This window comes from Lampetra planeri, chromosome 63 (assembly GCF_965212315.1).
Source record: "Lampetra planeri chromosome 63, kcLamPlan1.2.h2, whole genome shotgun sequence".
Taxonomy (NCBI): domain Eukaryota; kingdom Metazoa; phylum Chordata; class Hyperoartia; order Petromyzontiformes; family Petromyzontidae; genus Lampetra; species Lampetra planeri.
Window position 1 is genome coordinate 160,416 of NC_136169.1, and position 52,691 is coordinate 213,106.

The 52,691-nt window shown below is 53.3% G+C and overlaps 1 long non-coding RNA gene across 1 annotated transcript; it reads right to left on the reverse strand.

Moving 5' to 3' along the window:
* Positions 1-17,537: 17,537 nt before the first annotated feature.
* Positions 17,538-47,009, reverse strand: LOC144736844 (uncharacterized). The gene is made up of 3 exons (XR_013588835.1): positions 46,737-47,009; positions 18,283-18,453; positions 17,538-17,712 (listed from the first exon to the last, which is right to left on the reverse strand). It is a non-coding gene; the product is annotated as an uncharacterized LOC144736844 (long non-coding RNA).
* Between the last annotated feature and the right edge of the window lie 5,682 nt (positions 47,010-52,691).

Here is a 52,691-nt window from a genome sequence, read left to right on the forward strand (position 1 = left end):
AGCCTGCTTAGCTGTTGAAATATTAGCAGATCAGGCGAATTCTGGGCGCTTTAGTCATCGTCCTCATCATCATCATCATCCTCCTCCATGCTCAATCCGCTGCTGGATGAAGAGCTCCTCTTACTCGCGATGTAATAATCCGCCTAGCAGCTGCACCCCGAGCTGATTACATCGAATCTGTTGCCCACCTCAGCAATTGTTTCTCGCTGTGGTTGTCCCACCTGATGATGGACGCTTGTGTTGCGCCCGAGACGTCGTGATTTAATTTGTTTTATTTTATACCTACTTTAGCGAAAGAACCAGAGAGTGCTGATTCCATCGCTCCGCACTCTCGGCGGGGTCGTCCTCTCGGACACGCTCCATCCCTTCCACTGCCGCCACTCCGTTACCGCTCGTGCTCACTGGCCGTCAGCCCCTCTGGCCGCGACGCGCCCTGCCCAAGGCCACTCTTCTCCACAGTTCGAATGGTGTCAGTAACCTGTGAGCGTTCTCTCATCCACGTCTTCCTGTGGGATTCGAAGCAAGCATCTCTCTCTCCTCGATTCTTTGCGCACTGCTCAGTTTTTTGTGTTATGCACTTTTTTTTCGTGTTCACGACCGCGGGCGGAGGATTTCCGAGTTCACCATCGAGGTTTTTTTGGGTTAGATTGTGTAAATATAAAAATGTGTCGTTAAACCTGCCACCACTAGACACAGCCAATTAGTAAGGTTTGTTACGTAAACAAACCTTGCTAATTGGCTATGTCGGGTGGTGGCGGGTTTAATGGCACATTCGTAATTACACGATCTAACCCACAGACCGCTATTATGGATAATATTGGTCTACGCTTCCCTGTCCCCACGCTGCCCTGTCTCCACACTGCCCTGTCTCCACACTGCCCTGTCTCCACGCTGCCCTGTCTCCACGCTGCCCTGTCTCCACGCTGCCCTGTCTCCACACTGCCCTGTCTCCACACTGCCCTGTCTCCACGCTGCCCTGTCTCCACGCTGCCCTGTCTCCACACTGCCCTGTCTCCACACTGCCCTGTCTCCACGCTGCCCTGTCTCCACACTGCCCTGTCTCCACACTGCCCTGTCTCCACGCTGCCCTGTCTCCACACTGCCCTGTCTCCACACTGCCCTGTCTCCACGCTGCCCTGTCTCCACGCTGCCCTGTCTCCACGCTGCCCTGTCTCCACACTGCCCTGTCTCCACACTGCCCTGTCTCCACGCTGCCCTGTCTCCACGCTGCCCTGTCTCCACACTGCCCTGTCTCCACACTGCCCTGTCTCCACACTGCCCTGTCTCCACGCTGCCCTGTCTCCACGCTGCCCTGTCTCCACGCTGCCCTGTCTCCACTCTGCCCTGTCTCCACACTGCCCTGTCTCCACACTGCCCTGTCTCCACGCTGCCCTGTCTCCACGCTGCCCTGTCTCCACACTGCCCTGTCTCCACTCTGCCATGTCTCCACGCTGCCCTGTCTCCACACTGCCCTGTCTCCACGCTGCCCTGTCTCCACGCTGCCCTGTCTCCACTCTGCCCTGTCTCCACGCTGCCCTGTCTCCACGCTGCCCTGTCTCCACGCTGCCCTGTCTCCACGCTGCCCTGTCTCCACTCTGCCCTGTCTCCACGCCGCCCTGTCTCCACGCTGCCCTGTCTCCACGCTGCCCTGTCTCCACGCCACCCTGTCTCCACACTGCCCTGTCTCCACTCCGCCCTGTCTCCACTCCGCCCTGTCTCCACTCTGCCCTGTCTCCACCCTGCCCTGTCTCAACGCTGCCCTGTCTCCACACTGCCCTGTCTCCACGCTGCCCTGTCTCCACGCTGCCCTGTCCCCACGCTGCCCTGTCTCCACACTGCCCTGTCTCCACGCTGCCCTGTCTCCACACTGCCCTGTCTCCACGCTGCCCTGTCTCCACACTGCCCTGTCTCCACGCCGCCCTGTCTCCACGCTGCCCTGTCCCCACGCTGCCCTGTCTCCACACTGCCCTGTCTCCACGCTGCCCTGTCTCCACGCTGCCCTATCCCCACGCTGCCCTGTCTCCACACTGCCCTGTCTCCACGCTGCCCTGTCTCCACACTGCCCTGTCTCCACGCTGCCCTGTCTCCACGCTGCCCTGTCTCCACGCCGCCCTGTCTCCACGCTGCCCTGTCTCCACACTGCCCTGTCTCCACACTGCCCTGTCTCCACTCTGCCCTGTCTCCACACTGCCCTGTCTCCACTCCACCCTGTCTCCACTCCGCCCTGTCTCCACTCCACCCTGTCTCCACTCCACCCTGTCTCCACTCTGCCCTGTCTCCACTCCACCCTGTCTCCACTCCGCCCTGTCTCCACTCCGCCCTGTCTCCACTCCACCCTGTCTCCACTCCACCCTGTCTCCACTCTGCCCTGTCTCCACTCCACCTTGTCTCCACTCCGCCCTGTCTCCACTCTGTCTCCACTCTGCCCTGTCTCCACTCCACCCTGTCTCCACTCCACTCTGTCTCCACTCTGTCTCCACTCTGCCCTGTCTCCACTCCACTCTGTCTCCACTCTGTCTCCACTCTGCCCTGTCTCCACTCCACCCTGTCTCCACTCTGCCCTGTCTCCACACTGCCCTGTCTCCACTCTGCCCTGTCTCCACACTGCCCTGTCTCAACTCTGCCCTGTCTCCACACTGCCCTGTCTCCACACTGCCCTGTCTCCACTCTGCCCTGTCTCCACACTGCCCTGTCTCCACTCTGCCCTGTCTCCACTCTGCCCTGTCTCCACGCTGCTCTGTCTCCTCTCTGCCCTGTCTCCACTCTGCCCTGTCTCCACGCTGCCCTGTCTCCACACTGCCCTGTCTCCACACTGCCCTGTCTCCACTCTGCCCTGTCTCCACTCCACCCTGTCTCCACTCCGCCCTGTCTCCACTCTGTCTCCACTCTGTCTCCACTCTGCCCTGTCTCCACTCCACCCTGTCTCCACTCTGCCCTGTCTCCTCTCTGCCCTGTCTCCACGCTGCCCTGTCTCCACGCTGCCCTGTCTCCACTCTGCCCTGTCTCCACGCTGCCCTGTCTCCACGCTGCCCTGTCTCCACGCTGCCCTGTCTCCACTCTGCCCTGTCTCCACTCTGCCCTGTCTCCACGCTGCCCTGTCTCCACGCTGCCCTGTCTCCACGCTGCCCTGTCTCCTCTCTGCCCTGTCTCCACGCTGCCCTGTCTCCACGCCGCCCTGTCTCCACGCCACGCTGTCTCCTCTCCGCCCTGTCTCCACGCTGCCCTGTCTCCACGCTGCCCTGTCTCCACGCTGCCCTGTCTCCACGCCGCGCTGTCTCCTCTCTGCCCTGTCTCCACGCTGCCCTGTCTCCACACTGTCCTGTCTCCACACTGCCCTGTCTCCACTCTGCCCTGTCTCCACACTGTCCTGTCTCCACGCTGCCCTGTCTCCACGCTGTCCTGTCTCCACGCTGCCCTGTCTCCTCTCTGCCCTGTCTCCACACTGCCCTGTCTCCACTCCTCCCTGTCTCCACGCTGTCCTGTCTCCACTCTGCCCTGTCTCCACACTGCCCTGTCTCCACTCCGCCCTGTCTCCACGCTGTCCTGTCTCAACTCTGCCCTGTCTCCACTCCGCCCTGTCTCCACGCTGTCCTGTCTCAACTCTGCCCTGTCTCCACTCCGCCCTGTCTCCACGCTGTCCTGTCTCCACTCTGCCCTGTCTCCACACTGCCCTGTCTCCACGCTGCCCTGTCTCCTCTCTGCCCTGTCTCCACACTGCCCTGTCTCCACACTGTCCTGTCTCCACGCTGCCCTGTCTCCACTCTGCCCTGTCTCCTCTCTGCCCTGTCTCCACACTGCCCTGTCTCCACGCTGCCCTGTCTCCACTCTGTCCTGTCTCCACGCCGCCCTGTCTCCACTCTGTCTCCACTCTGCCCTGTCTCCACGCTGCCCTGTCTCCACGCCGCCCTGTCTCCACGCTGCCCTGTCTCCACTCTGTCACCACTCTGCCCTGTCTCCACGCTGCCCTGTCTCCACGCTGCCCTGTCCCCACTCTGCCCTGTCTCCACTCTGCCCTGTCTCCACTCTGTCTCCACGCTGCCCTGTCTCCACTCTGTCTCCACGCTGCCCTGTCTCCACGCTGCCCTGTCTCCACTCTGCCCTGTCTCCACGCTGCCCTGTCTCCACGCTGCCCTGTCTCCACTCTGCCCTGTCTCCACGCTGCCCTGTCTCCACTCTGTCTCCACGCTGCCCTGTCTCCACTCTGCCCTGTCTCCACTCTGCCCTGTCTGTCTCCACTCTGCCCTGTCTCCACACTGCCCTGTCTCCACGCTGCCCTGTCTCCACACTGCCCTGTCTCCACGCTGCCCTGTCTCCACACTGCCCTGTCTCCACACTGCCCTGTCTCCACACTGTCCTGTCTCCACTCTGCCCTGTCTCCACTCCACCCTGTCTCCACACTGTCCTGTCTCCACTCTGCCCTGTCTCCACACTGCCCTGTCTCCACAATGCCCTGCCTCCACTCTGCCCTGTCTCCACACTGCCCTGTCTCCACACTGCCCTGTCTCCACACTGTCCTGTCTCCACGCTGCCCTGTCTCCACACTGTCCTGTCTCCACGCTGCCCTGTCTCCACGCTGTCTCCACTCTGCCCTGTCTCCACGCTGCCCTGTCTCCACTCTGCCCTGTCTCCACTCTGCCCTGTCTCCACACTGCCCTGTCTCCACACTGCCCTGTCTCCACTCTGCCCTGTCTCCACTCTGCCCTGTCTCCATGCTGCCCTGTCTCCACGCTGCCCTGTCTCCACTCTGCCCTGTCTCCACTCTGCCCTGTCTCCACTCTGCCCTGTCTCCACTCTGCCCTGTCTCCATGCTGCCCTGTCTCCACACTGCCCTGTCTCCACACTGCCCTGTCTCCACGCTGCCCTGTCTCCACTCTGTCACCACTCTGCCCTGTCTCCACGCTGCCCTGTCTCCACGCTGCCCTGTCCCCACTCTGCCCTGTCTCCACTCTGCCCTGTCTCCACTCTGTCTCCACGCTGCCCTGTCTCCACTCTGTCTCCACGCTGCCCTGTCTCCACGCTGCCCTGTCTCCACTCTGCCCTGTCTCCACGCTGCCCTGTCTCCACGCTGCCCTGTCTCCACGCTGCCCTGTCTCCACTCTGCCCTGTCTCCACGCTGCCCTGTCTCCACGCTGCCCTGTCTCCACACTGCCCTGTCTCCACGCTGCCCTGTCTCCACGCTGCCCTGTCTCCACGCTGCCCTGTCTCCACACTGTCCTGTCTCCACACTGCCCTGTCTCCACGCTGCCCTGTCTCCACTCTGCCATGTCTCCACGCTGCCCTGTCTCCACACTGCCCTGTCTCCACACTGTCCTGTCTCCACACTGTCCTGTCTCCACACTGTCCTGTCTCCACGCTGCCCTGTCTCCACGCTGTCTCCACTCTGCCCTGTCTCCACGCTGCCCTGTCTCCACTCTGCCCTGTCTCCACTCTGCCCTGTCTCCACACTGCCCTGTCTCCACACTGCCCTGTCTCCACTCTGCCCTGTCTCCACTCTGCCCTGTCTCCACTCTGCCCTGTCTCCACTCTGCCCTGTCTCCACTCTGCCCTGTCTCCACACTGCCCTGTCTCCACACTGCCCTGTCTCCACTCTGCCCTGTCTCCACTCTGCCCTGTCTCCACTCTGCCCTGTCTCCACACTGCCCTGTCTCCACACTGCCCTGTCTCCACACTGCCCTGTCTCCACACTGCCCTGTCTCCACACTGCCCTGTCTCCACTCTGCCCTGTCTCCACGCTGCCCTGTCTCCACGCTTCCCTGTCTCCACTCTGCCCTGTCTCCACTCTGCCCTGTCTCCACGCTGCCCTGTCTCCACTCTGCCCTGTCTCCACTCTGCCCTGTCTCCACTCTGCCCTGTCTCCATGCTGCCCTGTCTCCACGCTGCCCTGTCTCCACTCTGCCCTGTCTCCACTCTGCCCTGTCTCCACTCTGCCCTGTCTCCACGCTGCCCTGTCTCCATGCTGCCCTGTCCTCTCTTTCCGCTCCCCGGGCCACCGTGCCCAATCACATCGCATCGCCCACCCCCCCCACCTCTTCTACTGCCATCCTCTTCATCTCTTTCGTTCCTCTTGCTTCATTCGCCACCTTCTGACCCACGCGATTTTCCAGTCGTTCCTCAACCACCCCAGAGCCTCCTCTCTCTCTCTCATCATCTCCGTGATGTTTACCACCTTGAATCTTCCTCTCACTTCTTCATGTCTCACCCCTTGTCCTTCCACGTGAAGCCCAACATCCCACCACAACATCCTCGTCTCTGTGCCTGCCATAGCTCGGTCCTCCCTCTTTCTTGTGCCCCAGTCCTCGGCTCCATACAACAGCACCGCCCTCACCACCGCCTTGTGCTATAGACTACACTATACACTACACTATACACTACTACACTACACACTACTACACTACACACTACTACACTATACACTACACTACACACTACTACACTATACACTACTATACACTACACTACACACTGCTACACTATACACTACACTATACACTACTACACTACACACTACTACACTATACACTACACACTACTACACTACACACTACTACACTACACACTACTACACTATACACTACACTATACACTACACTACTACACTATACACTACACTATATATTACTACACTACTACACTATACACTACACTACTATACACTACTATACACTACACTATACACTACTACACTATACACTACTACACTATACACTACACTATACACTACTACACTATACACTACTACACTATACACTACACTATACACTACACTACTACACTATACACTACTACACTATACTACACACTACTACACTACACACTACTACACTATACACTACACTACTATACACTACACTATACACTACACTACTACACTATACACTACTACACTATACACAACTACACTATACACTACTACACTATACACTACTACCCTACACTATACACTACACTACTACACTATACACTACACTATACACTACTACACTATACACTACTACACTACACTATACACTACTACACTATACACTACTACATTACACTATACACTACTACACTACACTATACACTACTACACTATACACTACTACACTATACACTACTACACTATACACTACACTATACACTACACTATACACTACACTATACACTACACTATACACTACACTACTACACTATACACCACACTATACACTACACTATACACTACTACACTATACACTACACTATACACTACACTATACTACTACACTATACACTACACTATACACTACACTATACACTACTACACTACACTATACACGACACTACTACACTATACACTACTACACTACACTATACACTACACTATACTACTACACTATACACTACACTATACACTACACTATACACTACACTATACTACTACACTATACACTACACTATACACTACACTATACACTACACTATACACTACACACTTTTCCCTTCAACCAAACTGGGATGCTCTGATCGCACACCACACCAGTCATCTCTCGCCACGTCAGCCATCCAGCCCTTGTTCGCGTTCTCTCCTTCCAGTGATCCATCGGCACACAACGTTGCACCCAGGCACTCAATCTCGTTCGTCTTCATTAACTGGTCACTTCCAATTCGCAACCCTCCTTCTGCATTATTTACACTGACATGTGCCACCATCTACTCCGTCTTTGTCCGAATGATCCTCAAACCAATCCCTTCAATCTTATGCACCCAGATCTTCGAATCATCTTCCACCGCACTTGCTTCTGAACTGTCGAACTGGTTTCTGAACTGTGTATCGTAGCAGGTGGTGCGCACTCGTCATGTTTCACGTTTTTTGTTTTTAAAGATCTCAAAAAAACGCCGCTTTAGAATTTTCACACGGAGGGGGGGGGGGACACAAACCGCAGGACAAGCGGGGAAGGGAGGGCGGCCAGAATGGGCGCCAAAAAATCCCTCCAAAAGCCTCCGTGCTCCAATAATGGGCCGTTTGGCCAACTCCCAACCCTGGTCAGGGTACCCACCCCACCCGCCCCCCTTGATTCACGCGGAAGATTTTTACCCGGCCGGAGCCGAGGTCGTCCAAAATCACTTTTGTGCCGTGACGACGACGGCCCCGCCGCCGCCGCCGCCGTTTGTCCGCTTAACTCTGCCGCGGTTGCCGGCTCGTGAGGAATTCTCACCTCCCGCGCGCTTCCCCATCCGCACGTTTCGAGTGCCTCCTTTGCGTTTAGTTCGAGGGCGTGGAATGTACAATCGAGACTCGCGACGCTGACCTTCGCCGCTCACAAAACGAGGGGGGGGGGGGGTATAATGGATCTGAAGAAAAAAAAAGGGGGGCCGCACCCCAGACAAAGCTTACGTATCTACAAACGCCCACGTCCCTCCAGTTACGCTGCCTTTGCTCGCGCCCCGACGACACAAGTGGTGCAGAGGCTTTCATTCGACATGCGGCGCAGCACCGTCCATGCGGCAGCGGACCACTGACTGGCCTCGTCACAGAAGTCACCGTGGCATCCCGGCGCTGCCCTCCCCCGAGCGCGTAGGGGACACCTCCTCGCCTTGACACCGCCGCCCGGGATTATTGGGGGCACGCGGATCCTTCTTTAACCGGATGTTCCGCGCCGCCCCGCCCGGCCCTGCGGGGTTCGAGTGTCGAAAACAAATCCGATCCCAAAACCAAAATCCGACCGTCCGTGGGTTCGTCCTCGCAGTCGAGCCGGTGCTGCGCCCGGATCGTCGTCGTCGTCGTCGCACTTGAAGCCCATCCAGGAGGAGGAGGAGCGTCAAAGCCAGGAGGTGGGCGACGTTTGGATTGAAGCGTTTATTCTGGACGTCGTTTTTGACTCGCGCTCGCCTGCTCTCGCTGAGTCGCGCCTCCGCTGTTGACCTCGGCCGTGGCCAATTCCCAGGGATCCCTCCCTCCACCCCCCCACCAGATAAAGCTTTTGGACTGTTTGAAAAATCCCGGGGCCTAATAAACATCCCGGACAAGTGGAAACGCGGGGGAGCAAGTGCCATCCGGCGTTCGTTCCCGGACGTCGGTGGCGCAGCGTCGTTGGCACGGGTCCCCGGCGTAACGAGTGAAACGCCCCCCCCCCCCGCAACCCCCGCCTGCTTTGTGGCCCGGCATCCGTGGGGCCCCGGCCGGCGCAGTCGTCCACGGCCTGGACTGTCGGTTGCTGCATTTATTCGAGCAAATGTGCTGCTGGGCATGACGTCTCCAGAGGCCCGGATCTGGCTTTCGCGTGCGTCTCTGTCGCGCTCAGTCGGGAGGGCGTGCCCAGCGCCATCCATACCGTCGTGCCGCCCCAGAGCTCAACGCCAGCCAGCGTAGAAGCATTCCCCCAACACCCCCGGCTCTATCCACGACTGCGTAATTGGCATCGCGTCGTCGCCAGACGGCAACAATTCCGATCGGATCTCTCTCGCAGAGCGGTGGCGACCCCCTAGAGAACGGCCCACGGAAGCGGAGAGTGCAGAGCTACCTCTGAGATGCCTTCTTATTCCTCAAGTGACACTCTGTTCGACGCACAGCAGAGGGTGAGCGAGATTCCCACCTGCTCTGGATATGAGGGTAAACTCTCTCGTCTCGCACGACCGTCAAACCGGAATTACATTTCTCAAGTCAGGAATTCAGCCAAATTAAGTGGAAGAACTAACCTCGTTATTGCACAATGGTCGGTTCGACCGGGCTGAGTCCACCAACTCGCCGCGCTTGATTTCCTGGGCAGCTGAAGGACGATGGGGGGGGGGGGGGGGGGGGGGGGGCTTTGTGTTATGGACAAGCGACGCATGTTGATCTTTTCACACACTCTGTCTTTTAACTCACTCTGTCTGTTGTTGTTTGTCGTTGTTGTTGTTGTTGTCTTTGTTGTATCCTCAAATCTTGTAACTCAATTTTAACCCACTTCCCAATGTGGTATCGACTGCAAACTTGGTATACTGATGACAATACTATATTCTATCGTAAAAAAATAAATCTAAATTTCTAAACATTCTTTTTTATATGTTATGTTTCGGCTTGGGTCTAATTGTCCACGGTCAACTGACGTTGGCTGTAATTGGCCACGGTCCCTTACGTTATGGCAAGCTTCGGGGCCACTTCCTGGAGTCGTGGAGTTATGAGTACATTTCATAAAAGCGTGTTTAAAAAAAAGTATTTTTCAATATCACTTGTTTTTTTTATCGCCTACCCCGTTCGTTAATATACAACCCACGTGAATGAATTGTATTTTGACTGAGGAGCCGCAGATGAACAAAGGAGTTGACAGAACGGGACCCTGAACCCCTGAAACGTCTCACAATTTGAATATTCGGGGGAAAAACAGACATGGGGTTTAGAGGTACGGGCAGGTAGGGGCACGGGCAGGCAACAATGTACCAAATGTGCATGCGGTTCAGCTTCCTAACTTATTACTTTTTTGGCGACAGATCGGTTGTTTGTATTCTTCCATTTCCCCCGTCTTTGTTTCTGTTGTACAACTGACATGGACCTTGTCGATTAAATAAATTGTTCCCGCGGGGTCACGAATGGAGGACGGTGCTTCACGGACGCTGCCGGTAATATTACAGATTTCCCTGGGCCCCCTCACCCCCCCCCCCCCCCCCAGCGTGTAAGTAAAAACGCCGCTGTTTTGAGTGTCTCTTCCCAGGCACTGACACTTCCCTGTGGATATTGTTTTTGAGGAGGGAGCACTTAAAATTCCCAGCCCGGCCAAAATCGCGAACATTGCCCAGTCTAATTGCCTTCTCGAGATAAGACTCGGCAGGCAAGATAATCGCGTCGTGATAGATATTTTTTTTTTATCTTCGATCCCAAACGTGGACTCGAACCCGATGAACATGCCGTAGATTCGAGATAAAAACTTACGAGAGTTGGTGTACGGTCAGTTGTGTTTTTTTTGTTCTCGCACCGCAGCGAATGCGACGAACACCTCAGACCCAGCGGTCGATAAGGTTCCTTCGTGCGCGTGGCTAAATGCCGATGTCCGTGGTCTGCTCGTAACGACGAGAGGGCTTCAGGAGACAGTCCGCTGTCGTTTTTCTTTTCCTCCTCCATGGGAAGGAGCGCAGGCTACAGTTGGTTTACCGTTGGTCCACAAATTTCGATTTCAAGCTTTCGTGACTGCAGGGATTCATCTTCATGGTTCTTTCGGTAAAGTCACGTAGGAGGGAAATAATAAAATAATAAAAATAAAACATAATAAAATTGCAAGCAGCCGTCCCTCAGGTGAAGAACAGGGCTGTCGGACAGCACTATTCTTCACCTGAGGACGGCTGCTTGCGTTGTGGCCGAAACGTCGTGAGAATTGTATTTTATGTAAAATTTTTATTATTTGATTATTTCCCTTCTACGTGACTTTACCGAAAGAACCAAGAAGACGTTGGTCCACACTTAAGGTTGCATGGCCTCAATCGTCGAGGCCAAGTGGCCGGCGTGGATAGATAATCGCCGGCGGCGATAATGACGATGCTCATTTCCGTCGGTCAGCTATTCAGACGTCTAAGGATAGCGCGGCGGCAGCGGAGGAGCGCGTCCGCCCGTAAGGCCGACATCGTGGGCCGCTCCCCGTGGTGGTGCCGCTGGCCAAGCCCGCGCCCTCGTCCCAGCCACCGGCGGTCGAGCCGGCTCCGCTTAGCCGGTCCTCGGACACGCGCCCGTTGGAGAGCCGCACGGGTGGTAAACGCCTGGATTGGCAGCCGATCATGGATCCCATTCCTCGGGCGTTCCGAGCTTACCACCCGGTGATTCGTCGCCACCACGGGAAGAGGCACCGGTCTGTTTGCCCTGCCGCGTGATTAACGGCTAGGATTGGCAACTCTTTCGATGGTTGCGACGTTTCAAAACCCCACAATCAGGTACAATTTAAGAACGATTTGACCCAGGAGAAGCCTAGCGCCGGTTCAAATATTACTGCACGGAGACTCTTCTACTTACGAACATTCGACAGAGAGTCGTAAGCTCAACCGTCGCGCAATAGATGGCGGTGGTGGCATCAACATCTGCAGAACATGAAGAAGAAGTTGCATCTACAGGCGATTATACAACTTTTGAAGCCATTTCCTGCGTTTAGTGTAGATACCGTATGACATGTTTGGAATAGACGGGAGTAAAGTTGGGCTTACGGACAATCGACTTACGAACAGAACCTCTGGAATGTGAATAACCTAACTCGTTCGTAAGTAGAGGAGTACCTGTTGTCGCCACTTATGTTAGCCGTGGGTGGGAATCAAATCAAGATCGCCGGGTTCGTGGCACGGCGGTCAACGGACTGACCACCGCTGCGCGAGAGTGCAACGCAGCTCCCATACAACGTCTGAATGTGTACCCTGCGGTAAGCAGTGGTAAAACAAGGAGGGGCTTCAACGAGGGGGGGGGGGGGGGTGGTGATTTTGGGGAGTCAACAGCACGGATGGCTGTGGGAAGGGGGGCCAGCAGAGGAGAATGAGCGACCTCTCCACTGAGCGACGCTGAACTCGGGGGGTTTGAACAGAAAGCCTCGGGTTGTGCCAAGTTCTCGAATAAAGCAAAGACAAAAGATTCACGGTTATAGCCTCACCCACACTGTTGGGGCAAGTGCTGTTGGAAAGCACCCATGATGGTCAGGATGACACACGAAGGGGTGGGTGGGCAACACTATGCCTAGCCACGTTTGTTGATTCCCAGACTTGGGGTGGTGATTAAGGGGGGGGCACAGGGGAGAGAAGCACGGGGGGGTGTACGGGGGGGGGGGGGCAGTTGGCAGCAGAAGAGAGTGATAGACGTACGGCCGCTCGCGGGGTACGATGAACCGCGACTCGCCTCGCACTCCGGCCTCGGGCTCGACACCGCGATGGGGTTGGCCGTGAGCGGGAATCGAACTCGGGTCACTGGGCTTGTTGCACAGCGCGCTAGCCGCTACACACTACCGCTCCCCACACGTACACACGCACGCCCACAGATCGGAGAGAGAAATGAGCCTGGGGCAGGACACGTTCGTTCCCGGAAGGGACGACCGGCCGTCGGTCAAGACGATCGATCCAGTGGCATCCATTCTAGGCGGGGGGAGGCGGGGGGGGCGCGACCCGCAGGAACGTCCACGGCGGAGCGATGGGGTCGGCGTCCGCGAGACCGCGGCGGATGGAGTGGGCCTGGCGAGGCCTTCTTCTTATTCTTCTTCTTTCGTACGGCTCGCGTAGACGCACAGCAACGACGACAATTTCCGGCGGTGGATTGACGGAAGGCTGTGAATGATTATTGTTGTTACAATCGCGGCAACCACACCAATTACCTAACAACAAGTGCAACCCGTAAAGATTATTGCGGGATCTGGCAGCAGGGAGGTAGCGACGGCGGTGGTATGGATGGATGGGGGCGGGTGGCATTAACGGTTGCGATCGCGATAACCTCCCGCTATCGGATTTATTTTCTCGCGCAAAACCCAAAACTCAGGCTTGATTCCCGCCCCCCGCACCCCCACCTCCTCCACCGGATCGCAAAACTCCCCGCTGATTCCGAGTGACGGGGGGGGGGCATGCGGCCACGGCGGCCAGGAGGGACCGCCTGGGCGAGAGATGACAAAAAAAAACTCCCCGGCACGCGACCGCCACCGCAGCCTCGTGTCCCCATTTGAACGGGAGGGTCGCTTAATACACGCATCGAATAAGCGTTCCCCGAGCACGGCCGAGCGTGGGCAAACTTGTTACAAGTTACACGCCAAAATATACATACACTCGTGTATCCGCCCACCGTATCGGCCCGCTTCATCTGCCCTGACAAAAGTCTATTTATTTATTGCATGCGCCGTAAAAAATAATCACCAAACAATAAAAATCGCCGGGAGTAGATGCGGGGAACACGGCGATGACGGCCGGACGGGTGGTGGGAGGTCGTGTGCGGGGGGGGGGGCGATGGGGGCGATGGGGGTGGCTAAACCCCAGTCTCAATGTTCTGGGCCTGTGCGTTGGAATGTGCAGTGCACGTGCTCCTACACACGTCTGCACACACTGCGGCTGGAGTCAATGCCCCCCAACCCCGTCTGCGTGTTGAAGGGTTGCGTTTTTGTTTTGTTTTCGCAGGTGCATTAAAAGCCGCCCGGGTGCGCTGACTGCCTTCTTCCGACACTGACCACTCAACAGGTGTGCTGCTTTGAGCGGCAATCGGCGCGGCCCTCCCGTGTTCGTACGCGGGAGCAGAAAGACGGTGGAACTTTGCGGCGAGCGTGACGGCGGGACTTGTCCACAGTTAAGTAACCTTGAGAAAAAATTACGGGCCACGATTTACATAAAAGCACAGCACAAAGGATGGAATGCCTCTACGCAAGAAACGGCCTCCCAAACGCGGTACCGTCTTCCTTGGCAAAGTGAGGATCCGTCGCTGGCTCCGGAGGCACCAATCAATGGGCGGGAAGCACTCTGGGCAAGCGGGCGCGCACATGCGCACACGCGCGCGTTCGTGCACCCGCGCGCACGTATACGCGCGCGCGTCACATGCTGCGAGCACTCCCCCCCCCCACCGCACCACCACCACGGCCAGCCAAAGCGCGGCCACGCTTTGCATAACGACCGTCCCACATTTGCATGCCGTCGCCTCCGCTGCAGACGCCTGCTAGGCATTCATTATTTACAATATGCATTATGCAAATGAGCACGCCGGCGAATCCCAGGCCAGCTCAGTGAAGCGAAACAGCCAGAGTGGTGAGACCCAGACCAGGTTCGTGATGTTGGGTGGGGAGGTGGGGGTGGCTGGCTGGGTGGTGGAAGGATTTTTTTGAAGGCTATTTGTGGGGGTGCATGCTTGAAACTGAAGTGCCGTTTGCAAAATGAAAGGGGCGCCCTTTATTGTTTTGCGAGCGATGGAGAAATGTTATTCATCCGGCGAGCGATAATGCGGCTTAAAAAAAGAACGAAAAGATCCCCACTCTGGTAATCAATTATCGCTTTCCCTTAAAAGTTGACGCCGCCGTTTCGGCGTGCGACACGTACGGCAAGGGAACGGACGGCCACGCCGCAACTTTGCGATCGTTCCGAAGGAGGGCCGGTCGAGAGCCTTCGCAACCAACTTGTGCACGCCCGGAAGGTGGACCCCGGCGCGGGGACAGCCGGCGAGGCCCGCGGGAGCCTGCCGGCCCCACGCGAGTGGCGGGTCCGACGAGACGAGCCGTTTGCTTCAAGAAAATTAAAAACCTCTCGTTATTTTTCGTTTGCGGATTTATTTATTTTTTTTAAGAAGCAAAAACACAGATTTAACGCGGCGGGCATTTCAATTGCACGCTTGCACGGACGTTGCCCACGGGCGCCACGCGGTGCGTTGGCGACGCGCCCGCGTCCGTACGCGGGCGCGCACCGCTACGGCGCGCGAGAGTGTGCGGTCCGTGCACTTTTGCGCGATCTCGCCCCGAACACCTTGCACCTTCCCGAGCGCTCGCGTGTAATTTAGACGTGGTGTGCGGGGCGCGGCGGGCGGGCGGGGGGGGCAGCTCGGCCAAGACAATTAACTCTCACGCCGTTAATTAGCGCTAAGTCACGTCCTAGAGAAGAAACGAGGGTGGGAGGGAGCAGGAGAGGGGGAGAGAGCGTGAGAGGGGCGACCAGTGATTGAGAGGTGTGCGAGTGAGCGGGGGGTGGGATGAGGGGGGGGGGATAGCAGACTGGCACAGTGCCAGCCAATGACTGTCTCAGTCTCCGAGTAAAAGCGAGAAAGATGGGAAAGGAAGGACCGCCGGGAGGAGGGAATGGGTGGGATGAAGAGGGAGGGAAGGGGATCGACGAGGGAGGGGAGGGAGGGGGGGACCGGAGGGTTTGGAGGGAGGGCAGTTGGTGAGCATCTCTAACCGTGGCGGGCGGGCCGAGGAAAGGGGGGCTCCGGCACGAAGCGTCACATGCGCGCGTGCGAGCTCGCAGGCGCAGGCTAAAGCCGCGGCACAAAATAAAGCGCGGGTAGCGCGCAGGTTCCGCCGCATTCAGCCGCAGGGCTGCTGCCACCGTGCCTGTGCGCCCCTCCGGGGCGGCGGGAGACAGGACATTTTTTTTACTTTTTTTTTTCCCGCCGCCGCTAATATTTGCGCCGGACGGTAATTGTCGCCCGCGTCCGAATTAACAAAAAAAAACACCCACGTGGATAATTGTTGAATTTTTTTTTACAAAAAAAAAATTTCTAAACGAGCGAGCGCTTTGTTAATTGTTGCTGCCAGCTTCACCCAAGTTGACGACGGGATTACAGTGCGCGGCGGGCGCGGGCAAATAGCGGGGTTCGTCCCTCCGTCGTACGCCACCCGCCGTAGATTTATTTAATTCCTCCGCCGTCTTCACAATCTGCGTTGCCGGCTTCGCGGGCGCCAACTGCCAAGTGCCAGCGCGGGAGCGGATGTAAAAAAACAATTAACAATAATTAACAAACAGGAAAAAAACGTACCGCGTACCGAAAACGAAGGCGGAGGTAAAACTGGCGAGCGCCACCGTCCAGGGCGACTCGGTGCCAGGGGGCGGCAGCAGCTGGCAGCAGAATCTCGGCGCGAAAACTTGGGGGCGCGTGGATTGGTGATGTGCGCCGTTGGGACTCCCGGCGAAAATGCGTCCGTCGCGAGCGGGCGTAGGGTGGCATCGCTTCTTTTGTCTTCGGGAGGAAACCAGCGCCGCTGCTCGCTTTCGTTTGTATTTTTTTAGCTTTTTTTATTTTACTTCGGTTTTTTTCGACGGAAGTTTTTCCGTTCATTGGTGGGAGAAAAAATTTGCAAGCGGGATGAAGATCACATTTGTTGCTATTTCTTTCTCTGCTTTAAAAATAGCGGGGAAAGAAAAAACTGAAAAGCGCCAGCGCGAGATACAAAGGAGCGTGATTTGCGCTCAGAGTCGCGAGGGCTCTACCCGCGGACATTTTTGATGGCAGAGTGGCGCTTTACCGGCACAAACGATATCTGCGCCGTCTTCTCCGAACATCCACAAACACGCACCGAGGTTGGACCGGACGCGCACGCCCCGCTTTTTGGCAAAGGAGCTGCGGGCGTACCGGCGGCGAAGGCGGCGATGGCGGCGCAAGGCGGCGGAGGGCGGCACGGGCGGCGAGGGTGGTGAAGCGAAGGTGGCGGGTGGGGGGGGCGGGGGGCGACGTGAGTGGCGCGGAGCTGGGGGAGGCGCGAGCGCGGACGTGGGGGCACCGCGCTCGCCCCCCGTCACGGAGCGGGAGGCTTGGCTGGCACCGGGAGACGCGCCGAGGCAGACCGGCTTCCGCCGGCGTCGCGGTCGGAGCAGATGGCGCCGCTGGCACGACGCGCGAGCGCGGCGAGGCTGGCAAAGCGGGAGTCGCGCTGGCATCGGGCGCGCATCGTCTCCGAGCGGCATCTGGCATCGCGCGCTCTCATCGCCCTCGGAGCGGAAGCCCTCGCCGGCACGACGGGCTCGGAGCGGGAGGCCAGCCGACACCGCGGCTCGGGGCGGGGAGCCGGCTCGGAATCCGCGCCGCCGGCGCGCGCGGCGGGGAACGCCTCGCTCGGCGCGGCTCGGCGCGAACGCCGCCGCCGCGGCGTGCCGGGGCTCGCCGACGCCACGAGCGGGAGCCGGGACGGTGGGGGGCGGGGGGCTCCGCTGGCACGGCTCGCTCGCTCCCGCGCCGCGCTCCGAGCGGGCGGCTCGCTGTACGCCGCGCGCGGGCACGGACAAAGGGGTGGCATCGCCAGCCGGCTCGTCGTGGCGGCGGCGGGGAAAGCAGCCCCACCCGTGCTGAAACCAACCTTTTGTCTGGGGGGGGGGGAGCGGCGGGCGGGGGGGCGGGTGAATTTCTCGTGAGAAGAAAAAACAAGCGCTGAGAAATTAAACGACAAATTAATAAATAACCCCCACAAACTAAAAAAAAATTGCTATAAATTTTCTCGGCAACGAACAAAAAATAAATAAATGCACGTCGATTTAAAAGAAGAGAGGGGTGGGGGGGGGGAAATCACCAAACAATGGCGTGGGGCTTTTCGCAAAAGAAATGAGTATTGACAGGCACATTATCAGCTTCAGGGGATGATCAATACCGCAGACCAATCAGGCCAAAAGCTTCTGCGTGCATGGCCTGGATATAAATGGCGGTCCGCTGGCATTGCGGCAGGACTGGTGCAAGGCGGACGGGCTAGCGCGCCGTGTTCCTGCCGTTCTGATTATTTTATTTTTTTATATTTTGCGCACTACAGGGAGAGGTGCCGCCACGTTCGAGGGAGTTGGTGACGCTACTCAAGAGCCGAGGCCCGCATCGCTCCGACCGGCAGCGCCGTTCTAATTGGTTTGCATCGTGATGTAGTCGTTTTTTTTTTTAATCCTGCTCACCGTGATCGCCGACGGGGGATATACGTGCGCGTGCCTGCGCCATGCTAGGCCGGCCTTGCAGCCAACGGCAGCGAGGTTCCGCCAAGCTCTCCCCGCCTGCGCCGCACAAGACGACCGCAGCCGTCGCCGCCGCCGCCGCTGCCGTCACCGCCGTCGCCGCCATCACCGGCGCTGAAGTTCGAACGATAAAAGTCGATCAATACGCTCGCCAATATCGCGCCGTTAATTTTCGGGCTCGCGGGGCGATTGAAGGCGGTCGCGATTTTCGATCGCGAAGAGGATTACAATTCACTAACGACGACGAGAAAAAAAATTAGCGGCGTCCGCCACTCACGCCCCTTTTGAGCGGGGCCGAAGTTTTGGATGCGGACGTCACCGTGCGAATACTTTCACTGCCACGCTCGGAGCCATCGCAGTGGCAGGCCGGCGGACGTGCAGTACGCGCGTGCGCGCGCACACGCTCGCTCGGCTCTGCGCGGCTCTGCCCTGCCCGTCTTGATTATTTTTCCTTGTCTGCCTTTGTTTTTCCGAGTGGCTTCTCTCCTCGGGCTTTCCCACCGTTGGGTGACAATTTACACCCTGGGCCGCCGCCAAGACCCAGACAACTTGCCTGCCATTCTGCATGTTAATTAGGAAGGGCCCTCCTGGCAAGCCTGAATTAATCAGCCCCCCGGCTCCCTGGCACAATTTCACGGGCAAAGTTTTGCAGCCGAATGCGTAATGAAGCTCGAGGAAGGGGGTACACTTGCCGCAGCGATCGGTGGGGGGAGATGCAATGCGAGCGAGGAAAATAAGCAAGTGGGATGTTGTTGTTTTTTTTTGCAATTAAAATTACGCGCCAAGCAAATAAGAGGATTGCGGAGAAGAGAAAAATGATGCACCGGGCTTCTGAATGGCACTGCAAATATTGCAGCGAGAAAAGAAGAAGAAACGGTGGTGGAATGCTGTTCAACTTTTTCTATTCTAATTTTTTTTTCATATCGTTTGCCTACAGTCTTAGCGGTGGATTTGATTGTGCGTGGAGAAACAACCGGGTCGATTGTTTCCAGGAGCTGCGGAAGACAAGAGGAAAAAAAAAACGACAAAAGGCGCTTCACTGCCCTAAAATTGTGCCGCGGAATTAATTATGTAGATTATGCACGCGCGGCGAACATGCAAATCGCCGAGTGAATGGCGGCTTTTGAAGTCAACCCTGGATACAAGGCTTTCGACGTCTGCACGAGTAATAACGAGTATGGATTAAAAAAGCGGGGAGAAATATATATATACGCACGCCGCGCGTGGGCTCCGCGACCGCCTCGTCAACGTGCGGCGCCGTGCCTGCCTCCTCCTTCGCCTGGAACCTACGAGCGGCCAAGGGAGATGAAACGCCCGCAGACGTCGCCGGGAATGTCTTGCAAAAATTACGAGAAGCGCCGCCACCGGCGCGTGCGTTTGGAGTACAATTAACGGGGAGGGGGTGCGGCGAGACAGCCGAGGTGGGGGGGGGGGGGGCGCCGTGGCTGGATAAAAAAAAATTTGCATGGCAAATGAACGTAGCTCGTTTCACAGTAAATGTTAATTAGCGCCCGCGCGCTCACTAAACGAAGCTGGCTCATGCCGGGGAGCCATCCGCAGCCGCCCCCCCCCCCGCCGGCCGTACCCGGGCTGCGCCGGCACGGCCGGCACCGCCGCCGCCGACGTCGCGCGCGGGCACGGAGAGCCGGCGCCAGCGCTCCACTGCGCGGGAGGAGCCGCCGCGCGATGGATTGGCGCGCGGAGAAGCCCGGGGCGCCACGGATGCCCACGTTGGCGCTGCCGCCCGGAAATACCCAGGGTGTGTGCGCGCGCAAGTACCGGGTGGCGGCGGCGGCGCCGTCGCGACTCGCGCGCCCCCCGAAAACTCGCGGGCGCACGCGAGGTGTCGCTGTCGGAGTTTGCGCCAGCCGCGGAAACTAACAAAAAATGTTTTTTTTTATTACCGCGGGATTTTTTTAAATTTTACATGTTTACGTTTCGTCGGCGTTAAATGAGTCGTAATTGTTCGAGATGGTTTTGTTTTTTCTAATTACAGCAACGCGCTAATTAAATCGCCGTGACAAATTGTGATGCGCAAAGCCTCGGAGTAAACCCCTGAGAGGCCGATGCCTAATTATGGCGTGTTCTTTGCCAAAAAACAATGGCACACTTTTATTACGAAAAATCGTACGAATGGGCTAAGGTTTCCACAAGCCAGCCTGATTTTGTGACGTGAAAAAAAATTCCTACTTAAATGTATTACATTTATAAAGGATAGAAAATACATAATTTATTTCATTGCAAACGATGACGGAATCATTAAGTTTTTTACAAATGATATATTTTTAAAAGTTACATACGTAATGTTGAACGTATTTATATTATATATATGGCGTGCAGCGCTTTTTTTTTTGCATTTGAGCGCTCTCTTAAAAATCCCAAACGGACGTTGGGAAAAAAGTTTTACTCTTGGCAAGTCTTAGTTTTTTTTCCTAAGCTACAAAAACGAAAACGACGGCCCCGCAAGTGCCGCGACACGACCCGCGGCGGATAAAAAAAACTGAGTTATCGTATCCATCCCTCCCGTTTGTGGACTCCGCCGTTATTAAAGCCACATTTTACGTCCGGAGACTCGAACCCTTGAAGCGCTGCCAAGATGTAGCGGAGGACATTGTTCCAGGGGGCCACTCGCTTTGAATGCCAAAACCGCCTGCTTGCGATAGCGGGGCGGCGGGGGGGCGCACGGTGTGTGTTTTGACGTAAATATCTAAATATACGTTACATTAAATAACGAGCAAGGAAAAGTTTAAGTTCTTTGGAAGGTGGTGGGGGGGTGGCGAGGCGGGGGGGGGGAAGTAGGAATATATATAATCGCAAAGGCGAAAACACGTCGGCTCGCCGAGTTATTTCAAGGCCCAAGATTCCTGGGCCCGCGGTCACTTACAGAGGTCCCGTCAACATTACAGACTGGCACAAATTCGGTCCAGATGGCGGGCAAACGGCGCGGGCAATTGCACCCGCCTCCCCCCCCCCAACAAAAAAAAACCCTCCGCCGCAATTACACCAACTTACGCACCGCGGCTCGTGGCGGCTTCGCAAGCGCGCGGAGCTGAAGGTCAGAAGCCATTACAGTCGCTTCCACTTGCGGTGGCTGGGTTGTTTTTTAAGCCGCTAATGATTTTAGACGCTTAAACCGAACGCACATGTTGTGGTTAGGAGGCTTGCTTAGAAGACCCGCCGGACACGCGCTTCTTCGTTGATTTACTCGGCACCGTTGTCGTCCATTACGAGTTGGGATGGTCTTTCGCATTCGTCCGTAAATTATTTTGCAAAGTTACTCATTTCGTATTTTGCTATTCACAGGGATGGTCACAGGGTCTCTCATAACCACTCACGAGTCGATATCCACCGATAAATCACACGATACCGTGTGCGTAATAATAATTGTGTATATATATGTACAATTCTGAATACTTGCGGAGCCGAGCTTATTTAGCCGAAATCTTATTGCGACCTTCTCTTGTTGTTAAAACATTTAAAAACAAATCGCATCACTAGATGGGAAAAAAATGTGCGAGTCGTGTCGCGGCAAACCGCGGTAAATTGGCAGCCGCGTTGAAAGCATTAACGAGTTTCGCTTCTAAGTCGCATAATTGGCGGCGATAAAAATAAAACCGATCGCTCTCGCGGGCCACGGGCAAGTTTTCGTTGCCACTGGGGTGAGGCTTCGATCTCCCCCCCCCCTCCCCAATTAATTAGCCGTAGCCACTTTGCGTCAATTAATTCCCGCTCGCGTCTCCGCAAATCAGGCCGCTTTGAAAACGGCGTCCCCACCGCCGCGAGCTGGCGAGGATGCGGCCTAGGAGGGAGGCGGCCGCTCACGTGTCGTCTCGACCCGGCTCTGTTGGGCTGAACATCCGTACGTACCCGCCGCTGCGTGCGGATGTGCATAGATATGCGCCTGTTTCACACGGAGCGCTGTTTGCTTTCGTACTCATTGCAGTGCTTCCACCGGTGACAGCTACTGAATCTTCTTGGTTCCTTCGGTAAAGTCACGTAGAAGGGAAATAATAAAATAATAAAAATAAAACATTATAAAATACAATTCTCACGACGTATTATGTATAATTTTTATTATTTTATTATTTCCCTTCTACGTGACTTTACCGAAAGAACCAAGAAGATGAATCCCTGCAGTCACGAAAGCTTTACATCGAAAAAAAACCTAATGAATCTTTCAAGATCGAGTTAAGTAAATGATTAAAATAACATTGCGTGGCCAAAAAAAAAGATATTAATATGCAATGAGGCCTATAAGATTAAAAAATATGTTTTCTGATGAACAATTTGCAAATCGGCATGTGAATAATTCTAACTATTTGTAGCTATTTAGCAACAAATCCTTCAATAGTCAAACATGTAAAATACATAAGCTTACCCGTATTAAAATGATAAAGAAACGTTTCTGGTACATTGCATTATGGGTAACCCTGTTGCAATGCCCTCTCTGATTATCTACGTAACACAATATCATCGTTCGCAATATGCACACGAGGGGGTATATTGAAGGCTGCGTGTCTCGTTTGCAAGCGGAGGCCCAATATAACGGGCAATTTAAACATAATATACAATGGGTCAAGGTAATCAGGCGCAAGGGCCCGGAGTGCAGAGTTCAATTAAAATCGATCAGGGACACGCGCGGACGAAAAGACAAACCCCGCAAAGCGCGACGGGAGAAAATGCACGAGCGCAGACGACGGTGCGACAAAAAAGTAAAAAGAAAACAACAAAACAACGCGCGATAGTTCTCGCCCCCGACCACGAAACGGACTTCCGCCGTAGGGGATCGCCGCGCAGGGCAACTGGCAGCCGGCGGCGCAAAGTTTGGGGAGCGGGCGAGTGGCCAGTGACGCACGCGACACGACTCGGCGTAGCATTCTCTAAGGGAACCCGGCCGCCCCCGCCCACCACCACCACCACCTCACCTTCTGACGCCTTTCATCTCCACGCCTCTGGCGATGCCAACGCTTTGTACGTCAACGGACAAAATCGAAAACGGCACCTTTGCTAATTATTTTATTTTTTCGCAAAAAACCTCCTCCTCCTCCCCTCTCACTCACAAGAGCAAGAAAAGTGCTTTCATGTGGCTGCAATTAAAATACTCTAGACGCCTGCCCGAGGCTGGCCTGCGTTAATGTGAGGATAATTTTAAAGTCAGGGTCAGACCACAACTTGGGAGAGCTCTGCTTAGAGGGCGGGGGGGGGAGAGAAAAAACTCGGCCTCATTTCTCACTCAATGTCAAAACCACCTCGCCCACCCCCTCGCCATCACGCCGCCCCTTAAAACGGCGGCACCACCACACTTCAAGAACTTTCAAACGATGGGGGGGGGGGGGAAGCCCAACTTAGTTACAGAAGCGGCGGATGCCTGCGTGGGAGAACGATGCCTGGTGCGGTAAAAATCATCGCCACTGGGGAGACAAAGGCGGCCGGGCGTGGTGCTGGCCACCCACCCCCTCGTGTGCCGTGCCGGCCTTCATAGGTGCTCGCTAACGGTACTTGCCCCAACAGTCTGTTAAGGCTACACGGGGGATCTTTGTCTTTGCGTGCGTATAAAACACATTTCTCTCCGCCGCTAAATGGTTAACTGCCTCGATTAACCCCGTCGATGCGTTCGCGCGCTCTGCCCGCGACGGCGTTACCGTTTTGACTCCGAGCAAACGCTGCCGCACGCATTTAAATCACGGGGACGCGCGCCGCGCAAACCGCAATTATCGCCGAGGCCGCTCAGTCGCCGCGAGCGGGCGGGATGGCGCCGGCGGCATCCCGCCGCGTGCCGACGGGGCCCGCGTGCCGACGGGGCCCGCGTGGCGTGTCGTCCAAAGAGCCGCTGGGGCCCGCGCTGAATCTCGCGTGGCAAATTGTAGCGTTCCGAGCGCCGGTGGGAGTGGGGGGTGGCGGGTCGGGGCGGAGGGAGCGTCTGTCGAGCTGGCACGAGAGCCACGCTTTTGAGCAGATGTTGAGGAAACTCAACTCCTGGTTAGAGACCACTTCTCGCCGCCGCCGCCGCCGCCGCGCGAGAAGGCGGCGATGCCGCGGCCGACGGCGACGGGCCCCGAGCGCGGGGGCTCGCTTCCAATTACTCGACAATAATTGCGGCCGCTGTTGCCTTTAGCCTTGGCGCTGCCGCTTTGTCTCTCAGGAGTGGATTGCTGCAAAAATGTCATTTGCTCGCCGAGCGGCGAGAGAAATCAAACGCATTCGCAGCGGCTGCGTTGGTAGCGGAGCACGAGCACCGCATTCGAGATTTACAACTGCCTGATGATAGAAATATATATTCTTGGTTCTTTCGGTAAAGTCACGTAGAAGGGAAATAAAATTATAAAATTACAACTATTAAATTCTCACGACGTTTCGATTGCAACACAAGCAATCGTCATCAGGTGTGAAAACCACAGCAGGAATTTTTTTGAAACGTCGTGAGAATTTTATTGTTTTATTTTTATTCTTTTATTATTTCCCCTCTACGTGACTTTACCGAAAGAGCCAAGAATATGAATCCCTGCAGTCACGAAAGCTTTAAATCGATAATATTCCGCAGGTTCTAGCGTCTGAGCGGTGGTGAAACGGCATGCTCGTACACTCAATTTCATTTCGCATCATTCGCTTGTCAATTCCACTGCTGGATGAAGGCCGCCTCGTGACGTTCACGTTCGCGGGGGTACGTCGGACCAAACCTCAGTGCGGGGGTTGGTGAGGTGGGGGGGGTGGGGGGAACCTGGGATGTTTGCCGTGACGAGGAATCGAACTCGGGCCCGCCGGGTTCATCGCACAGCGCGCTAACCACGGCACCACCGCTCCCCGCACACACACGTACGTGTTTTTGTATGCTTTGCAAAGTAGCGCATTGTATCTGTGACTCTTCTTCAGAGTCTGGCTCAGGGCCAAATTGTGCAGTGATAGCTTCCAGCATCGTAGGGATGGTAAAAGTACAAAGGCAAAGGTCTCCCATATAGCCTTTAACGCAATCTTGGGGCAAGTGCTGTCGGCGATCACCTACGAAGGTCGCCATGGCATCTGATGGGATAGGCGGACAGCACCACGCCTGCCTGGCCGCCTTTGTCTCCCTCGTGTGTGCGATGTGCGCACATTGAAACAGGCACTCATTTGAGGCCGAGTCGGCCTAAGGGAGGCCCAAGACTGGTTCAAATATTCGCCACTTTTGTTGGATCATGAGCAGGATTCGAACTCGATCACTGGGTTTGTGCGTAGTTTGCTAACACACTGCACCACTGCTCCCCACTAAGACTACAACACACACACACCATTTAAATAGTTAAAGCCATACAGTAATCTCGCTCTGAAAGAGGGTCATTGCCCAAAACGTCAGCCAAGTGCTTTTATCTGCCGGAAGGCAGTGTAGCCGAGGAAGGTGGAGTTTAGACGAGAGGACACACGCCATGAGTGGGCGAGCTTGGCGTGGCTCGCGCGTGGCGGGTCTGGTGCGTGGCGTGGCTCGTGCGCGACACGGTCGGTGCGTGGCACTGCTAATGCGTGGCAGGGCCCGTGCGTGGCACGGTCGGTGCGTGGCACTGCCGGGGCGTGGAACAGTGCGTGGCACGGCGTGTGGGTGGCACTGCCAGCGCGTGGCACTGCGTGTGGGTGGCACTGCGTGTGGGTGGCACTGCGTGTGGGTGGCACTGCCCGTGCGTGGCACTGCCCGTGCGTGGCACTGCCAGCGCGTGGCACTGCGTGTGGGTGGCACTGCCTGTGCGTGGCACTGTGTGTGGGTGGATGGCACTGCCCGTGGGTGGGTGGCACTGCGTGTGCGTGGCACTGCGTGTGGGTGGCACTGCGTGTGGGTGGCACTGCGTGTGGGTGGCACTGCGTGTGCGTGGCACTGCGTGTGCGTGGCACTGCGTGTGCGTGGCACTGCGTGTGGGTGGGTGGCACTGCCCGTGCGTGGCACGGCGTGTGGGTGGCAATGCGTGTGGGTGGCACTGTGCGTGGCACTGCGCGTGGGTGGCACTGCGTGTGGGTGGCACTGCGTGTGGGTGGCACTGCGCGTGGGTGGCACTGCGCGTGGGTGGCACTGCGTGTGGGTGGCACTGCGTGTGGGTGGCACTGCGCGTGGCACTGCGCGTGGGTGGCACTGCGCGTGGGTGGCACTGCGCGTGGGTGGCACTGCGTGTGGGTGGCACTGCGCGTGGGTGGCACTGCGCGTGGGTGGCACTGCGTGTGGGTGGCAATGCGTGTGGGTGGCACTGTGCGTGGCACTGCGCGTGGGTGGCACTGCGTGTGGGTGGCACTGCGTGTGGGTGGCACTGCGTGTGCGTGGCACTGCGCGTGGGTGGCACTGCGTGTGGGTGGCACTGCGTGTGGGTGGCACTGCGCGTGGGTGGCACGGTGCGTGCGTGGGCGCGTGCGTCTGCACGGCCGGTTGCCAACCAGGACGAGGCACCGGCGAAGTCGCGGGGTTCGTTGACAGTCGACGCAAAGCGACGGCTGGAGAGGCGTTTGCAGCGCTGTGCCGCTTCAGCCTCGCAAGTAGATGACTGTACAGAGTCAATTACAAATAGCATTGCGTATACAGTAACAAGAAATATCTGTTATGATGAGCGGAGGGGGAGTTTCATTTCGACATTTACAGATTTGAGTTCAAAATTCCCAAGCGCTGAGATGTTTTAAGCCAGTTGCTTTTCCTAGTGACTTGAATGGGAATAAGAAAACCCGTACCGAAGTAATTGCTGGGAAAAATGTCTGGGGTGACGGAGCTGTGATTTTAGGTCATTTTTGTTTGTTTTACCCAGACAAAAAGCTCCCTTGTTTTGTTTATTCGTGATCGCCGTTGCTACAGACCAGCATGACACGTTACTGCGTCTGCGTTGCTTCGTATCGTCTCCGAACCTTCGCTGTCAACCCTTCGCACGTAGTCGGTGTTTTTTTGCATTCAGACACTACGTGCGACACGATATCACGATGTGTGGTTCACACGCCGCGGGCCTTGAAAGGACTACATTCTTGCCGATGAATCGCGCAGCGCGGTGGACAAATGGGCGTTGGACAGCGTCGCAGAACCCATGCATATGCATTATTTTCCTGCCTTGTTCGTTTATGTAGATTTTTTTAAATTATATTCTTTTTTTTTCTGTGTTATTCGTATCGCACAATGAAGGGGGTTGGCACGAGGCCAGCCTCGCGAGTTTGCTTGGATCCCTCGTGGTGGTGGTGGTGGTAGGATCGCTCAACGGTAGGGCGGGCGGCTAGCAATTGGAGGGTTCAGGGGTCAACTCCTGGATTGGGGCGGCGGGGGCGGTGGGGGCGGTGGGGGCGGCGGGGGCGGTGGGGGCGATGAAATGAGCGCCGCTGTGCCGGGAAGTCGGCAGCGGTGGCCCGAGGTCAACTCGCGCCCCCGCCGCCGCCATCGGAACGTGGTCAGTGACACCGCTGGGAGATGAGCTGCCTGGGTACCGCCCGCGCTCTCCGATGACGTTTTCGGGTGAGGGCCGTTGCGACGTTTCGGCACGTTGTCCTGACGTCTCGCCCCACGTGCCGGCAGCGTCTTCAACGTTGGTTTTCCCACGAGAATATCACCCCCCCGCCATAGGAATATGGAATTACCACCACTGGCTCGGTGCTGCAAATGGGCGGGTGGTGGTGGGGGTGGCGTGAGCACCGACGCCTCAGTGGCTCATTGATTTTGGGGAGGGGGGTTAAAGGATCATCGCAATCAAAACGCAACGGGCACCGTCGCTCGCAGCTCGCGCCAGCTCGTTCACAATCACAATAGTTGCTTGTGCTGGAGGAATCCGATGAGCCTTGATGATCTTTCATCACAGCTGTCCAGTAGGGGTAACAACGTTACAACCGCAAACAACACTTCAAAACGATAGGAGTGCAACGCACAAGAAATCACCAAAACACATACAAGTGAAACTAAACCACCCCCATCCTACCAGGCGAAACCCACCGAGGTATTCACTTATTTTTCAGAAGCGACCCTGGCCACAAATGCCAGCTCAACAAAGTGGCACCATCATTTGGTCATTTATAGCAGCCAAAATAATGTAAATAATCCGCATGTGGAGATATAAACCGGAGGATCCCGGAAAACAAATCCACGCGACCACGGGGAGAACACGCAAACTCCAAATATGTAGGAGGCGTCAGGGCCGGGTTCGAACCCACGACCTCCTGCATACCAGGCGAGGTAGTCAACATCTCCTAGCCACAGTGATGATGATGAGAGAGACACACAGCCTCCATTGTGCAGGTGTGAGGGTCGGGATCGAACCCACGACCTCCTGCATACCAGGCGAGGTAGTCAACATCTCCTAGCCACCGTGATGATGATGAGAGAGAGACTCAAACTCCAAATATGCAGGAGGCGTCAGGGTCGGGATCGAACCCCCGGCCTCCTGCATACCAGGCGAGGGAGTTAACATCTGACCCACCATGGCGAGGTCGCTGTCAGATTCCTCACCCAATGCCGCTGGCTTCTCAAACTCAGGTGGGGTGTGGGGGGAGGATCAATCGTCGCGGCTGGCACCGATTGTAGGCGACGGCGCAACAGGATCACGATGCGAACGTGTCATCTCTCGTCAGACCACGGTGGCACCGGACCGGGGCGGCAGCGTCACGGTACGCCAGCACCGCCACCCCCCAGGTAATGGTGAGAATTCAAATCCTGGAGGTAAACAAAAAAAAAGAATCCCCGAACGGTCCCCTAATCGCGACAACGCGCTCCGTGCACGCGAACTTTTGAGCGGATGGGGCGAGAGAATGCGTGCGTCTGAAGCCACCGATCAGAAATCGCTGAGTTTCAGTGCAGTCGTTGACTTTTACCCAGCGTGACCCCGACGGGGAGCGGGGATAGAGTAGAATTCAGCGCTTCGAATATCGCGTGAGCATATCGCGTGATTGAAAAAACAAACAAGAAATATGACGGCGGGTAATTTTTAAAGGATTGCTAATTAGTGTCCCAGAGAGTAGGAAAATCATTGATGAGATCCTCAGTAGAAACGCATTATTTGAATGATTCTTCTGAATTGTCTACTGTTATTGATTTTCGTGATTTATGCGTTCATAAATATTGCAATTTTTGTTGTTGTTAGAACGACAAGTCGTGAAACATACAAGTCTGTGCTCTGCAGTTGCCCGAGTGAGAAGTGGGTGGGTGAAGGCCACCTCAGGACGTGTTGGTCGTTAGTCCAGACGATACACGCACCTGTTCATACGCTGAACTTCTTTCGCACCGCACGTAGCCAACCATGCTCATCGGAGGTGCGGGGGAAGGACAACAAACTATGGGTCTCTATGTGCGTCTATGGGTCTCTGTCTGAGTCTATGGGACTCTGTGTGAGTCTGGATCTCTGTGTGAGTATATGGATCTCTGTGTGAGTCCATGGGTCTCTGTGCGAGTCTATGGGTCTCTGTGTGAGTCCATGGGTCTCTGTGTGAGTCTATGTGTCTCTGTGTGAGTCTATGGGTCTCTGTGTGAGTTTATGGGTCTCTGTGTGAGTCTATGGGTCTCTGTCTGAGTCTATGGGTCTCTGTGTTAGTCTATGGGTCTCTGTGTGAGTCCATGAGTCTGTGTGTGAGTTCATAGGTCTCTGTGTGAGTATATGTGTCTCTGTGAGTCTATAGGTCTCTGTGTGAGTTTAAGGGTCGTTGTGTGAGTCTATGGGTCTCTGTGAGTCTATGGGTCTCTGTGAGTCTATGGGTCTCTGTGTGAGTCTATGGGTGTCTGTGAGTCTATGGGTCTCTGTGTGGGTCTACGGGTCTGTGTGTGAGTCTATGGGTCTCTGTGCGAGCCTATTGGTCTCTGTGTGAGTCTATGGGTCTCTGTGTGAGTCTATGGGTCTCTGTGTGAGTCTATGGGTCTCTGTGCGCGTCTATGGGTCTCTGTGTGAGTCTATGGGTCTCTGTGCGAGTCTATGGGTCTCTGTGCGAGTCTATGGGTCTCTGTGTGAGTCTATGGGTCTCTGTGTGAGTCTATAGGTCTCTATGTGAGTCTATGGGTCTCTATGTGAGTGAGTCTATGGGTCTCTGTGTGAGTCTATGGGTCTGTGTGTGAGTCTATGTGTCTCTGTGTGAGTCTGTGGGTCTCTGCGTGAGTCTGTGGGTCTCTGTGTGAGTCTATGGGTCTCTGTGTGAGTCTATGGGTCTCTATGTGAGTCTATGGGTCTCTATGTGAGTGAGTCTATGGGTCTCTGTGTGAGTCTATGGGTCTCTGTGTGAGTCTATGGGTCTCTGTGTGAGTCTGGATCTCTGTGTGAGTCTATGGGTCTCTGTGTGAGTCTATGGGTCTCTGTGTAAGTCTATGGGTCTCTGTGTGAGTCTATGTTTCTCTGTGCGAGTCTACGGGTCTGTGTGTGAGTCTATGTGTCTCTGTGTGAGTCTATGGGTCTCTGCGTGAGTCTATGGGTCTCTGTGTGAGTCTGGGGATCTCTGTGTGAGTCTATGGGTCTCTGTGTGAGTCTGTGGGTCTCTGTGTGAGTCTGTGTGGGGTGAAGTACACCGTTTCCACATTTCGTTCCGCCGTTCCTCATGCCGTGACTCATCACAGTTGCCGAGCACAGGGCCCAAAGGCTCAACAACGCTGAGTGGCCAGGAACAAACGGTGACTGTTGAGACCTGCAGTGTGGCGAGTGGGTGATTAAGTGAGCGAGCGAGTGAGAGGGTGGGTGAGCGAGGGTGGGTGGGTGAGTGAGAGGGTGAGTGTGTTGCTGAGACCTGCAGTGTGGCGAGTGGGTGATTAAGTGGGTGATTAAGTGAGCGAGCGAGTGAGAGGGTGGGTGAGCGAGGGTGAGCGGGTGGGTGGTTGAGAGGGTGAGTGAGAGGGTGGGTGAGCGAGGGTGGGTGGGTGAGTGAGTTAGTGCGAGGGTGAGTGTGTTGTTGAGACCTGCAGTGTGGCGAGTGGGTGATTCAGTGAGCGAGCGAGTGAGAGGGTGGGTGAGCGAGGGTGGGTGAGTGAGTGAGTGAGAGGGTGAGTGTGTTGCTGAGACCTGCAGTGTGGCGAGTGGGTGATTCAGTGAGCGAGCGAGCGAGAGGGTGGGTGAGCGAGGGTGGGTGGGTGAGCGAGGGTGGGTGGGTGAGTGATAGGATGAGTCTGTTGCTGAGACCTGCAGTGTGGCGAGTGGGTGATTAAGTGAGCGAGCGAGTGAGAGGGTGGGTGAGCGAGGGTGGGTGGGTGGGTGAGCGAGGGTGGGTGGGTGAGTGAGTGAGTGAGAGGGTGAGTCTGTTGCTGAGACCTGCAGTGTGGTGGCCGGAGGAGTTCGCAAGAAGTAAATGTTAACCGTGGCAGTGGTGGTAGCAATAGAAGAGTGATAAGCAGGCGGCTGACTGCCGGTCAGCGAGCAAGCGAATCGGTGAGCGCTGGATCACTAATCGCCCTGACCGCCATTACATTGAATCCTGTCAAGTGCGGCGAAGGCACGGAGTGGGCGCCCCGCCCGAGACGCGACGACAAGCGTTGCGCCGTCATAATTGTTCCGAGTTAGAGAAGGCCTCTTCAATGCCCCCCCCCCCTCCTCCTCGTCTTTAGCCGGATGAGTAACACAGCCGTTCCACGACGCGACAGTAACACGGAGCCACGGGCAGCGATGGAAAGAGAGGAATAACAAGACGAAAATCAAACGCAGCAGCAGCAGCACGGTCTCCAGGTCCTTTCATTACGCGTTACGTTGGAGGGGCACGACAGGATGGGCACAGCGTGAGCGAGCAAAACAATGTTTTGCATTATTATGCCGCTTCCTCCGTGCAATATTGGTATCTGCTGGTTTCCCTTATTGCTCCATTTCAATCCGTGACATCTCCCATCGCCAATTTTGGTCAGGTCGTCGGTTTATCCTCTGAAGCGTCTGGTCTCATTTACAATTTACTCTTAAAACGAGGTCAGTCGCTCCCGATGACACGATGTAGTTTCTCCCTCTCAACCCTTACCCCGACTCGACGGCCCCCGCACCACCGCAGAGCGGTGCGCAGGTTCAATAGCGCGGGGTTCGAATGCGTACCGAGTCAAAGACAACGCGGTGCTTAAGATGCGCAAGTGAAAATAGATTGTATCAGAGGTGAAGGGGTGGCTCAGAGGTCAAAACCCTTACGGCTGGCACTGCCGACAGCCCGCTGTTGTTCAAATCCGGATAAACGCCCTCGATTCAACTGCATTCTCGAGTGCGGATGATCGCATCTCAGCCAGGTACAACGATGACTGTCCCAACTGGAAACTACCGTGTTCAAATTTGATATTTTTCCTTTAGAAAAATGAGGACAGCAGAGCAAGGACAATCGTTGGAAGACGTTTATCCAATTGCTGCTAAATTTAGCTGCGAGAATTGCTTTTCAACTCACGGTGGAGCCGAAATAATCATAATTGGCGCCAAGTTAAACGCTTGTACTCCACGTGACAGTTTAATTAGTTTCCACGCCTAGAGAGGTGGTGGCGGTCACGGTGGTGGAGCGTACTAACGACACAAATACGGTCACATAATTACATGGCCTAAAAAACCAATTAAACTTATTTTGAATCGCAGCATTTCACTGTCAATCTTGCGGGCAAAAATACGCACGGATCTTAGCAAATGACTTCCGCAAGATGCCGTCACAGGGTTCATGGGTTTTATAGGTTTCTGTGAAATAATGCTAAAGTTAAACCCCCGGAATAAATGGACACACAGATGGACGTAACATTCCCAGCGCGTTGTGAATAAGAAGCAAATTGGGCTGCTTAAACAAATGGGGGGGGAAAAAAACCCATTTAAATTGCATCGCTCTTCTTCTCAATATCGACTGGGCGCATTCACTGCACGTCGATATGTACGCAAAACAACGACCGCTGGGACAACAGACAGAAGAAGTCAACACGTTCGTCAATAGCACTTGGCGGCACGCGAAAGAAATAGCAGGCGTATGACAAGCGGCGTTGTTTTGCCAATGGCCCTCCTTTCTTCGGAGCACATCAATGACAAAGGTCCATTACCCTAAACATTGCCTATTTTTTATTTTATTTTAAGGCCACATAGTTGTCGCTGACGGGCGTGTTGCGAGCTATTCTGTTCACAGGGCTTGCGCGCCGCTGCCAATGCAGCAGCAGCAGTAGCAGCATCGTGAAATAATTTGTTTCATCTTGAGAACAAAAAGAAGCTTGCGCACTTGTGTTTAGTTTGCAGTGGGCCATGACTTATGGAGCGCCGCATCTGCACGCTAACCGCAGGCCCTCGCACGATGCGATTGTTTAGCCGAAGCAGGAATTGGCAAGTGGACAGTCATCGCCGTTTGTTGTTCTGCTGAGATACATCAAAACGTGGCCGAGTAAAGAATTTATTGACTCAAACTAAATGGCGAATGTTCCACGCGTATCCGTTAAGGTACAATCGAGGGTTAACAGGAAATCAATCTTCTTTATTTATCAAAATGAGACCACCCTGAAATACGAGACAGAGAGAGAAAGAAAAACTAAATACTATTTAGAATTACAGAAAATAATAACAATCTGCGGAAAATGTCATTATTAAAAATCCTAAAGAAAAATACACAACATTTCTGCCTGCGATTGGGGCCGTGCAAGGTGAACAATTTCGCAGCGGGAACCCCGAGGCGCGGAGGACAGACCGGCTCCACACGAGCGGGAGGCGAAGTGATGCAAAAACACCCCCTGCCGAAATTGATGTCGTGCTCGTCAGATAATTCTTGCTGTTTGCGACGGCGTGCGTGACGCGCCTCAAATTGGGAACCTGGAATGAAACGGGGGGGGGGGGGGGGGAAAGGGCCCCGCCGTACAGCACGGCTCTCCATCGCCGCCGCAATCGCCGTTGCAATCGCCGTTGGCCTTCATCTCTCCACTGCTCGACGAAGGCCTTCCCCCAAGCCCGTCGTCGTCACTCGCGGCTCTCGTGATGCAAGCGTTACCACCTTGCTCCCGCACCACGTGGCTGATTTCTACGCAGCTCCATCTCCGCGGGCGACGTTACCACCTTAGGCTGCTCCCCCCCCCCCCCCCCCCCCGTAGTCTGGGCCACAAAGTCCTCCAGCCCTCCTCGCGTCGTTTCCTGCCCGAGCCCACGCGCTGCTCAAACTCGCATCGCGCTCGCTCGCCCACGAGTCGCTTCTCACCCGTCGCTCGGGGTCGCGGTGAGCGTGCGCCTCTCCTCTCGAGGTAGCCGCTTGACGTATTTTAATTGAAAATTCTTATCCGGTGCCGATCCGTCACGCTGCCCCTAAACAACATCTTTTCACGGGGAGACGATATTGCTTTTGTTGGCAGGAATGCCACAGTGCAGGGAAACGTACTCATATCCGCTGTCCTGTTATCCGCAATTCCAATTATTCGTGGCCCCAGGTGCTCTTAATTTTCCCAATGTGTTCTTGCGTATGATGGCAATACAATGTGTTCAGGAGCGAGATGCCAATCTCGAGATCTCGTGCTGCTGGCCACGATGAGTAGGGACTCGGCAGAGAGTTCGTGTCGTGTCGCTGTTCCTCATCCTCCTCCTCCTCCGTTGAATCAGCGCAGAAAGCAGTGGTGTGCCACATGTTCCACAGTTTGGTTTGCATGCCCACAATCACACGACCGTTGTGTGTGTTTCATTCATCTCGATGTGTGTCTTTGTATCCCTGCGAGTCTTTTAGCATTCTCTAGGAGTCTATGCATCTCGATGAGTCTCCATGTAATTCTGGATTCTGTACTGGTTTGATATGTAGTCCACAGTGTGGGTTTAATGGCCACAATCCCACTCCTGTGGCTTGCGTCTTTAATTTCACATTTTACGAAGGAGCTGAGCGCATCGGCCTGCCGCTTACATTTGATAGTTACGCACCACCAGCACCTTCGAGGAACGTCAATGCCAGGAGGTGTCGGAAGTTTGGGGTCTCAAACGAGACGTTTGGTTCTGGACGTTCAAATTGTTCCACTCTGTCCCGCCAGCTTTCTTTCAATCATCTGAGCGTCTCGCGCACCCCACGCTCATTTCAAAGGGCGTGGGGCCACCTTTGTCACGTGGGCGGGAGATAGCAGGCAAAGCCGGGGACGTTGGCCCAAGGGGGGCCAAGAGGAATAACGGAGCGGCAGCCAAGGATCGGATAGAACGCGTCCCACCCCGCCCGAGTGTGCATTCTGCGAAAAGTACCGTGGACTCGGGGTTAAGCTTTCCTGGGTAAATGAGGCCATCTTTTTTAGAATGAATACTTCATCAAATGATTGCGACCGAGGTCGCTGCGACACAGCAACACTACGATAGACCGCACGGCATAAGATCGGTCCCTTCAGCGACATATCACGATGTCACAATTACCGCTGTCACCACTAGTTGCATTTTCACGGAGGCATTTTATTTCCTGACAAAAAATTTCACCGAGATTTATGTTGTAAATAAATATATTTTACCCATTAAATTAGTTACTTGAATTTACATTATGTAATGGCAGTTATATATATTTTTTGGTGGATTAATTTAATTATCTCCTTGTAACTAACAGTTTGTGCATTCGTCTTGAACAGAGTCAAAACTAAATCATTAAAACTGTACCAGGTAAGGCCCACTGAGCTATACAGCTCTTCTTCAGAAGCGACCGATTGCAATGATCACAGATACGCATGGTGGGCTTACGTCGAATGATCTGCGGTTATTTATCCAAAGTGTACTGGAAGTAAAGACAAATTACGGAAAGCTGAAATTGCGATATCGGAGGGTGGGGAGAGGATGAAACAATTTATCCGCTGCTGCTGCTGCTGCTGAAGCTGCTGCTGCTGCTGCTGAAGCTGCTGCTGCTGCTGCTGCTGCTGCTGCTGAAGCTGCTGCTGCTGCTGCTGAAGCTGCTGCTGCTGCTGCTGAAGCTGCTGCTGCTGCTGAAGCTGCTGCTACTGCTGCTGCTGAAGCTGCTGCTACTGCTGCTGCTGCTGCCACGGCCGCTATTGCAGCGGCGGGAAGCGGCTTTCCGTTGTCAACAAAGCACGCACAGTTGACAACAACAAAAATAACGCGCACATTTGTCAATATGACTTTGGCCTTAAAATTAAAATATATATACAATAGACGGCGCTTCGGGCAATGTGCTATGAAGAAGAGAGCCGCTGCGCTGAAGCGTTGCCCCACCCCCCCCTTTTGTACATTTCCCTTCTGAGGCCGCACACACCAGCGGCGGCTGCTGTTGGCGAGTGCGTTACGTGTCTTCTACAGATAACGGAGCTGCGCATCGTTGGCCCCGCTCCGCTCCATCGCTCAATTTTTCTTCCGATATTACATTTTTTATGACCCCCCCCCCCCACCCTCCAAAAAATGATTAAAGCGCAGTTAATTGCCTTACCAAGTTAAATGTCTTGCCTAGGCCGAATTAATCATGAAATGGTAATTGCTAAATTAATCATCGGCAGGCAATTCTCGCTTTCAACGGCGTTATCCAGACCGTGTTACGGGTTCCCTTCGCGAATCGCCAGCGGAGGCACAGGATAGCAATCGGGGCACGGGGTAAGACGGTAGCAACAACAAACAGTGACACAAACACGATAGTAGTGCAGAGTACAGGAGAGGTAAACAAATCACACAAACACATACAACAACCAAACCATCCCCATCCTAACCAGACAAAGTCCACGGAGGCATCAACTGAATTGTTCAGAAGCGACCCTGGCCACAAATGACAGCTCAACAAAGTGGCACCATCATTTGGGCATTCATAGCAGCAAAATCATCTGAGTCCAAACGCACGCGACCACGAGGCGAGAGACACGCAAAACGCCCGCTCGGGGTTCCACTGCACGCCGTGGCGAGGAGGCACGCCGCGCAGAAGTTACGTGACGGGGACAGCCCAAGGTGGAGACAAAACATTTGCAGTCGGATTTCACAAAGAGAGGGCAAAAAATCCATCCCACGGCGATGGACAAAATGAGTACAATTAAAATGTCTCGCGCGTAATCTCCTGAAAAAAGCTAAATAATAGAGAATAAAAACAGATGCTTTTTTTCTGACATCATAAATAACCTCGGGAGAGGGGGGGGGACAAACACCCCCCCCCCAACCCCGCATACCCCCCCACTTTGGCACCCAAGCGACCAAAGATTACGCGGCATATTTTCTTCCACGGGGAGTCCAGCACTTATAAGCGGTGCCCTGCTAGGAGACCACGGTGGTGGTGGCGGCGGTGGTGGCAGAGGCGATGACAGAAGCACTGATGGAGCCAGTGGGGGGGGGGGGGATGGCATGTGCCCCCCCAATGATCCGATCGAAATCCCTAATTTATGTAGTACAATACACGTGTTAGTGAATTTTTTTCATATTTTAGGCAGGAAATGAGTTTTAAATTTAGATATTTTTCTGGGTTGGGACCCCCAGACAACCTGGAAGATTTGGTCCCCCCCCAATGTTGACTCCATGGCTACTGCCTTGACCCCCAGCATTCTGCTGAACCGTCACAATGCTCGTATCAAACGCGCGTTGTTTTTTTTTGGTTATTTCATCATCGGACAACTGCGTCATTTTGAATTCACCATTGTCGTCGTTAGTCCGGGCGTGATCAATCCACTACTGGATGAAGGCCTCCAAAATCCCACTGCCACCTCACGCGATCCCGCGATCGCTGCAACAATCCACTCAGCAACTGGCACGCAATATTTTTTTATATACACAAGGAATAAGATTCCCCCACATGGCCTGTAACAGGCTGCTGGGGCAAGTTCTGTTAGCGTGTTAGCGAGTAGCCGCACACAAGGGGGTGAGTGGCCAGCACCACGCCTGGCTGCATTTGTCCACGAGTAGCGATGATTTACACACCACACTGGCTACTCATTTGAGGCTGAGCCAACCCTTGGGGAGGGCCAAGACCGGTTCAGATAATCGTCTCCAGTGTTGGCCGCAAGCGGGAATCGAACTCGGGTTGCCGGGTTCGTAGCGCAGCAGCGCCGCTAACCACTACGCCACCCCCCCCCCCCCACTATACAAAGACAAAGATCCACAGTACAGCCTTAACAGTCTGTTGGGCCAAGTGCTACTAACGAGTAACAGCACCTATGAAGGCCGGCACAGCACACGACAGGGTGGGTGGCCAAACACATGCGCACACATATAAAATAAATATATATTCCGGATAATTCGTTCAGAATTTTATTTTTTTCTCCGTCCGTCAATTGGCAGCTTTTTAATTTGCACTCCGCGTGTAGGGTAGGGGCTTTTTTTGTTTTGCATCGAATCATTTTCCCAAATGACCTCTCAGAATAATGAACCGCGCTTTCAAAAACACCGAAGGGAAAAGAAAAAAGGGAGGCCCTCCCCCTCCCTGTTGTCATGCAAATGTTCATTTTCTCCCGGACGGCGCGCGCGGGGGCCGTGTTCGGGCTAAGAGGTCACCCTCCCCGGGACGGCCAGCCCCCCTTGTTGAACCACAGTTCACTTCCTCCTCTTTAGAACGGGGAGGACGGGAATGTCTCGGGACAGGTGGTGTGTGGTGGCGTGGGGCCGTGCCGCGTGACGTCTGCGATTGTTTTTTTGTTGCTGCTGTTCGCCGCTGCCCGATTGTTTTCGCCGGCCCACTGCGCACGATGCGATGCGTCACGTCGCTTGCTTTGATGGGGTTGGGGGGGGGTTAGGTGGTGGGGGGGTGGGTGATGCATCTATCCCCTCCTGCTGCCACTCAATGTCAAGAACAGGAGCCGGTGTGAATATAGATGATTTTTTTTCAATTCAATCATACGCTCCGCATCTTCAGATTTATTATTATTGTTTAGTTGATTGGTTCCAAGAGTGAGGATTTCAATAATGCAGCCAGGGGACCGGGGGGGAAGGGGGGTCAAAGTGAATAATCAGCGGCCTCGCCATAAAACCCGCCTTTCTATCAAAGGCATTTTAATTCCCCGCGACGGACAGACAGAAGACGTCACGCCCGCGCTGCCGAGTGTCTCTCTCTCACTCGAGCAGCAACGACAACCCACACATTGCCCCTCTGGAGAAATCTCCTGTGTCTAAATCTGCCCGACTTCTAACGGACGTGGGGGGGGGGGGGGGGTTCCGAACATTGTGGGTTGGAGGCAGCCATTGCCATTACCCCACCTCCTCTATACCCGTGCAGCACCCTCTCTCCGTTCACATCACAGCATCTCGGCCAACGACCACATACACATACTTCTAAAATCCGACAACACGGAGACAGCCAATTCATTCGGTCAAATTCCACTGTTAAAGGAATTACAGCCCGGGACTAAGACACAAAAAAAAATCTGATAATTTGACAAAAGTGAAAAGTAAATGATGATAATCATTCACATCTCTTTGTAAGGGGCCCTTCCGCGAATGTCTCTGGGCGGACACCGGGTGACCTTGCCGCACGGCGGGTCTGCGCGCAGACGCATAACGCAGCTAATTTCATCGGGGGCGAATCCCGACGACGTCAGGGTTGTTCGTGTAATTCCGTTGCTTCGGTATCGCGGTCGCTATCGTCGCCCCCCCCCCGCACACCAACCGCCCACAGCCCACCAGCCCCCACTTCTCAAAGCTTAGACGAGATATTTATGACCTCAGGCTTTCCCATTATATTTGACGGCGGGAATATTTTATAGATAGATTTTTATTCCGCGTCGTAATTTAGTGCGGGAGACGTTTAAACTGATGAAACCGCCCGAGTTTTAAAACATTGTTATTTTACATGCATAATCTGGATTGTGAATACATTCACATATTAATGCATAGTTTATTTTCATAATAATGACAATTAGAAAATCAATACACTGCTGAAATGAAGGCTTCGCCACACCATGTCAATTATGGAGGGGTTTATTGACCATACTTCACCATGCTGGTCAGTGCGGGTTGGTGCATGAGGTCCCAGGCCAAATTTAAATGTCACCCAATATTCACCCTGGCCAAGATTCAAACTCAGATTCCACGGATTCATAGAGCAGCGTGTGAACCGCTGTGCCAACGCTCTTAAAACGCATATATATATACGCATTTATTTAATCAAAATCTTCAGATCATTCACAAAAGGTGCCTTATGAATCTATATTGCACTATATTTCACTATTATCCGGGTCTCAATCAAATTGCCAGATATGAACTGGTCAATGAATATTACGAGTCGGCATTTTGAAAAACTATAAGCTTAAAATGTTACCGTCAGTCAGAGGAGGGCAGCCTTCGCACTCAAGTGTACATTGTTAATGAGATAATCAAACTACGTGTTTGATTATCTCATTGGACTTCTTTCGCACCGTACGTAGCCAACCGTGCTAATCGGATGTGCGGGGGTAGGACAACAAACTATGGGTCTCTGTGTGAGTCTATGGGTCTCTGTGTGAGTCTATGGGTCTCTGTGTGAGTCTATGGGTCTCTGTGTGAGTCTATGGATCTCTGTGTGAGTCTATGGGTCTCTGTGTGAGTCTATGGGTCTCTTTGTTAGTATATGGGTCTCTGTGTGAGTCTATGGGTCTCTGTGTGAGTCTATGGGTCTCTGTGTGAGTCTATGGATCTCTGTGTGAGTCTATGGGTCTCTGTGTGAGTCTATGGGTCTCTTTGTTAGTCTATGGGTCTCTGTGTGAGTCTATGGATCTCTGTGTGAGTCTATGGGTCTCTGTGTGAGTCTATGTGTCTTTGTGTTAGTCTATGTGTCTCTGTGTGAGTCTATGGATCTGTGTGAGTCTATGGGTCTCTGTGTGAGACTATGGATCTATGTGTGAGTCTATGGGTCTCTGTGTGAGTCTATGGGTCTCTGTGTGAGTCTATGGGTCTCTGTGTGAGTCTATGGGTCTCTGTGTGGGTCTATGGGTCTCTGTGTGAGTCTATGGGTCTCTGTGCGAGTCTATGGGTCTCTGTGCGAGTCTGTGTATGTATGTTGAACTTCTTTTGCACCGTACGTAACCAACCGTGCTGATCGGAGACGTAGGAGGGGAAGGACAACAGAAGATCAGACCTTGTCAATCGACTGTTGGATGAAGGCCTCTCCATGGCATGCCATGCCGGAGCACGTAAGTTGTTTGGCCCTACTTCTCCACTAGTGGTCAGTGCGGGGTCGGTGAAGGCATCCAGGAGGGCGAGAGGGAGGGTGTGCAGGATCAGTTCGGATCGTCACTCATCGCCCACGGTAGCCGTGGAAAGGAACTCGGGTCGCCAGGTTCACAGCCACCGTTCCCCCACCCTCTGGTGATATAACCTCTCTTAATTTAGAATGTTGACTTGTATACAAAAAACCAAGTAGTAGAAGTTTTCTACAAAAATGTTTAAAAAAATTGCGCTGGTCACTGAAGAAACTACTTCAATTAATTATTTTTTCCATTCACAACTCCGGTTCATCGGCTAAATGCTTCGATATGGCGACGCGTTTATTATTGTGCACTAATTTCTCGCAAAACCACAAAACAACCCACGGCAAAACCGGAAAGGCGAAAGTGTTTAATGGTGAGCGGCGGCGGTAGCCAAATTGCTGAGGGTGTAACGATCCACACCTCACGGCACGATCACGATGAGTGAACTGCCAAAAGCCCAAAACACAACTCGCAAAGTTACGGGAAACTGAATTGACGATTGTCACATTGTGAAAACATACGCAGTAGGCTCTGGATGAACACGTGGGCTTTCGTGACCAATATCATCCATAATCGCGTAAATATAAATGTGTCGGATGGTAGCGGGTTTAACGACACATTCATATTTATGCGATCTAACCCATCGAGACTCTAGATTATCCGTGATAATGACGGGGAGGACGGACGCGGATAATTCAAAAATACCCATTTCCCGCGTTTCCCGCGGATCTCTATGCCAAAACACATTCCTGCGAAGGGAGCTGGTAGGAACGTTGGGTTGCTCGGTCAATGGCCAGGGTCAACGGCGGCGTGGTGTATTCCGCAAATATGCCCGACTGTGAGGGTGGGCACAAGCTGGCGTGAGTAGGTTAAACGTTGAGATTTATAAGGGCACCACGGGGTGACCAGCCCCTCCCCACCCAGCCCCACCCCTCCCTCCCTCCCACCCCCCACCCAGCCCCACCCTTCCCACCCAGCCCCTCCCCACCCTCCCCTCTCCACCCAGCCCCACTCCTCCCATTTTTGGATGCACGACGAACGGACGGACACAATAATCCCCTGTGGGCTGGTGGAACCAGGTGGTTCCTACCAGTAAAACACTTCTATAGATAGTAATTATGTTCAAGTTAAGAAAATGTAGTTTGTTATCACTGCGCGTGCTCAGTGATAACACTTTCCTGCTCCCGAGCAGAAGACTCGGCACACTAAGTGGATGGCCAATCAAAATCTATCAAACTCCACCTACTGTTGTAACAAGATACACAACTGTTGTGCTGCACAAGCAATCCACGTGGATTTCGAAATGAACCGGGGCACACATTCGTTCAGTCTAAGCACGTCACTCGTAATCAACATTTCCAAGAATAACAATGTACAACTGTTTTCAGATTATTCATTTGGGCTCAAGGGAAAATCCACGAGTTGGTAATTCACGTCGAAAATCTCAGGTTCGCGGTCAACCCGCAAATCGGATAAATGGCACGCGGATAATCGAGAATCTACTGTGTATATTGCGGCGAGCCCCCTGCTAAAGCAGTGACCCGTTAGCACGGCTGATGGTGCGGCGTGTCCCTCAGCCAGTGCCACGCAGACAGAAGTCACCGCTTTGCCACGATAAAGCCCCATTGAGTCCAGCGTTCCAAAGCGGCCCAGGGTAACACGAGATGCACAAACGGCCCCTTGCACTTTAACCGCAGCCCACAAGGATCCACAAACTGTGGGGCTGTGTGTGTTGTGTGTGCAGACGGGGCGGGGCGCGTCCCGTTGGGAGTTCGGCTTGGTACCCTCTGATATATATAGAAAAAAAAATGTAACTGCGCGATATGGATTTTTTTTTCTTCTCCATGTGGTTTGTTTTAGTGGGTCAAACGTCTAGAAGGGATATTTAGCGCGATGGGAACGCAAGCTGCCAACGGAACGTCGTGTATTTATTACGTCTGTGTCAAACCGTACGTACCACGAGCCCTTTGAACGTTGAGGTTATTTACAGTGAATTTAAATAATTAAATTGCCCTACTTGTTGGCGCGTCAAAGACGAAAGCCAGAAATTGTTGTCGACACCCCCTCCCTCTCTCGCCGCCACCCGGAATGCTCCTCTCGGCTGCTTTGAATTCACCCCAACATAAAAAAACATCAACGCTGGGCCAGCCCTACATTGTGTCGGCCAGACGGGCAACGTGATTTCATTAGGAGGAAGAGAGTCGGGGGGGCCCCAGTAGGAAAGAGCATCCTGAAGAACGCCATCTCGTAGCGGTCGCTCGAACGCCACAAACTCGCCTCTCGATATTGCGCGAGCGAGCGGCATTTTGTGTCAGCCGCGCCGTAATCAGGGCCAACAGGCGCGGCCTTGCCAAGGCGGATGCTGGGGAGAAGCTGTCTGTGACATGGGGGGGGGGGGTGCTTACCGACTTGCAGCGGCGATTCGGCGAAGGGGCCCCCCTAGGCGAATGTTCGGTGCCAAGTTCTTTAAATCATCCCGTCCGTTGAAGAAATCTGCGAGCCGAGGTTTTACAGGCACGCTGTGACGTGACTGGGAAACGTGCATTCGAATGTGACGATTCCTAGAAACGCAACGATTATATATATTTTTTACACGCGATAATAAATACCAGTCTAGCCCTACGGCAAAATCCATCCTCCCGGCAAAGTCTCGCCCAAGCCCACTCACTTACTTTCCCTAAACCAGTCAATAGAATGTGCGATTTGCTAATTTTTGTTTTGTTTGTGCCCTGATCCATCCGTTCTCTCTTTGTTTGTCTCGGTGTGAATTCCAAGCACGCGTGTCTCTCCGTCGGCGTCCTCGTAACCGATCCACGGGCTCACGGACCGTCAAACACGCGGGCTCAAAACTTTCCTCCCTTCAGTCGCCGAGACCGGCGTGCCACATTTCGTTGTTAAATTCAGCACTTTAGCGGCACGCAAATAAAAAAAAACGATCGCTCTCGCTCGCAAGGGGCCGTCCGTTGTACAGCCGTCCGTCCGGGCCCGTCGTTCTGAGCACACGCTTATTCCAATTTTTATTCTGGCACGCAATCATTTTTTTTACTGGATTCGATAAAAAAAAAGTCGCGTTATTATTCAAACATGAAAGCCCGAGACATCAGCAGTACAGATACGGTTTCCGCTGTGTTCAATGAGAACATCTCAGGGGGAGACGCGGCAGAGTACAAAGGGTCTCTAAAACAAAAGGAAATATATATATTCAAGGACAAAACATACATATGGAGTACGGTGTAACATTTCAACACAGCCGGTTGATATATTTCGTATATTTAAAATGAGTTAGAAGCTGGCGAAAAAAAAATCGGCCGGCTTCTTGTACTGTTAAAATAGTTGCATGTGCTGTGTGCGCAGGAGGTAATGGTATGCTTTCATCGCCACCCCCCCCACCCCATTCCGACCAACTTCTATAGCCGCGTGCGTCTGGGGGTTTGGGTCACGCCGAAAATGAGAGCGGCGGCAAGGAGGAATTTCAATCCTTTGATTAAATATTTAAGCCTTATTTTGTTGAATGTGGGATGCGTAATTCATTGCACTTATTAGTTGGAGGTGCAACGGTTCGCTGGCCGACTTGACGAATTGGTGAACAGGAACCCCCAATTCAAGAATGTAATTTTTTTTTTCAAAAAATGTGTACTGGCTACAAATGGCTGCTGGCATCGTTTGAAACCCATTCCATATGATGTATAGAGATAAGTAAATAAATAAAACCACATACTACGTGCACGATATGATTATGCATGTTTTGCGAGATTTAAGAATCGATATCAATAGGATCGATTGCCAAATACGAGTCACATGAGCATTGTTCAATTGAACAATTCGACAAGAATGCATCTGCAATACAGACATCTCTAAAATTCTGACTGCGCGTGTTGAAATGCAGCACGTACAAAATTACGGCGTAATGTATTATCGCTGCGGTAACAAACACAACTTGTGGCGATAAAACTGCGGCACACTCTTGTTAAAATGTGAGGTTCAGGATCACCACTGTGCTTGTTTAATGATTTATATTTAGAGATACGACTGCTCCTTTGAAAAACGGCAATTATCCGGGCTTGTCATAGAAGCGCAAGTCACAGGCCAATCAATCTTATGAACATTGCCCCATAAATTATATAACGCAAACCCTTTGGCAAGTAGTAGCGTGGTCTGGCATACCATTACAAACATTTGCTTGCCGAGACAAATGTGGCCGGATAATATTGGTCTCGAAGGCCAATAGGCCCCAAGGACTGAAAAGCATGCTTATTTATACGTGGAGATGCAGAAAAGATGTGAGCTTTCAACCAACATGCATCACAACAACGCATGATGAGCTTATGTAAAACATTGATTACAATTGTAAACAGAGCCCCGTGCTTTATCGTGGAGTGCTTTTTGCCAATAACATTGAGCGACCCAATGACATTGGTTTAACAAACCTGACCAGCTGATGACGTGCAGAAATACGAATGGGGAAATGGGTCTGGAAAGCGACTACGTAGGCCAACGGACTATCGATGGGGCTTTTGTTAGCGTGGCGCTCAAGCTATGGGACGCTTTGCCAATTGAAATCAGGCAGAGTCGGTAAGAGATATTTAAGTCTGCTTTAAAACACATCTCTTTAAAGTGGCCTTCCCTCACTAGTTTATTCGGTTCCTCCCTGGGTTCTGTTTTAGTTCCCTGCTTTCCACGCATTACGCATTGGTATCCTAAGATGGAATGCGCATTATACATTTGAATTTTTGTTAAGTACGCATCACGTAGACGGAGAACGCAGTTTTGACAAGAGACGCTTTCACCGACGACAAAGACGTCTTTCACGAATTTAAATTAGGACCTTTATAAGTGAACAGATTAATAAAATGTGTCCTGGCAGTAGTAGATCAGGTGCCTTTGATGTACTGGCTCATTTGGGTAATGCTCGAATATTATTTTTAAAAAATAGGCTACAATTATTTGCTAAAAGCTGCACTTAGTTGTAACAATAAGGAGACAAGGAAGAGGAGGAGCACTTATAACAGCGAACAAAGGAAAATTAAAAACATGACATTTGACTTTTGATTTAAAGCTTTCGTGACTGCAGGGATTCATATTCTTGGTTCTTTCAGTAAAGTCACGTAGAAGGGAAACAATAAAATAATAAAAATATAAAACAATATCATTATCACGACGTTTCGACTGCAACACAAGCAATCGTCATCAGGTGTGAAATCCACAGCAAGAAAATTTGAAAAAAGTGGCGTTTTTTTCTCAACGTTAGCACCCACGGACAGCGATTTTTTTTAAATTATTTTATCGTTTCACTTCTACGTGACTTTACCGAAAGAACCAAGAATATGACATTTGACTGTTTAGGGAATTAAGCGGGTTTGGGCAGGAGCACACGAATAGGCGCGGTGGAGGATGGCGGACGAACTAAAGCTGGTGACGGAATGGCAGTCAAAGGCGTTGGGAGGAAACTGACCTGCGAGTTTGACCACCACGGAGACGTGGTGGTGGTGGTGGTGGTCACCTCCAGCGCAGACAGCACGAGACGGATTGTGTGCCACGAAACGGGCCCGCCAGGGATGGCGGGGTCACGTGGGAGGCCTTCATTCAGCAGTGGATAGGGAATGGCAGACAGCGTTTCCACACTCATGTCAACCCACACGGTTTACCCCGTAGTCAACCCACACGGTTTACCTCGTATTCTTGTGACCAATAAGGTCTGAATTGGTCTGTAATAAGGAAGGGCACTGATAAGGTGTTGACCAGGTATTGGGAGGTTCTAACCATACTTCACCACACCGGTGTAGTATATGGTTAGAACCTCCCAATACTTCAGGTAGTGAAGTATGGTTAGAACAACCTCCCGATACTTCACCACAATTTAATATAACAATTAAATGCACACGCAGCGGAGACGACACCAGTGTTGAAGATCAATGACAGGATTGCGTCGTTATTGGCGGCAACCTACGACTATTGGTGAGGTCGTTTTTTTTTAAACGCGACGGTTGTTGTCCTCATAGAATTGACTCTGACCCGTCACGGGAACGTGGAATGTCCACCTATAGCTGTTGAAATAAAGACGGGAGCCGCCGATGCCCCGATGGGACATTTTGCCTGCTGGGACTGCCACTCGAGCCCAGAGGGGCCGAGTTGGAGTCCACCCCGGGGGGACGACCCAGGGCTTGGAGACGTCCACTGGACATCCAGTGGACGTCTCACGCGGTGCCTGCCTGGGTGACCCCCCCTCCGCCTCCTTCCCTTGCCTCCTCCTCCCCCCCGACCCCCCCCGCCTCCCCCCCCACCTCCTCCCCCCCCCCCGCCTCCTCCCCCCCGACCCCCCCCGCCTCCCCCCCCACCTCCTCCTCCCCCGCCCGCCTCCTCCGCCTCCTCCTCCCCCCCCCCGCCTCCCCCCCCCAGCCTCCTCCCCCCCGCCTCCTCCCCCCCGCCTCCTCCCCCCCCACCTCCTCCCCCCCCCCTCCTCCCCCCCCAACGCCTCCCCCCCGCCTCCTCCTCCCCCCCCGCCTCCCCCCCCGCCTCCTCCTCCCCCCCCACCCGCCTCCTCCTCCCCCCCCACCCGCCTCCTCCTCCCCCCCTCCGCCTCCTCCCCCCCGCCTCCTCCCCCCCACCTCCTCCCCCCCCCCCGCCTCCCCCCCCCCGCCTCCCCCCCCGCCTCCTCCCCCCCCCGCCTCCCCCCCGCCTCCTCCTCCCCCTCAGCCTCCCCCCCCCGCCTCCCCCCCCGCCTCCCCACCCGCCTCCTCCCCCCCCGCCTCCTCCTCCCCCCCGCCTCCCCCGCCTCCTCCTCCCCCCCCACCCGCCTCCTCCCCCCCCGCCTCCTCCCCCCCCGCCTCCTCCCCCCCCGCCTCCTCCTCCCCCCCTGCCCCCCCCCGCCCCCTCCCCCGGCCCCCACTCACCCCCCCCACGTGTCCCGTGGGCAGCCTGCGGCCTTCATCGTCCAGCGGTGGAGTGTCGAGAAGTCGCGGTGTTTAAACCCCTCCCCCCACGTAACTTTAACACAATCACAAAGATCAACTTGCTGATGTGACAAGTCACGCGGTCGCTGCACTTAGAATCGTAATTGTTTGATGACTTTTAATAAAAATAAAATTTAAACAAAAAATAAAAAAAATTGCCCAGTGGCCTTGCTGGAGGGCCCGGGCCAGGCCAGTGACGTCACCGCCCGGCGCGCTCATACCACGTGGGTCCGTGACGTCACCGGGGTGCGAGAATGAATGGGGCAGCAGCAGCGAAATTCTTTGTTCTTTCGGTAAAGTTACGTAGAAGGGAAATAATGAAATCGTAAGAATAAAACAATAAAATAAATCACGACGTTTCGATTGCAACACAAGCAATCATCATCAGGTGTGAAAACCACAGCCAGAAAATTTGAAAAAAGTGGTGTTATTTTTTCTTGCTGTGATTTTCACACCTGATTGGTCACCCCCCGTGCCCCTTTATAAATCCCAACGTGTATCCTACACAGTCCCATCACGAGGGAGAAACGCAAACAGATAGACAACATTTGTGTTGCCTTACTGAAACGGCTGTACGCTGTATGGACTTGAAAACTCAATTTCCCTGCATATAAGAATACGGGGTAAACTGTATGGGTTCACAGGTTTGGTATAATGTAGTGTATCACGTAGTATATAGTGGAGTATATATCAAGGCCGTAGCCATGGAGTCAACATTAACATTAGGGGAGACCAAATCTTTCAAAAAACGAATTTGCTGCCTAAAATATTTCAAAATTCACGAACCCATGGGATGGACTTTTTATTGATTTTTTTACAATAATGTCTAATAGTGTATTGTATTACATTGCTCTGTTTTTTTCTTTTTTACCTTTTCTTGTTTCATTGTATGTAATGGCAGAGATTAGGGATGGATCAAGTACAACCATAACCACAATCATATAAACAGAAATCTATTTATAGCGATATACTGGGGGGGGGGGGGGGGGGGTGACATTTTGAGCATGTTTCCCCCCCAATATAAATTATAATTACGGCCTTGCTATATATTGTAGTGGTGTATAGTAGTGTATAGTGTAGTGTATAGCATACCTGTCAACCCCTACCTTATTACAGACCAATTCAGACCTTATTGGTCACTACCGTGCCATTAGAAATCTCGACGTTCATCCTACAAAGTCTCATCACGAGAGAGAAACACAAACAAATAGACACTTTAGTTTTTTTTCCGTATGGACCTGAGAACTCAATTTCCCTCTACAAGAATACGGGTCACCCCTATGGGGGTTGACACGGTATGGGGCAGCCAAAGTGACTTTTTTTTTTATCTCCAAATATATTATTTTTATATGACGACGATGACAATAATTGCATTTACGTAGCACATTTCATCAAGGACATCAAAGCGCCATGAAGGACACAGCGGCAACAGCCACTCGACATGAATCTAATTATATTATAAATACATTGTAAGAATTGAATCGGTTTTTTTCCGGCAACAAAACGGGTGTTTCAAGTTTCATTTATTAGGTACGAGCTTTACTACCCGGCTTCGCCTGGGGCTTGGATTAACCACGCCCGGCCGCCTTTGTCCCCCCAATGGCGATGTTCATACAGCAGACCAGTTTACTCGTTTGAGGCTGAGTCGACCTAGGGGAGGCACAGGACCGGTTAAAATAATCGTCACCGGTGGTGGCCGTGAGCAGGAATCGAACTCGGGTCGCCGGGTTCGTAGCGCGGCGCGCTAACCACTACACTACAATGCGTTACGCTTCCACATGCGCGGGTCACATGACAGATTTGACGTCACAGCTCACTAGCCGTGCAAAAAATATATGCATTATTGAGCCCCCCCCCCCCCCCAAAAAAAAAAAAGTGTATTTTTATATTTTTTGCATGGAGTACAGTCTGGAAAGTACCCACATGGCAAATTTCAAGTTTGTTGCATGTCGGGAAGTACGCTAAACATTTTGAACAGACACACGTAATCACAACTTTGCCTTTTATATTTATGGAGATAACCCTAGATTTGAAGCTTTCGTGACTGCAATGATTCATATTCTTAGGTTTTTTTCGGTAAAGTCACGTAGGTAAAACATTAAAATTAATGAAAGTAAAATAAAACAAAATAAAAAATAAAAAAATCACGACGTTTCGGAGGCAACACAAGTCTCCGTCATCAGATGGGACCGTCACAGCCAGATTAGCTGCATCAAGTGAGGCAATGATTCAAGATGCAATCCCTTAAAAGCAAGTTGGAGGGGGGAGGAGAGGGGACTCATCAGAATGTGGCAGCCAATGAATGGAACGTATCGGGAGGGAGGGGGGCGCCAAGCACAACGCATCGGGAGGGGGAGGGGGGGCGGGGCCAAAAGGATGTGCTAGAAAATGTGCTCCACGGCGCGAAAGCGGCCGCTGCCGCACACGCCAACGCATTGGACAGAGAGGGGGAGGGGAGGCCCAATACACATGATTGAAAGGCACGAAAATGCCCATGTTTATACCAATGCTGGCTGAACAACGAAGAGAGAGCACTGTTAAACACTGGGGATGTTAACACTCGGTAAAGTAAAGTAAAATAGTGTCTGCCAGATAAGATGGTCCAAAAAAGTGTAACTAAGTCTTTTTCGCGTGGTTGATAACATCTTTCCAATGATTGCTAAGTTTGTACCCATCATCACGGTTGAAATTATGTCTGTGTTTGTATATTTGTATGGCTTCGTGTACAAACCTTTGATGGTAGCCAGTAGGTTTGCAGAGAACCTTGGTCTCGGAAAAGACAATTTCATGAGAGCCCACCGAGTTGTAGCAATGATCGGCAACGGCCGAAGAATCAGTTCTGCCGTGTTTCAGATCTGACTTGTGCTCGCGGACACGATCAGACACATGACGTTTCGTTTCTCCAATGTAGCAATCACCACAAATGCAACTCAATTTGTAGACTCCAGGATACTGTAAGTCAGGAACGACATCCTTCACAGATGGAATCAGATCACGGATTTTATGCACTGTACTGAATCGGACTTGGATCTTATGTTTGTTTAGAATTTTGGAGATATTTTTGGTCACGCCTGCTATGTATGGTAACGTGATAGTTTTGGTCGGAGTTTCATGTGGCTGTTTCTGTGTGGTGGGAGAGACAGCTTGGCGGATAGTACTTTTTTTAAAACACGCTTTAATGAAATGTACCGTACTCGTGATGACAGAACTCCACGACTCCAGGAAGTGTCCCCGAAGCTGGCCATAACGTAAGGGACCGTGGCCAATTACAGCCAACGTCAGTTGACCGTGTACAATTAGACCCAAGGCGAAACATAACATATATAAAAGAATGTTTCAAAATGTTTTTATTTATTTTAATGATAGAATATAGTATTGTCATCAGTATGACATAAGTATACCAAGTTTGCAGTCGATACCACATTGGAAAGTGGGTTAAAATTGAGTTACAAGATTTGAGGTTACAGTGAGAATACTTACATTATGCCCAACTACACGATCTAAGGGGCCGTCCATAAATGACGTCACGCACCTATTGGGGGGGGGGGGTCAGACATTTGTGACGATGTGTGACGAGGGGGGGGGGGTGAGAAATGTGACGTCACATCAAATTGTGCAACTTTAAATAAATATAGACAACACGTTCTACTTAATTAAATAGACTTTTTAATAAATGTTTCCTCCTACAACATCAGAGTGCAGCGCCACATTAACTACGCACTACAATGACAATAATTAAAAGCGATTTGAAGCATGTTTTATTTTTTGGGAGGGGGGGCAGAGCTTTGTGACGTCATATTTGAGGGGGGGGGGTCTGACTTTTTGTGACGCCGTGTGACGAGGGGGGGGGGGTCAAAAATCGTCCAAAATCGCGTGACGTCATTTGTGGACGGCCCGAATAGAACCAAAGTGGTGCAAGGGACGAAGCTGATCGAGATCCGAGTAGAAACAACGACGACGACGCTGGTGTGCGTCGCGTGAGATGTCGAGAATCTCGCGCAAACATAAATCGACGTTCGTGAATTCCGTGCGGCAGCAAGACGGCTCGAAGATTTTTTTTAAAAAGTTACGCGAAACATAAAAAAAAACCAGATACTACACTAATTGTACCAGTGTAACAAGGTCGTACCAGCCAAATGCAAGTGAAGTTATAGAAAGGAATCAACTGCCTGGCATCAAATTGTGATTTAGATAGGGCAGTAGCCCTGGACATTTGTGAGACGATGTCATTCCAGGTGTTTGAGGCTTTACGATGTGCGAGGTAGGTGAGAGTAAAGGCGTGTGGCCCCGTCTCAATGGGTCTCTGTGTAAGCCAAAGGGTTCTCCGTGTCAGTGGGTCTCAGTGTAAATCTATGGGCGTACGTGTCAATGGCTCTCCAGGTGAGCCTATGATCTCCACTCTTACGGAAGGCATTGCTGGCCAGGCTGGGACCATCAAAACTCGTCGCACTTACAAC